The sequence below is a fragment of the Procambarus clarkii genome, chromosome 40 (genome assembly GCF_040958095.1).
Source record: "Procambarus clarkii isolate CNS0578487 chromosome 40, FALCON_Pclarkii_2.0, whole genome shotgun sequence".
In the NCBI taxonomy this organism is placed as follows: Eukaryota; Metazoa; Arthropoda; class Malacostraca; order Decapoda; family Cambaridae; genus Procambarus; species Procambarus clarkii.
The window spans coordinates 28684224-28756312 of NC_091189.1; the positions used below are offsets into that span (position 1 = coordinate 28684224).

At 47.4% G+C, this 72089-nt stretch overlaps 2 protein-coding genes across 8 annotated transcripts in view; both read left to right on the forward strand.

Annotated features, from left to right (window-relative positions):
- Positions 1 to 6688, forward strand: part of LOC123758007 (glycine receptor subunit alpha-4) — a 107849-nt gene extending 101161 nt beyond the window's left edge. For all 7 annotated transcript variants that reach the window (XM_045742121.2, XM_045742124.2, XM_045742125.2 and 4 more), the window contains 3 exons: positions 2693 to 2770; positions 5894 to 6069; positions 6217 to 6688. In XM_045742121.2, the coding sequence (XP_045598077.1) occupies positions 2693 to 2770; positions 5894 to 6069; positions 6217 to 6402 (440 nt within the window). In that variant the 3' untranslated portion in view covers positions 6403 to 6688. The remainder of the gene's footprint in view (positions 1 to 2692; positions 2771 to 5893; positions 6070 to 6216) is intronic.
- Positions 6689 to 31355: 24667 nt separating this feature from the next.
- Positions 31356 to 60213, forward strand: LOC123758006 (uncharacterized). Its single transcript, XM_069338911.1, has 7 exons — positions 31356 to 31477; positions 33193 to 33320; positions 33654 to 33839; positions 38748 to 38878; positions 40543 to 40649; positions 57896 to 58054; positions 58940 to 60213. The coding sequence occupies exons 1-7, from the start codon at positions 31431 to 31433 to the stop codon at positions 59367 to 59369; spliced, it is 1188 nt and encodes a 395-aa protein (XP_069195012.1). The 5' UTR covers positions 31356 to 31430; the 3' UTR covers positions 59370 to 60213.
- Positions 60214 to 72089: the final 11876 nt, after the last annotated feature.

A 72089-nucleotide genomic window follows, 5' to 3' on the forward strand; every position in this document is an offset into this window, starting at 1 on the left:
TAATTTGCTCAGGGAAAAATCATGGTAACAAAAATCATGGTAACAAAAATCATGGTACTCAGAACAAGAACATAAAGAACATAAACATGTCTAAGTGTCAGACATGAACAATACAACTCAAAGTTTTGCCTAAAACAAAATTATCAACATCTTGTGTTAATGACATACTTGGAAAAAATATTAAAGACAATTATCTGCTTTAATAGAACACGAGTTATGACAACAACCACAATGAAATTTATGATTAGATAACAGGGACAACAACAAATTAATGTACAATATATACAAGATATTTACAAGGACAGGATCGAGAAGGCTAACATCTTAGTGATAGCAGTCAGGAGTCACTGGCCTCAGTGTGGTGGCTAGAACATTAATGGAACTCTTGATTACATGCACTGTAAAAATACAAATGGCACAGTTGACTTAACAATGGCATATGGTCAGGACACGAAACAAAGTTTAAAAACTTTTATTCATCACATTATACAGTAATAATAGGACAAATGGGGGTAGAAATACTGGGAGGTAAGTAAGAAATATTCCAGGAGACTATTGTTCTCTGGTTTGGCCAAACAAAAACAGAATAATAACTGTGGAATGCACTTAATTATAAATTCTGCGAATGTGAACACCTAGTTCATCAGGAGCACTATACAACTCTGCCTCTGACTGAAGGGCAGAAACAGGTGAAATTGCATGTGTCAAACTCTCCTCTGGGAAGTTAATCTTGTTAACATCTACCTAATGGATGTGTGGTGAGTGCGCAGTTGAAACAAAAGGTTTAGATCTAAGTTAGAGGTGCTAGTATGGGGTGGCTGTACATCACGTGGTCTGTCAACCACAGAAGGTGGTGTCCCAATAGAAGAATCTGTCTGGGGTAAGATCATTGTCATCTTCCGCATCAGTCTCATCAACAGTCATTTTAGCTAACTTCATGTTGTCTAAATGCTCATTTATATACTCTCCTGTCAACAAATTCTTAAGTTTGTACTTGTTACCCTTGATAAGTTCAATTACCTTATATGGACCCAAAAATTTCTTTGTTAGTTTGTCCATAGGGCCAGACCTGTGTTGGTTAAGTACCATTACTGCAGATCTGACAGTTATCTCACTGGGCTTAGCTCGTGCATTCCTTGCTCGAGTAAACTCTGCTGTTGTCTTGGACAAGTGTTCTCATATTTTCTTGAAAACTAGTTGCATTTGTCTACGCTTTACCTGAACAAAATCATCTAGGTTATACAAAGGAGTCGGAGGTACATTAATCAATTCATTATGGAGGATCTTATCTGTATCATAAAGAATAGCATGAGGAGTGTCTCCTGTAGAAACATTAATTGAAGAATTTATGGCACACTGAATTAAGGGTATGACCTCATCTCAATTACTGTTATGAAAATTCAACGTAACTCTCAAGGCATCTAACACTCTCCTGTTAGTATGCTCTGCTAACCCATTACTTGCTGGGTGATATGGCAAAATACTACATTTTAAATGTTATATAAATCATACAAACTAGTTAAGATACTATTACTGAACTCTGGACCATTGTCTGAGAGAATTACTTTAGGCCCACTATATCTACATATTATTTGGTCATGGAATGCACTAGCTATAGTTTCCGCTGTTTTGTTCGGGATAAGCACTAGTTTGCAATACCATGAAAAATTGTCAATCATTGAAAGCAAGTGTTTGTTCCCTTTTTCTGTTTCTGCAAAATTTATCAACAAATCCATTGATCCTCGTTCCCAAGGAGCTTTAGTCGCTGGGTACACACGACATCCCACCGCTGCCACCAGTATTCGTTACCTTGTAGTTCGGTGCTTGCTTGGTTGATGAAGTGATACACACTGTCATTTTTTCAAGGGTTTTATTGAGAAAGGCAATAATGTATAGAACAAGCACACCGAGGTCACGAGGTCCTACCCTTGTCTGAGATAACTGCCGACCTAGTTCAGAGCGGCCACTGCCTGCTCTGTTGGATGACGTCATGGGCCTACTTGCCTCTGTGATTGGCTATACATCATCCGTCATACATATTGAGGCCCAACACCGCTTGGACACTGGTGAGGTGAAAATGGTTATAGCTGTAGCCCAGGTCAACACCCCCCAACACAGCCCAGATCAACACCCCGACCATTACAAGGGTCAACTTTCTCTAACAGTTTAACAAGGATGGTCTATAACAACACCCTCCACCCCCCCCCCCCATGGGAATATCCACAACCATACTAGCTGTTACCATGTGCACTAACTACCACCCCAACCATTCCTGGAGGCGGGGCATGTGGTTGTCTGAGCCAGGGGGTCGTCAAGCATTAATATGTCCCCAGTTACGAAACCTGTGCATCTTTGTTCAGTCATGGCGGGCGAGTCTATATTCATAAGCATCACCATCCCCCAAATTTATTATTGATATAGAAAACTATTATTGCTGTTATTGACATAGAAGTGGTGGCAGCTAGACGCGGCTTAGTAACTGTAAAGCAAGCTGTCAGGCTTAAAGAGAGACGTACAGGTTTCGTAAGACACGTAAATGTTGGGTAAATCAAATGCCCTGTGCTGAAATAGAGGGGAACTGAATGTTAATATTTGGTGTTATTACCTTACATATCTCGGTACATATGAGCAGGAAGACTGATGTTAACCAAGACAACACATGCATGTTAGCAATGTGTTGTTGTTGTTGCAGCCCGCGTGACCCTGGGCGTGACCTCCATCCTGACCATGGCCACCCAGTACTCCCAGTCCACCAAGAACCTCCCCCCAGGTAGGTCACGGGCCCCCTCGCTGGCCTCAGAACGACGGGGCAGAAATGATTGGGCACGTATCCTTTCACCTAATACTTATGTTCACTCTGAAACACAGTGTAAACAGAAAATTACGTGAATCGGGATTCCCGAACTTGGGATTCCTGATTGTGAGTGTTCACATATAATACATTAACACCAATAATTACTACATTATAACTGTGATAAACTATGCATATTGTGCTTACGTTATCTTAAATACAACATACATCTTCAGTCTCTCAAACTCTTGTGCTCATTAACTCCCAACTAACTCATTTTATTATGCTAACTTAGGCCTTAGGGGGGGTGGGGGGAGGGAGATGCAGTTCTTCCAGTCAGGTGTGTGAGAGGTATGGGCAGGTGTGTGAGAGGTATGGGCAGGTGTGAGAGGTATGGGCAGGTGTGTGAGAGATATGAGCAGGTGTGTGAAAGGAATGGGCAGGTGTGTGATGTATGGACAGGTGTGTGAGGTATGGCCAGGTGTGGGCAGGTGTGTGAGAGGTATGGGCAGGTGTGTGTGATGTATGGGCAGGTGTGTGTGATGTATGGGCAGGTGTGTGTGATGTATGAGCAGGTGTGTGTGATGTATGGGCAGGTGTGTGAGATACATGGGCAGATGTGTGTGATGTATGAGCAGGTGTGTGAGAGACATGGGCAGGTGTGTGTGATGTATGGGCAAGTGTGTGTGTGATGTATGAGCAGGTGTGTGAGAGACATGGGCAGGTGTGTGTGATGTATGGACAGGTGTGTGAGGTATGGGCAGGTGTGGGCAGGTGTGTGTGATGTTGTTTTACTAGTTGTGTTTTTACGGGGGTTGAGCTTTGCTCTTTCGGCCCGCCTCTCAACTGTCAATCAACTGTTTACTAACTATTTTTTTTTTCCACACCACACACACACACACACACCCCAGGAAGCAGCCCGTGACAGCTGACTAACTCCCAGGTACCTATTTACTGCTAGGTAACAGGGGCATTCAGGGTGAAAGAAACTTTGCCCATTTGTTTCTGCCTCGTGCGGGAATCGAACCCGCGCCACAGAATTACGAATCCTGCGCGCTATCCACCAGGCTACGAGGCCCCCCTGGAGATGTATGGATGTATTGGCAGGTGTGTGTGATGTATGAGCAGGTGTGTGAGAGGTATGGGCAGGTGTGTGTGATGTATGGGCAGGTGTGTGTGATGTATGGGCAGGTGTGTGTGATGTATGGGCAGGTGTGTGAGAGGTATGGGCAGGTGTGTGTGATGTATGGGCAGGTGTGTGTGATGTATGGGCAAGTGTGTGTGATGTATGGGCAGGTGTGTGAAAGACATGGGCAGGTGTGTGTGATGTATGGGCAGGTGTGTGAGATACATGGGCAGATGTGTGTGATGTATGGGCAGGTGTGTGAGATACATGGGCAGATGTGTGTGATGTATGAGCAGGTGTGTGAGAGACATGGGCAGGTGTGTGTGATGTATGGGCAGGTGTGTGAGAGACATGGGCAAGTGTGTGTGTGATGTATGAGCAGGTGTGTGAGAGACATGGGCAGGTGTGTGTGATGTATGGGCAAGTGTGTGTGATGTATGGGCAGGTGTGTGTGATGTATGAGCAGGTGTGTGTGATGTATGGGCAGGTGTGTGAGAGACATGGGCAGGTGTGTGTGATGTATGAGCAGGTGTGTGTGATGTATGGGCAGGTGTGTGTGATGTATGGGCAGGTGTGTGTGATGTATGAGCAGGTGTGTGAGAGACATGGGCAGGTGTGTGTGATGTATGGGCAAGTGTGTGTGATGTATGGGCAGGTGTGTGTGATGTATGGGCAGGTGTGTGTGATGTATGAGCAGGTGTGTGTGATGTATGAGCAGGTGTGTGTGATGTATGAGCAGGTGTGTGTGATGTATGGGCAGGTGTGTGTGATGTATGGGCAAGTGTGTGTGATGTATGGGCAAGTGTGTGTAATGTATGAGCAGGTGTGTGTGATGTATGAGCAGGTGTGTGCGATGTATGAGCAGGTGTGTGTGATGTATGAGGTGTGTGAGATGTATGGGCAGGTGTGTGTGATGTATGGGCAAGTGTGTGTGATATATGAGCAGGTGTGTGTGATGTATGAGCAGGTGTGTGTGATGTATGAGCAGGTGTGTGTGATGTATGGGCAGGTGTGTGTGATGTATGGGCAGGTGTGTGTGATGTATGAGCAGGTGTGTGAGATGTATGGGCAAGTGTGTGTGATGTATGGGCAGGTGTGTGAGAGGTATGGGCAGGTGTGTGTGATGTATGAGCAGGTGTGTGAGATGTATGGGCAAGTGTGTGTGATGTATGGGCAGGTGTGTGTGATGTATGAGCAGGTGTGTGAGATGTATGGGCAAGTGTGTGTGATGTATGAGCAGGTGTGTGTGATGTATGGGCAGGTGTGTGAGAGACATGGACAGGAGTGTGTGAGACGAAGGCAGGTGTGTGAGACGTGGGCAGGTGTGTGAGAGCCAGGTAATATGTAATGCTTACCTAGCTTCTTGCAAGGTCGGCGTTCGATCCCCGAAGGTGCAAGTGGTTGGGCCCCTTCACTCCTTCCTTATTTCTCAGCTCCTTGTCGTCATATCCCTTCCCAGTGCTGTACAGTCATCCTGGCTTGGCGCCTCCTCCCCATCTTACTACGGACTAACTCAGGGTTCTGACCTTGTTACAGTGACACAACCCAGTGGCTACCCATTAGGTCCCTATACCCCCATTAGCCACACTGTTGAAGTCATCATCAACCGTCCTATTAGGTACCAGTGTGACCTCAAACGATGTCAGTAGTTTGGTTTTTACTTTGCGTATGGATAGCTAGGAACAGAAAGATGGCCAGAAGGAGTTTATATTTCTAGAAACACGACAGATCACACATACACAAGCTGGATGCAACTACAAAGATGTTTGTTGTTGTTTTTGTACAATTAAAACATGAAATCGACGTAGAATTAATGACAATGTTATACAAACTTGTTTAAATGTTCAAAGGTAGTCTCAGGCGGCCACAATATGGTTGCCAGAGTGGTATTTATGTCGGCCACTTAAGAAGCTATGGGTCACTAACTCACGTGTGGGTTTCCCCCCCCCCCCCCCCCCCCCCCGTGTGGGTGACAGTGTCGTACATCAAGTCGCTGGACATCTGGATGATCACGTGCATGGTGTACGTCTTCGCTGCCCTCCTCGAGTTCGCTATCGTCTACCATGTCCACTACCGCCGCTCCCTCGCCCCCTCCCCCGGCCTCGTCTCCACGTCCACCAATGGTTCCACCCAGGTCACCCACGTCACCCAGGTCAGTAGGTCACCCACCTCACCCAGGTCAGTAGGTCAACGGTTGCGTATATGATTAATGAATCATGGCCCAGAGATGCGGGTTCGACCCCACTTCACAGCCCCAATATTGTCTTATTAACATGTTCATATCCTGTTTCTCCCGCAGGAGCTGACGTCACGTCGCTTCCAGCGGTGGCGGCAGTCCTGGGCGGAGTTCTGGAGTGGCGACACAGCCATCGACGAGGCCTCCAGAGTACTCTTCCCCCTCACTTACTTCTCCTTCGTACTCGGCTACTTCGTACTCCTGACCGGGCCCCAGGAAAAGGGGCTCCTGTCCCGCCCTCCCATCTAGTGTTCAGGAGATCGTAGGCGTGACACCCGCGCCTGGACCCAGCTGGAGGACACACTCAGAAAAACCTCCTTAGAATATATGCTTTAGAGGAGCCATATTTAAATTAATATAGCCTGATATTTTTAATTGGTGATTTTGTCATCAGAAGTTTAATGTATACTCGCATATGGGACATAGATGTATGTATTCCTGTCCGTTATATAGCTCATGTATCATTGTGGGAAATATTACCTGAACATATATAATGTTAAATTTGAAAGTCTGTAAATAAATAACGTCAAAGATATTTGTTATTATTCTTTATTACCTACCATGTGGTTTTTTCACTCTCCTGCGGACAGTTCATTTCTTCACTCACCCTCTACCCGTGAACCATCTACAATAAATCAAACGATACAACAATTTAGATATTTCCTTCAAACTATTTTTTTGGAGGGGAGGGGTTATCTGGGGGTGCCAGGGGTCAACCCCAGAAATATTAATTGTGGGGTTAAGCCAGAGTAACCCGAGGGTTAGGCCTAGCACATTAGGCCTTGCCTGTCACCCTTATTGCACATGTTGCCTTATAATTTTATTATTATGACCTTCAAATTTTGTTGTCATTAGATACATTGTATAAATAATTTAGTGTATTTATATATTCTTATAACATCGATGGTCATCTTCATTAATATATATATACAGTCATTTAATGGAGTTGCGCGTCTATGTTCTGTATATAGTTATACTAAATGGGTGCCGGGGTGTCACGGAGCCTGGGTCCCCACACACCCTGCCCATCTTCCCCCCCCCCCTCTCTCTCTCTTCACATACACCCTCCCCTCTTTCCCCATCACTGTAACAATCCTCTGTAATTAATCATCGTTTTCATCTCTGTACACATCGTCTACCATCTACACCCCCCCCCCTCTCCTAACTACCAACTCTTCCCATGTCACCCAACACACACCCTCCCTACATTCCCCCGTGAACACTCTATTTCCCTCCAATATACACTCCCCGTCTCCTCTCTCCAAACATGCCAGTCCCCCGTCTCCCCCTCCCTGCCCAAACACACACCCTTACCCCGTCAATGTAACCAAAAGGTTGTACCCAGAAAGTAAATATATGGTTTGAGAATCAATATCTTGATTTACTATTATTGAAACTAATGCTAAGGTCTATTGACTTGACTATAAACATTTCACATCTACAGACTTCATGAATGAGGGGCATTGGGGCCGTGCCCCACTTCATGGGGGACTGGGATGATCCCGACCACCTTATAAGAAGCCCGATAAAATAACCATCAATCCTGTAACGTTGACGTAGCCTAGCCCCGAGCATCACCTCCAACAGCACATGTTCTATCTTCTAGATACGATTTTACCTTCCTACTTACTTACAATATTACTGCTTGAGTTAAAGTCTACCAACCTCTGGAGGGTTAATAAGGCCTACCAACCTCTGAAGGGTTACTAAGGCCTACCTGTGAAGAAGTTGAATTTTGGATGGTTTCAAAAAATTATTTTTAATTTCTTTATCCTTATTCCTGTCGTGATATTCTAATATTACATCCGTCGACTTTAACTGAAAGTCTGAATGGGTCACCTGAGGAAGGACTTGCTTGGCTAACACGCTAAGTGGGATGGTAACGCACTAAGCAGCTCATTCCTCACTCTGGGACTATATAAGAACAATTGACTAGGCGCGAGCAAACGCCGAGACCTCAAAAGTTTGAAATCCCTTTCACTTAGGCCGTTGACCTTCGTCATTCGCCGGAGCGAATCTAACAAGTAGGTCCTGGGCTCTCACAACAAAATTAATGTTGTGTGGTGCTATGAATTCAGCTCTAATTCTCAGAGGCCGTCTCTGTGGGAAATTTTTACCCACCATATCTAATTATCATCTAAGAAATGTATAATTTCTATATCATATCTATATCATATCTAAATCATATCAAAATCATATCAAATCGTATCAAAATCATATCAAAATCATATTAGAATCATTATAGATTCATTATACATCTTGATCCTAGATGACAATGCCACTTGGATCAATAGGGCCCTATAGATGCCTACGTGACTTTGTGCATGATCTCTCAAGGATCCAGAAGTTTCTAGAAGGATTTGTTAATTAAAAAACTATTGGAACATTAATCGCTTCCGGTAGGGATTATAAATCGAATCCTTAATAAGAATCAGTGGTACTATCAAGTACTACTTATAATCTTTAAATCCTATATCTAATTATATTATAATCACATCTTATCTCAATCATATGTCTAGACAGTAAAAATAATCAATCAATATTCATTGAAAGCTACCCCCCCTCTGAAGGGAGAGGGAGGAGCATCTCGGGAGAGAAGTGCCCAAGACACCCCACGGCACTTCGCGTTTGTTTACAACTGAGTGAACAGTGACGGATCCTTAGCAAACATTATTTGGCTCAGGACACCTTATCTAATATCTTTATCACCAGTGAATACTCTCTAGAACTGGGGGAGTACCTGGACAATATATCTACAAGAAAAATCCCTAGAACATTTATATCTATAAGTGTAGAGTGGAGCACACAGTGACTTGTCTCCACCTTCACCATCAACCCTCATCTTTTTGCAACGCATTTATAGTAAAATCCATGTAGCAACACTACAACAACAATCTACAGCAAAGCTGTTATATAAAATATCGTGCCTAAACTTGCGACAAGAGAGTTATCAAGTCTGGCACACTATCAGACAGGCACCCGGCAAGCAGAGAAGTATATTGAGGTTATTTTGGTATATAATTGACCAATTGTATGCTTGTGTAACTTTAATATTCTATAAGTCTGTCTGTCGGTTATAAAGCGAGGCAACGCCTCATATCTCAGTAAGTTTATTAATATAGTAACGCAGCAGTAGAATCTTATCCAAGCATTAGACCTCATGACCATGTTAAAGACTGTACCTCTCTCAACCAGTTTAAGTTAAAAACGAAGCTATACCTAATAAATTCCCTGTAACCCACCTTACCCCTCTGTTGTCAGCCCATGTATGTTTTTTTTTTTTTGTTTTTCAAAACGCTGTTTGAATGTAATTTTCTGTAATAATTTGTAATTGTATTTGTGCTGCTTTTTCAACAATGTTCCCCCCTCTTTTACCTCTATTTTTATTTGTACTCAACACATCTTATTCTTTTTACCCATTAGTTTTAAGCTTTAGTCATTAATGTTTTTCCTGCCCGAAACGCTTTGCGTAATAGTGGCTTTAGGCATTGTATGTACTAGCTCTATCTATAAAGCCAACAAACTTTGTAAAATCTCTTTATGTATGTACCTTACCTAAATAAAAATTATTATTATTATTATTATTATTATGAGTGTCCATTGTGAGAAAAGATTCAGTCGCAATAAATATACAAGACCTCATAAGGGTCCATGGTGTTGGAAGAGATTCAGTCAGGCTGACTGTACCTAATCATATAAATTGAATATAAGTACATTGCATATATACTTGAATATATAAATTAAGTTAACAATTGCTTGCTTAGTTATTTTTTAAGTTATCATATAAGTTCATTTAATTGAATATAATTTCTTGTACTTAGTAACAGCACTTAGACTACATTTAGAGTCATTTATTATACTTTTACAATTTAAATTGTTGTTTATAGTATAAGAATATTGGCTGTTAATAGTTATAGTGCTAGGCTAGACTATGTACATGTTTAAATCTCTGATTTAAACAGAGCCAGTGTTCAGTCAAATAACTGAATTTATTAAATCTTATCCTTGTATAAAATACAAGCTGATGTGAGATACCTGTTGGCAGGTGGACTGTGGATCTTCAATCAACCTATCAACTAATTCATTCACCCCACCTGCCCCTTACAGCCCACAATCTGTCATTAGGAAAAGAGGAGCTAGGATTTACAACCCTAGCTAGAGATTTAGTTGAATTAATTTGCAGACAGTAATTTTTAATTTAGTTCAGTACAAGTCCCTGGTAGTCTCCTCACATATCAATCCAAGCAGGTTTTTCCCACAGTCTCAAATGAATAGCAAAAGTAACACAACATATGTAAATCAATAAAATGTGTGGGGTGTAATGAAAAGACGGTGTTCAACATAACAACACAGTATATTCAACAAAGTACTAACTACCACAACAATGAAAGAAATATCAAATGACGTTACTCGAAATCATTCCTGTGACACCTTCACTGACAGCTCGACCCCAGCCCCGAGTGCTGCAACATGAACTAACTTGAACATACTGAGTGATCACGGAGGAATCAATCAAGCAAACAAGACATACTAATATATAATCACTAATGCAACAACAACAACAAGGTAGGTCGGGTTTACGACTACAATCTCAATGTCCAAAGTGCTAAGAGAAAGGCAATCCCCTTGAGTACCCTCGAGCAATTTGTAGCGAGTTAATCTTATACTCGCTCCATTATCTCATTATTTTAATAGCATAACTAATTACAGAAGCTACAATCCTTTCCCCAATTACAGGTAATACTCTTCTCACCTTGTTGGAGGAAGCTGAGGTGTAATCACCATATAAGCAACGATTTGATGAATAGAAGACAGTTCAATTTCCACAGTCAACAATATAGCACTTGGCGTGTACAGTCCTAATCGACCCAAGACGCTACAGCTTCGACACAGAGCAGACAGCAGACTACGACCGCATCGAGCCACGCTCTCGCCCCCCCGAGTTCAGACACTCACAATTCTAAATCGAGCCGCCACGCTCTCCCACATAGAGCTCCACGACTCCGGCCTCATTCAGCTCTCTCCTCTGCTCCAGGCTTCGTCTCAATGTCTACGACACTGCTGTATCCAGGACTACTAAATAAATATGAAACTCACTAAACACTGTGTATCTAATCAACCCAACAACGTAATATAATCGAACGTTACAAATTAATTACTATCCCGATGATCAATAATTAATTAATACAAATATACGTCACCTTTCACACTGGCTCAGCAATTCTAACATCAATGGTATGAACTCCGTCTGGCGCCTTCCATACCCTGACGGATTCAGGTGACTAGTTCACGATCCCATAAACCGATAACTAATCACCACGTCTACGTTACTTTACAATGACGTCACTCTCCCAAGAGTCAATCAAATTACCTGTCCACTGACAGATAAATAATAACCGACATTACGTTGATGAAACAATGAAGCCTTCGTGTGAGTCGATCAACCCTGATCGAAGTTAATTACCTTGACTTCCTGGAACCCGTTAATTACCTGTCCAGTAAGTAATTATCAATAGAAGGCACCAAACCGGGAAGGCTATGTAGCACTAATTACCTGTCCAACTGACTGATAATTTCAACAGACAATACTAAAAATGCAAGATTCAGCCCTCCCGGAACTTTACAATTCTTGTCTTGCTTGGCTAGGCTCCCTGAGAGACCAACACAGCTGTTCCTGGGAAAATAATTAACCCAAACGTATCTTACGTTACTCAAATTGTCTTAGAACAATTTCTCTATAAGCAATGGGTGTTCCCTTGGTCATGTTACATTAACTGTCTCGCAATCACCTCACTGAATACTAGACTTCGACGTCCACCAGATAAACAGGAAAAATATAACACCAAGTACTCGTCCCAATGACGGGTTCACCCACGACAATAATATATCACAGCCCGCCGTGATTTACTATAATACAATCCGGTTGCAATTACAATTACTGCAGAACTCCAGTAAATAACACTCAGTGGTCTAACCCACTAGAACACGGCCCATACAATTTACTGACTGCAATAGCACACACGGTGATTGATAAACACTAGCCACAATCACGGCCCAACACTACTTTACTGTCAGGTTGCAATAATCACACACAAAAGGTGCTCTAATTTCAATATATTAGAACACGGCCCACACTACTACTCGGTTGCAAGGACACCCTTGGTGCTCTAATTATCTCTTAGAACACGGCCCTACACTTCTGCAACCCAGTTGCAAGAACGCACTCACTGCAACCACAGTCATAACACACTAGGCTTCGTGACACTATGATTATATATATATAATACCTGCTGACCATCTGTAGCCTTCAGCTATCAAATGTTAATGGGAAACACTAAGAAGAATCACACATTTCTGTTCAACTTGGGTGAGTGATTAGTGATCCCACGGATCGATACACCATCAAAGACGGCACAAGACAACTCCACGGAGTCCACCTTGTCCGCCCAGGCGACACCACGAGGGGGAGACACACTGGGAGTCCGCCTCGAGCGCTTCAAAACCGGGCACAAATCGTCGGAACTATTGGGCCCCTTCAGAGGCTCCACAGCAGGACCTCCGGGAGGCCGCGTAGGATCATGCATCGAACGGTCCCAGTACACCGCAGCTGCCTCGACCACCGGGGGAACCGGACTGCACACCACCGAGTCTTCCGGGCAGTGAACGGCAACTGGAGACTTCCTGGCAGTGAACGGCATAATAAACCCCCTGAATTATATGTTTAACACATCTCTAACCCTGTCCATGGAGGACAGAAGAAAATGTATATATGCTGGTTAGCATTGTAAATGTGTGGCCACGTCTGTGGTAGAAAATAATAAAAAAAAAAAAAAAAAAAAAACGGGGACTGCACAACATTTTTTCCCACAACCTTTTGTTCTGGGCCCAGACAGTCACACACGAGGCTTTTAATTAAGACCAAGGTATATAAGGGAATGTTCCCACATTTCCACTTTACCAGAATAATATTGACTAAAGCTCTTATTCAACATTTAAACAAAATGTGGCCAGAGTCACAATATTAGGTGCACAGAATCTTATTTTATTCTATCATTTTAACCAGTATAACAATTACATTACTTTACTTTTACTTTACTTTTTCCATTTCCATACTTTTTCCAAATGTTCTTTTATATAAAAAAAAAATCGATGACGATGAACGAAGACTGCAGTCGTTGTCGATGATGTCGATGACGATCTTGCTTCTTCCATGCATTGATGAAGAGGTCACTGGTCCTCTTGTTCACCCATCCTGGTACTTTTGAGAGTGCGAGAGAGTGTCTCTCAAGATTCTCCCACAGCTGACTGGAATGGCTCATTGCTGTGCACAGTGCACCGATCTTGTGCACAAGGTCCTATTTCTGTTAACCCTGGATAGTGACCTGGCGTGTTGGGTATCTCCAGAATGCCCACTTAACCAGGAACACTTTTATAATACGGAGGCCGCCGTATGTCCAGGCAGGAAGTAGATACAGGGAGTTAAGCATACTTGCCACCAAAGGGTGAGTGAGTACATTGGCGTGAGAGACAGTAGAGGGGACATGCCAACGAGGTGACCGTCTGACCTCTGGGGTCAACCGGCGCGATGGTGAATAACAGCTATGATGTGGTCGTGACGTGTTCATGACATCACTCCTGCTACTGCTCATCGAACGAGCTAATATGATTGGTTCCCGCTCATTTGCTGCAATGCCATTGGTCAAATTGTAACTCTTTGTGCTGGGTGCCACGAGATGCCCGGCAGCACTTGTAAAGCATTCAAGTGAGGGACACCAAACCCAGAGGACGGGATCTGTTTTGTCTACCGGCCAATAGACTGAACACCGTCTATTCCTCACCGTCAAGTTAACTCAGCGTCTCTACGATATACTACACACTCGCCCAGAATCACGAGTGTGAATATATTGTTCAGAAGCCTAAAGTAACAAATCTCCAGAGCGAAACAGACTGGTATCAGGTAACCCCTGGTGACAAAGATCGTTGTGAGTGACTTAGAGTGAACTAAGGCAGTGCCGCCGCCTAAGTAACCTGTGTGTGACTTTACCACAAGTGTACCTGCATGGTGAGCCGGTCGGCCGAGCGGACAGCACACTGGATTTGTGATCCTGTGGTCCTGGGTTCGATCCCAAGCGCCGGCGAGAAACTATGGGCAGAGTTTCTTTCACCCTATGCCCCTGTTACCTAGCAGTAAAATAGGTACCTGGGTGTTAGTCAGCTGTCACGGGCTGCTTCCTGGGGGTGGAGGCCTGGTCGAGGACCGGGCCGCGGGGACACTAAAGCCCCGAAAATCATCTCAAGATCTCAAGATGGTACCACAGCCGCCGCCAGCCGCCAACTGTCCCGAGCGTGTACCTCAGTACCTCGAGGCACCCGCCGCCGCCCTCACTACTACGTGACGTCACCACCTTACTCATCGCCAGTGCCAGTGTGTGTGCGTGTGTCTGTCTGTTAAGCATACAGCCCGGCTTACTGCAAGTACCCTCCGTGTCTACGAGCGAAACCAGCTGTCAGGCCACCTATGAGTGCTTGTATAAATGTGCCTGAGTGAGTGAGTGAGTGAGTAAGTAAGGAATGGTACCCTATCTGTAAGTACAAGATGTACAAGATCTTGTCATTGTTTTATTGTGTCTGTGTTGATCTGAGGGATCAACCACAGTTCTCACCTTCTCACACCTGTCACAGGTCATAGGTGAATCGACGGTGTATGCGTGTTTATCTCTGTGGTATCACTGCATTTCACTAGTCTGTGAATGTGAGCTTCACATACACCACACATTTAGTTATTGTGTGATAATATTATTGTGCATATTATTGCCTGTCCCATTGACAGTGTATTTGTTGATTTATTGCATATCATCATTACCGAGTATCCGGTTGGAACTCTTGTGATCCCTTTGCACACCGGCAGTTAGGTTGCCGTGTTAATGATTGGCTGTCAACTGTGTTAAGTTAGGTGTTTCTCCACGAGTGGATACGAGTCGTTTAGCCAGACGTCAAGAGTCTCGCTAATACAACCATAGCTTTGCTGACGCCAATCTATAGTAAATCAAGCACCCTGTGTATTAGTGGTTAAGTTAGTAAATAAACTACTGTTAAGCTTTATGCGGTGTTTCCGTTGAACCACTTCTGAATACTGCCAACTGTTTACTCAAGCCTTCAGCTCTAAGTGTCTTCAACACCGAGTTGTCTATTATTCACTAAACTATAAATGTGATGAGGACCCTGGGAGTCCCTTAAAGTGTTAAATCATTGAGGAGATTCCAACGATCAACGTGGACCAGGACCAGGTGAGACTAGTCTGAGAAGAGACCCTCAAGGACTCTAACTCGACCTTGTTCCCAGGCCATGTACGGTTGCTCTCGTATTTTCTATTCTGTTAATTCCGACAGCTTCGTGAAGCGTCTGCCACATGTACATTGGCGACGTACGCATTGCAGTTGTGAAAGCAAAAAAGAAAACCCCCACAGAGAGACGACAGAGTGTACCACAGCGGAGCGCCAAGTGCCAGCTGTAGAATACTGTCACTCGACCATTGACCGTTGAAGAGGCATAGTTCTCAATACGCGCTTGTTCTTCATTTCTGCGTTGGAAAGCATGATCCTTAATTACAGTGTATGCTGCACCAGCCCTGCCATTGACAGAATTAGATGACCCGTTAGTGTAGATTTGATCTAGTTCATCTCCGGCTTCTTTATAAATTTCCTCCAGATACTTGTGCCTCATTGCCTGTGGTATTATGTTGGATTTTTTCGTTGCCATTTCATTGATGATAATCCTGCATGAGTCATCCTCCCAGGGAGGTAACCTCTCTACAGGCAGGAGCTCACGGGCTTGCTCAAGCAGGTGAAGCTCTTCCAGGTAGCAGACTGCTCTGTGATGCCATTTTTTGCTTCTCCTGTTTCCCCCTGAAAGTAACACAGAACTCAGTTTTTTCTTAGCAATATCATTGTAATGGGGATCTCTGGCTATCCTAATTGCAAGCATAGCATTCAGTTCCTTAATTCTGTTTTTAACACTGGGGAGGGACAACTCCTCTCGTAGATTAGACGTTTTGGCAGTTCTTGGGACTCCAAGAATAATTGTCATGGCTTCATTTTGAAAGTTTCGAGCCTTTTCATATCGCTTTGGGAGTAGGTGCACAGTACTGGTGCGGCATAGTCTATGACGGAGCGCACATAGGCTGTGTACATCATTTTTAGCACGGCAATAGAGGCTCCATGTCCATTCCAGGTCATAGCTTTCAGTGCCCTGAGTCGACTTTTGCATGTTCCTATGAGTTGGTTGAGCTCCTCTTTCTTCCCCTTGTTAGAGCCGACAGTGACGCCAAGGTACCGATAGTGGTCAACCCATTCAAGTGTTACACCATTAATTTGCAGTTCTTCATTTTCTCCCCTCTTGTGATGAGAGTATGATTTTGTCTTGTTTGTGGAGAGAGTGAAACCGAGTTCAATACATTTCCTTCCAAGGAGTTCAATGGACTGTTTAATTTTTCCCAAGGTGGGAGCTTGTATTAGGACATCATCTGCATATCCCACTTGTTGTGTTCCTTCCGGGAAATCAATATTTGCAATGGCGTTAATAAGTACATTGAATAGTGTAGGGCTTAAGACTCCGCCTTGGGGGGGTCCCGAGTTCTATATTCATTGTTCTGGAGACTGCTCCATTGAAGCAAACCTTGGCTTTTCTTCCTGTGAGGTAGTCTTCAACCCATTTCATGAGTCTTCCCTTGACACCCATGCATGCAAGCTCGTCCAGGATCGCAATCCCCCTGTGCTTTGTCGAAAGCTCCTTTGATGTCAACAAATACAGAGTACTTAGCTGTGTCATTAGCCAAGTAATTAACTATACAATTTGCTGAGCTCCGTCCTTTAACAAATCCATTGACCCCCTCCCCTAACCTGCCTATTTTGTGCAACAGTCGATTTAGGATGATCCTTTTAAGCATCTTGCAAGTGCATGACACGAGGCTGATAGGTCTGTAATTACCAGGGTCATTGAGCTTCGGTATGGGAACAATTATTGCGTGTTTCCATTGTGTGGGCAAAACTCCACTTAGGAATGACTTGTTAAACAGGTGGAGTAGTGGATTCCCAGACACTTCACACAGTGCATTGAGTATGTCGTAGGTGACGCCATCTTCACCAGGTGCTGTACTTTTACCCTTTTTCATAGCGCCCCTTACTTCCTGAGCTGTGATTGGTTCCCCATATTCGTCATCACTAGATTGTGTTCTTGTTATCCTAATCCTTCTGTCATTTTTGATGATGTTAATGCCCTGATTTAAACAGTTGACAACAAATTCTCTTTTATTGTGTTTACTGAAACGTGGTTAAAAGAGGATACTACACAACTCTTCCACATACCTAACTACTCAGCAATTCACAACTGTCGACCAATTCAGAGAGGTGGTGGCACTGCTCTTTACTACCACCAAGAACTGACTTGCTTAAAAGTAATTAAAACTAGAGACCCTTACGGAGAGTATATATTTGCCTGTTTCAGAGTCAAGGGTACTGAGGCTGTCCTGACTGTGGGAGCAGTCTACAGGATTCCTAACACTGATGTGACAGAATTTAACTCTAACCTTAGAAATCTAATACTAGAGAACAGACTGAACAAAAACCACTTAATTATTTCTGGGGACTTTAACATTGACCTTCGCGAGCCAGATAACCCTCCTGCTGCTAGTTTCCTCAACTGTATGAATTCCTGCTTCCTCATACCCGTAATCACTAGACCTACTAGAGTCACTGACAGTACTGCCACGGCTCTTGATCACATCTGGACTAACATAACCTCTCCGCTTACTTCAGGAATAATCACTGATAGCACTACAGACCATTACCCCACATTTCTCCTAACCAACATTCACAAACCACCTCTAGATACAAGGGAGATGAGCTTTAAGCTGCACAATGAAACTTCTATAGGCAATTTTATAGCTGTTGCTGCTAATATCAACTGGGAGTCCGAATTAGGTACCATAGGGGACATCAACCTAGCAGTGCAATCATTTCTTCAAAAAACTCTCAGCCTTTATAACACCCACTGTCCTATGCTAACGAAACAAGTCACAACTAAAAGGCTAAACAATCCTTGGCTTACAAAGGGGATACTTAAATCCATTAATAAAAAACATGACCTTGACAAGAAGTATAGGTTAGGAATCGTCTCCAAAGAACTTTCAAAGAATTACTCATCATTACTATTTAAAATAATTAGAAGAGCCAAAACTAAATACTACGAAGATAAATTTACTCAAACAAAGGAGAACATCAAGAAAACATGGAGCACAATTTCACAAATATTGGGATCAAAAACATTTTTAAATAACAAACCGACTCTCCTGTCTAATAACGATGGTCAGCTTTCAGCCTCTGATACTGCTATTGAATTCAACAGGTTCTTCTCATCCATTAGGTCATCCCTTGCTAATGATATTCCATCTTCCAGTACAGGAAGATCTTTCAGAAGATAGTTCAGGACTATCTTACAGGTAACTACCCAGTCTCTGTACCTAACACCTGCTAATTCCACTGGTGTTAATGAGATAATCCTTTCCCTTAAAACCAAGTCTAGTGCCCTTGAGGAGATACCAACTTTAATCTACAAAAAAGCCTCCAGATCTTTAGCTCCTGCCATTGCATTGCTCTTCAACAAGTCACCTGAACTCCAAACTTTTCCAGAAATTCTAAAAAAAAAAAGCAAGAGTAACCCCTGTCCACAAATGTGGTGATCTCACTGATGTTAACAACTACAGACTTATATCAATCCTGCCAAACTTGTCAAAAATATTTGAAAAACTAATCTACAAGCAGCTTTACTCTTATCTAGCCAAACACAATATACTAAGCTCTGGCCAATATGGCTTCAGACCCAAAAAAAGCACTAACGATGCACTTATTAGTATGATTAACTTGATACATGCAGCTCTTGATAAAAATGAGTTCCCTGTTGGGTTATTTGTGGACTTGCGTAAGGCTTTTGACACTGTCAACCACCAAAACCTTCTTCTTAAATTACATCATTATGGAGTCAGAGGACACTCCCTGCAATACCTTCAGTCTTACCTTACTGACAGGCTCCAGTATGTTTCTGTGAATAATTACATTTGTCCGAAACTACCTATAAACATCGGTGTTCCACAGGGCAGCATACTTGGCCCTCTCCTCTTTCTCATCTACATTAATGACCTTCCAAATGCCTCTCAACACCTCAAACCAATTCTATTTGCTGACGACACAACCTTCATTTACTCCAGTCCTTACCCTCTTGCTCTAAATGTCACTGTGAATACTGAACTAAATAAAGTCCATCTTTGGCTAACTGCTAACACACTCACCCTCAACATTGAAAGACAAAACTTTCTATATTTTGTTTGGTAATAAATCCTCAAATAAAATTAATCTAAGAATAAACAATATACAAATCAGTAGTAAAGTTGATGGCAAATTCCTTGGTGTCCTCATCGATAACAAGCTGAATTTCCAGGGACACATTCTAAATATAGCAAAAAAAGTTTCTAAAACTGTTGGCATTCTTTCTAAAATCAGATATTATGTACCCCGCCCTGCCCTGGTGACTATTACTCTCTCATCTATCCTTATCTCAACTATGGTATTTGTGCTTGGGGTTCTACTACCCAAAATCATTTACGTCCTCTAATTACTCAACACAGAGCTGCTATTAGGACAATATATAACTCTGGCCCCAGACAGCACTCAGTACCCTTACTCAAATCTCTGAATATGTTAGATATTAAGTCACTGCACATTCTCTCTTGTGTACTCTATACATTCAAAACTCTGAATTGTAATGTCAATCCTGACCGTCAACGCTTCCTAGAAGGTTGTAACAGAACCCATGAGCACCACACCAGAAACAAATACCTATTTGATATTCCAAGAGTACGACTTAATCAAACTAGGAATGCTCTACAAATCAAGGGACCCAGAATGTGGAATGACCTTCCCAATTATGTCAAAGATGTGGGAACCGACCTGTGAGATTTATATTTATTTAATTTATATGAATATATATTTACGTTAATTTATATACTTCGATAGTAATTTGTATAATGTTAAGTGGACTGTATTTCTGCAATAATCTCATAATCTCACAAATCGATCCTCTCCACATTAGGGGGGGTTTATATTAATTGAATATATATGCAGCCAATCAAACTACAGTATTAGACTACATACATTGAAAAGGTTCCTTATCTTATAGTACAGCAGGCCTTAGTCCACCAGGTATAACTAGGGTGTAGACACCACATTTTCCCTCTTTGAGGTAGCTTCCATCATCCTGGTAACTGATGCACAAAGCATGCTTCTTCGTCTTGACCTGTCAAAAGGGCGCTAACTGTAAAGCCAGAATCCTAGTATGTGACAGGTATATCAGAGAAACACTGTACATGGAACAATGAAGACCTGGGCTAATTACCTTTAGTTTGAGGCTGCCTCGTGCTCTAACCGGATCACCCTACCCCTGACATTAATGGCCACTAATGATAGATAAATGGGTTTCGGTAGAACACTTAACTTGAATTTGTTGACAGCGTGTGATAATGGTACACCTTTGGTTTCCATAACACTTCGTCCAAGTAAAATTAACAGGAGCCGTATTTGCTCCCGTGAGCCTCTGGTCTAGTATCAACAATGGCTGCCCCTCCTTCCTCACTGACGCCTGGCCTACATTGTCCAGATGACAGTAAGTGATAGAAGGGTCACATTTACTCTACTTTAATATTGATAATTAAGTTAATTTATATGAGATGTTTTTATGATGGTAAAGTCCAAAGACTAATGTATTTAAGAATAATTCCCAGCAGAATAGCTGGTGAATTTATAATAGTATGTGGTGATGATATCCCGTTTTCTATAGACGGTAATTCCACTACAAGTTACGTTTTCTATGGGTAACTTGTTTATACAATACAGCAATTATTATCTGTCTGTATGTTATATTAAATGGTGTCGGATTTTCCGACAAAAGATTGTACCTCTCTCAACCAGTTTAAGATGAAAACTAAGTACTACCTAATTAACTCCATGTAACTACCTTACTTCTAAATGTCAACCCATGTCTTACTATTTAAAAAAAAAAATGCTGTTTGTTGACCAACTTGTATATTGGCTATTTTCTACCATGTTCCCCCCTTTTTTTATATTTTATTATTTTTTTTCATTCAACACAATTTATACTTTAAGCTCAATTACTATTAAGTATAAGTGTTTTTCCCCACCACACCTTACCCGAAACGCTATGCGTACTAGTGGCTTTAGGTATTGTATGAACTACCTCTATCTTTAAATCTAACAGAATGTTTGTACTGTAACTCTTGAGGGTTTTGCAAGTACAACAGCACCGTTAACTGAGCTCACTAAGAAAAATGTTAAATTCGTTTGGAAACCTGAGCATGATAACGCTTATGCAAAATTAAAAAGTCAACTCATTACCACCCCAGTCTTGGCAGTACCGGATTTTGATAAGGAGTGGGAAGTACACACTGACGCCAGTGGCATAGCTATTGGTGGGTGCTTAATGCAACGTGATAATGACAATCTTCCTCACCCAGTTGCATATTTCAGCAGGAAGGTTAAGGGTCCGGAGGTCCGCTATTCTGCAACGGATAGGGAAGCTTTGGCTGTGGTAGAAAGTGTCAGGTACTTTGAACCGTATATTTTCCAACGTCACTTTGTCATTTATACAGATCACAGGGCGTTGACTCATATTTTTAAGAAAAGAACTAAGTGCCCTCGCATGTCACGTTGGTCTCATGAACTAGCTGCTCACTCATTCCAAATACTTTACAAGCCTGGTCCATCACATGTTGTACCAGACACTTTGAGTAGAAACATTGCTACTATTAACGTAAATCTTAATATTGAAAATATTTCCAGTGAGAAAATGCGAGAATTCCAGATGAACGAACCAAGGTGGAAGGAAATTATTGAACTTTTGTAGGGAGGAAAATATCCGTCGAAGAAACGTAATTTAGCAATTCATGATTTTGAAATGAAGGATGGGGTCTTATTTTATGTAAAGGGACAGAAGGACCGTGCAGTTTTTCAATTGGTTATCCCAGAGGTGTTGAAGAAGTCGGCGTTGAAACTCGCACATTCGTCTAAGATTGCAGGTCATCCGGGGATTTTTAAAACTCACATGAAAGCCAAGTCACTCTTTTTCTTCCCCGGTATGTTAACAGAGGTCATTAACTTCGTTAAGTCCTGTGGTCATTGTCAAAGGAGGAAAGGTACCCTTAAGGTACAAGCTCCATTGCAAGAATTCCCACAAATTTTGGAACCTTTAGATCGGGTGGGGGCTGATCTGATTGATCTGCATCACAGTCATTCAGGAAACCGTTACGTATTGGTGTTGGTAGACCACCTGTCCAGGTACACCCCACACTGATTGCATTGCCTCAGAAAGATTCACGAACTGTTGCAAAGGCGTTCTTAGATAGGTTCGTCACTGTATTCGGTCCCCCTAAAGTGTTAGTTTCTGACCGAGGTCAGGAATTTAATGGGAATATTTTTAGAGAAGTATGTAAAATTATAGAAACCACTTCAGCATTCACGACGGCTTATCACCCTCAGGCTAACGGCATGACAGAACGGACGAACCGGTCAGTTAAAGATATGCTTGCAATTCTTGCAGAGCATGATGCAAATTCGTGGGACGAACAACTCCCCTATGTCCAGTTGGCTCTGAACACTGCCATCCATCGATCCATTAACACAAACCCCTTTTGCTGTTCACAGGGCATTCATGTAATTTCCCGTCAGGTCTGCTAAACAGACATAATATTGTATATGGGGAAGATTACCCATCAGAAGTTTTAAATAAGATGAAAAATGCATGGAGAATTGCAGCCAGGGCTTCCAAGACAGCACGAGACCGCTATGCTCAGCATTATGACAAGAAGGTACGACCTCTTGAGTTGAAAGTCGGGAGTCTTGTGTTGAGAGTTAATGAGGCGGCTCCTGCCAATCAGAGTAGGAAACTTGCACCTAGATGGCGGGGCCCTTACCGGGTAATTGAAAGAAAAGGTCCGGTTAATTTTGTTATTAAAGGTATTTTTGAAGACCAAGTTGAGAGAACGATTCACATTAATAAATTAAAACCTTATCACGCGAGGGAGGAACTAGAGCTGCCTTCAGCAAGTCTAATTCCTGACCTGTCTAATGATCCAAGTGCTGAGTCAGATGATGAGGATGACCTTCTGTCAGATCTCATCAGTAGTCAAGTTCAATCTTGTCACCCCATGGTAACAAGGTCGCGAGCTGTACAGTAAATTGTTAATGATCTCCCCTAGTCAGGTTTAGTAATTTCATAATAATTATCCTATAGAGGCACTGGTGTGTATTTACTGATGTACATGGCTCAGGTAGCATACTTGCCTTGCTCTGGGGTTTCCAACTTCCTGTACCTCAGAGTAATATCCATGCTTCCGCCATTTGTTGTTGTCTGTCTTTCTCAGGTCTGATGGTACACCAGTTCCAGCCTCCCAGTCACACGTGAACCAAGGATCGAGATCAGCAGGTCTGGGGATGACCCACCTGGCTGATAAGATCGGGGTCTGAGGCACGTTACAGAAAGTCCTCCCCCTTGTACCCGGTAACTCGTCAATTGGTTATCCGGAAGGGGTGACTGGTGTACAGTCACCCGGCCGACACCTCACGTCACTAACGAGGTTGTCCCAGTCCAGCCATGCTGTCTTCACGGAGCAGAGTCCAGTCACCATCACAACCGTGGGCTAGCTGTCTCAAGATCACCAACCACGCCCACCAGCCGCGTAGTCAAGACTGCGGGAAAACCGGAAGTGGAAGACGAGTGGTCTACGAAGAAGAACGCTAATTGCAAGGACTTGTCAGCTCTATCAAAACCTGCGGTTGCGTCGTCTGTGGAAACCAAGATGCAACGCGGTGGTCTCAGGTACGAACAGCACTACCCCTACAGAGTGCTTGCGGAATCGCCAGATGAGGTACAATCCTGTACCTCGGCCCAAGTTCAGCTGCACGAGGGGTTGCACGGAAGGTGTACCGGCCCAGTAGTACCGGGATAACAAGTAAACGCCGGTAGATGACGTCGCCCAGGAGCTGAGGCAGGGCCCACCTGTCCTGTCACCATGCCATCCTCTTCAACGCCACTCGAACCTCACTACCAACGCGAGACATCGTGACACGTCGAAGCTGTGCTCTACTGTGGCAGCCATGGTTAACAACAATCCATCAAGACTGTTTGGGGAGCGATAAGAAGAGGTGAACCCGGGTTCCTGTTAGCGGGGTCCACCTGAGCTGACCGCCGCCAGCTGTCAGCTGTCACTCAAGTCAGGTGCGGGCAGTACGAGACCCCCTGTACTGTCCGTAGTTGGCCGAGGCCGGAAATGGAACTTCCAGACGACCAGGATCTTCAAGCAACATGAGGTAGTCGCCGGAATCTACAGCAACGAAATGTCAACAGGAACGAACGAGAGAAAATATTTATAGAAAAGTTTCATATACAAATAAACGCTATTAATATAGTAAACTGTGGTAACTCGGAACAGTTCAACTTTTAATTTTCCATCTGATAGTAAGCACCTATACACTTTCGGAAAGTTCTCTGGACCAGTATTAAATGTTGAAAACTAGAACTAGTGAAATAGAGAAATAAATCTAGAAAGGGAACATTAGACAATGACCCTGTCTCTAGATAAGTTGTATGAGTGAACGGGTTTGAGAACCATCTAGTAGGATCTCTAGAAACGTTGATCAGTGGGGAACTTTATCTAGATTTTTCTAGATCCTAGATACTGATAGTTATACATATATTTTTTTTTAATTTTTTTTTGTGGTTAACTGAACAATAAGGATGTGGTACACAGTCTGACAAATGTGTACACCCGCTGTTGTTGTGGACTTGAATATGAACTCTGGGATATTAGGAGTTGAGGAACTTATATCCAGAGTGTTGTTGTTGGTTAAGGGACATGTCTGTGGACATTGAATTTTTTTTAATAATAAAAATATTTTTGTGTATTTTCTTTAGATTTTAAGATTGGGAAGCGCTGTGGTGGACAGTTGCCACAGGTGTGGAGTGGAACACTAGGTCCCTGAGAGGTAGTGTTCTTCTATGTTGATATAATTTTATAATTTTGTTAATTTTTTTTAATGACATTGATTTTTTTTTATTTAATGTTTTGTGTGATGTGTTTGATCTTTATTCCAGGTGGAATACTGGGATAGCTGAAGGCTATCAGCTGATTTTAGCTGGTTAGTAATTGTTAGGTTGGGATTTCTCCAGTTATTTGTTACTATATCAAGACAGGTATAGGATATTTTGTCTTCCAGGTAGTTGGAAGGGTATGGGGCTGCATCCAAGTGGACAGCCAGGATTATAGGGACGGTCTCTGTCCTTATGGTTAACGTATTATTACTGTTGTGTTGATAGGTATAAATACATGCTGGGGCGCACCTTTTGGGTGTGCCGTTATTGTTGTTGGAGTATTGGGTGGAATTAGTTAGGATTAGATAATTTCTTTTGTTTTGAGGCATTGGTTTAATATAGTGTTGGGTTAAAAATGTTGTTTTTGGAGTTAATGGTTAGGGTAGGGCAGGATTTCTGGATAAGAAAAGTGTGTGTAACTTGCTTTACACACAAATTTCTTAATTTCCGAGGAGGGGGAGTTGTAATGATCTGGGGCTCAGCTCATTGGTTCTCCCTTCTCCCCTCTTTTCCCTCTCCTTCTCCCCTCCTTTCCTTCTCCCTCTCCCCTCCTTCCTTCTCCCCTCCCCTTGGCCGTCATTCGTCTCCTCCTCTTCCCCCCCCCCCTGTCGCCCATTTGTCAGGGTCAAGAGGTTGACCTGAGGGTAGGGTGGTCGTGGATACCTTGGCTTCTCCCACTCAACTTCCCCACTCAGATATTTCCCTCTCATCCCCTCTCTTCCCCTCTCACCGGCCTCTTCCCCATACCAGGCAGAGTCAAATGTCCCTACCCTTGATCTTAGAGGAGACAGGCTTGAACATAAATTATCAGTTTTGTAAACATTGCTCGCAGGTGTACTGGGGCCCCATAGAGGCGCCTTGTCCCCCTTCTCTTAGCTGGGGAGAGCTGACTCAATCTTCAGGAATTCGTGTAGCTTTCCACGGCAGATCAGTGAAGGTGATTGGCCTGAGATAAGGGCCAAGTCCTTGTTGGCCCTAGAGAGCCAGACCTCAGGCCTACGTGTTAAATGGTTGGCCATTGCCAAAAATATGGGTGGAGCCCTGGGGCTGTATTAGATGGTGGGAGGAGTAATCCTTCCCAGCAATAAGTTGGAAAAACTAAATTTCATCAGTGTGTCTTGGGAGTGTATTAGGAACAGGGCCGCAAGCCCGTATCCTCGGGGCTGAGGGCAGCCATCAACATCGTGGCCGTAGTGCGGGTATTTAAGGTATAGTAGCACTTGAGTTTTGTGTCCTCGGTAAATATCCATTGTGCCTCTTGGGAAATAGAATAGGTGATGTGTTCAAATTGTCTTAATTTGCATGTTTCATAAAATAAATTGTATAGCTTGTCCAATGGTATTCACTTAACTCCCCTTTGATATATTTTGCTACTTTGTCATTTTTTAGGTGTTGTATTGGAAGCCCCCATGTTCTCCTACTATTAATAGATACTAAAGTTGCCCTTGGATTCAAATAAGTAACGTAAATTACACAAACTAATTTTCCAAAATTTATTTCTGAAATTCATATTACCCGGAGTCCCATGGTTACTGATTCCTTGCCTTCCTGGGGGATCGGTGATAGACACATTCAGGTATGGTTGGTCGGGAAGGTGGTGGCAGTGCTTTAATGGTTTTTATTTTATAATTAGTAATAAGCGAATAACCCTTGTCCTTGGTGTATCTTCCTCATTTAATATTCCTCTTACATACGTGGCAGTCCAGTGAGGGGTCATGCTGGACGGTAACAGTGTTAAGCTGGGGTATTGAGTGGAGAGAGACAGGGATGTACAACAGAGAGCGTATATTACGATCACGAGAGATAACACGATAACAGGATTAATACTGGGGAACATTGGGTTATTACAATAAAGGCCGCGGTTATTACGACAGGGTAAGCGGTCATTACACCCGAAACGCTATGCGTACTAGTGGCTTTAGGTATTGTATGTACTACCTCTATCTTTAAATCTAACAGAATGTTTGTACTGTAACTCTGCAACTATGTATGTACTGTTCCTAAATAAATTATTATTATTATTATTATTATTATTATTATTATTATTATTATGTCAGAGGAGCTGTTCCCTGCTTACTTCTGCAGGGAGGGAGGAGGAGGATGCTGCATCACTCCACTTGTGAATTAGTTCCTCAGCCTTACCCTGGGGGTCTTTGTGAGCCGCAGGCCGGGTTCTGCCCCCCTTAGCTATCTGAATTTTTGGCCACACTTGTCTTGCAGATGTTTCCCGTCCAATAAAGCTAGCGAACTCAAGCCATTGTCTTTCCCGCTCATTAATCTTCTCTTCCCTGGCTACTTGACACACAGTTTTAAACAACTCTTGGTTGCTTTCAGTGGGATGTCTCCGGTACTCTCTACTCATGCTCCTTACATTTGCTTTGAGCATCTCCGACGAGAAATGTTTGAGTACTGCTACTGGCTCGCCCATTCTCTTGACGTCTCATCCAACACTGCTGGTATGGCTGCAGTGTTGACGGTGCAGCTGGTGGGTAGTGGTGACCTCAAGACAGCTACCCCACGGTGTTGATCACGTTGACATCCGGTGACTGCTTCAATGTGGACAGCCTGCTGGCCCTGACAACCTCGTTAGTGACGTGAGGTGTCGGCCGGGTGACTGGTGTGATGTCACCTACCCCAAAGTAACTAGTGTGTGAGATACTGGGTCTGGAGAGGGAGGGCTTAGTGTAATGTGCTCCCCACCCCCTGGGTCTTTACAGACAAGGGTTCACGTGAGGCTGGAACAACTGGTTCGGTGTACCAATCAGACCTGGGAACAGACAGACAACAACATAGCGGAAGCATAGTTATAACTCTGGGTTTGATGGAAGGTGGAACCCCAGAGCACTGTAAAAGCTGCTACCCGAGTTAAGTACAGTTAATAAAATCACATCATTGCCTCTACAGGAAATTCTAATGAATACCAAATGATACTTAACCAAGGAAGTTACTGTTACTGTACAGTGCGAGATCTCGTTACCATGGGGGTGACGAGACTGCACCTGACTACTGATGAAAGATGACAGAGGGTCATCCTCATCCCCTGACTCGTCGCCTAAGCCATGAGTCAGCACCGCTGAGTCAGGAATTTGACTCGCTGAAGGCAGTTCTAATTCCTCTCTAGCATGATAATGTTTTAATATGTTTACATGAATTGTCCTCATGTAAATTGTCCCGGGGCGTCTCAAATGGGACCTGTACTTTCACCATGTGCCTCAGGTCACCGATCCTGTCCTCCGTTCTGCTTATGGGGTTTAATGTCTACATTTTCTACGCTGGCCAGCCCAGGACATGTTTCCAGTGTGGCCTCTCCGGGCACATTGCTGCAGGTTGCCATGATTGTGGTGCTGCCAGTGTTACCCTGTTCCAGGAGGAGGACTTACCCCCTCTGGAGGTCCCGGAGGCCTCTGCGCGTGCTGCCAGGGAAGGTGTGTCTGCAGTCTTGGGTGATCCTGGGAGTGTGCTTCACCACTGCCCGGCGACTGGAGATAAGCTGCACAAAACCTCCACATCCACCTGCAGCAGGTCAATCGACACCACTTCCACGGCCAGGTAAGTCGCCAACCCAGAGAATTCCAGCCCAATTGTGTCAGCACGGCGGACAGGAGGCAAGGGCGGCTCCATACCACAGGCCGGCACGGCCGTGAGGCCTCACAACAGGTACAGTCACACCAAGCGCCGGGTCAAAACTGAGAAGCGAGGTCAACACAACCTCATCCGGCGACAGCCCTGGACAAAACCCACCAAACTCTTGGGGTTACTAAGACCTATCAACTTCTAGAGGGTTACTAAGGCCTATCAACTTCTAGAGGGTTACTAAGGCCTATCAACTTCTAGAGGGTTAATAAGGCCTATCAACTTCTAGAGGGTTACTAAGGCCTATCAACTTCTAGAGGGTTACTAAGGCCTATCAACTTCTAGAGGGTTACTAAGGCCTATCAACTTCTAGAGGGTTACTAAGGCCTATCAACTTCTAGAGGGTTACTAAGGCCTATCAACTTCTAAAGGGTTACTAAGGCCTATCAACTTCTAGAGGGTTACTAAGGCCTATCAACTTCTAGAGGGTTACTAAGGCCTATCAACTTCTAGAGGGTTACTAAGGCCTATCAACTTCTAGAGGGTTACTAAGGCCTACTAAACTCTGAAGGGTTACTAAAACTTACCAACCTTTGGAGACCTATTAAGGCCTTCCAACCTCTGGAGGGTTACTAAGGCCTACCAACCTCTGGAGAGTTACTAAGGCCTTCCAACCTCTGGAGAGTTACTAAGGCCTACCAACCTCTGGGGGGTTACTAAGGCCTACCAACCTCTGGAGAGTTACTAAGGCCTACCAACCTCTGGGGGGTTACTAAGGCCTACCAACCTCTGGAGAGTTACTAAGGCCTACCAACCTCTGGGGGGTTACTAAGGCCTACCAACCTCTGGAGAGTTACTAAGGCCTACCAACCTCTGGGGGGTTACTAAGGCCTACCAACCTCTGGAGAGTTACTAAGGCCTACCAACCTCTGGAGAGTTACTAAGGCCTACCAACCTCTGGAGAGTTACTAAGGCCTACCAACCTCTGGGGGGTTACTAAGGCCTACCAACCTCTGGGGGGTTACTAAGGCCTACCAACCTCTGGAGGGTTACTAAGGCCTACCAACCTCTGGGGGGTTACTAAGGCCTACCAACCTCTGGAGGGTTACTAAGGCCTACCAACCTCTGGGGGGTTACTAAGGCCTACCAACCTCTGGAGGGTTACTAAGGCCTACCAACCTCTGGGGGGTTACTAAGGCCTACCAACCTCTGGGGGGTTACTAAGGCCTACCAACCTCTGGAGGGTTACTAAGGCCTACCAACCTCTGGAGAGTTACTAAGGCCTACCAACCTCTGGAGAGTTACTAAGGCCTACCAACCTCTGGGGGGTTACTAAGGCCTTCCAACCTCTGGAGAGTTACTAAGGCCTACCAACCTCTGGAGGGTTACTAAGGCCTACCAACCTCTGGGGGGTTACTAAGGCCTACCAACCTCTGGAGGGTTACTAAGGCCTACCAACCTCTGGGGGGTTACTAAGGCCTACCAACCTCTGGAGGGTTACTAAGGCCTACCAACCTCTGGGGGGTTACTAAGGCCTACCAACCTCTGGGGGGTTACTAAGGCCTACCAACCTCTGGAGGGTTACTAAGGCCTACCAACCTCTGGAGAGTTACTAAGGCCTACCAACCTCTGGAGGGTTACTAAGGCCTACCAACCTCTGGGGGGTTACTAAGGCCTACCAACCTCTGGAGGGTTACTAAGGCCTACCAACCTCTGGGGGGTTACTAAGGCCTACCAACCTCTGGGGGGTTACTAAGGCCTACCAACCTCTGGGGGGTTACTAAGGCCTACCAACCTCTGGGGGGTTACTAAGGCCTACCAACCTCTGGGGGGTTACTAAGGCCTACCAATCTCTGGAGAGTTACTAAGGCCTACCAACCTCTGGAGGGTTACTAAGGCCTACCAACCTCTGGAGAGTTACTAAGGCCTACCAACCTCTGGGGGGTTACTAAGGCCTACCAACCTCTGGAGGGTTACTAAGGCCTACCAACCTCTGGAGAGTTACTAAGGCCTACCAACCTCTGGGGGGTTACTAAGGCCTACCAACCTCTGGAGGGTTACTAAGGCGCAACAATGACCAACCCACGAGTATATTTCAGCCTTAAACATTGTCCAGGACTAATACTTCCTATTTTTAATGGAATCGACTAATCCATTAAAAATACGACATAATATTAAAAATTCAAGCACCGGAATATTGACGTTTTCTACTCATCAGCCTCGATAGGGTAAGTTGGTTGTTTAGGTTCAAATGTTTGTTTGCAGGCAAAACCATTCCATTTTTTCGAAGGGGTAAATAAAAAAACAGCGGACTAGGAGATCGTGTTGACCGGAGAAGACAATGAAAGATCTGGTAATTGTTATTTACAAAACCAATTATGAAACAACAGCCAATGAGCGAGGCAGGGAGGAAGCAGCAGCCAATCAGACAGCAGGTAAGAGGTGAGAGTCCCAACTGGTAGGTGTGAGGGCGAGCCAGCCATCAGTCCATCATGACCGCTCTCACAGTCCGCGTCTCTCTTGCCCTCCTCGGCCTCCTGTAAGTTACAACCCTTCACCAATTTTGGATTAGGCTTGAAAGAGCGTTTCGTGGTTATTTTTCTTTAGCCGCGTAATATAGGCCTATAAAACGTGGATATGTAATGGAAAACGAGCATTATTCAATATAGTTTTATAGCATAAAATTCATGATTTGGGGGATAGAAACACCTAATGTTCAGTGGAATCTAATTTTTATACTCTAAATTAGGATGTACTAAATTAAACTAAACATTACTATTCACCTAGTTGTGCTTGCGGGGGTTGAGCTCTGCTTTTTCGGCCCGCCTCTCAACTGTCAATCAACTGTTACTAACTGTTAATTACCCCCCCTCCCCCTTCACACACACACACACACACACACTCAGGAAGCAGCCCGTAACAGCTGTCTCACTCCCCGGTACCTTTTTTACTGCTAGGTAACAGCAGCAATAGGATGAAAGAAACTCTGCCAATTTTGTTTCTACCATCATTGCGATCGAACCTGAACCCTAGGATTACGAGACCAGAGCGCTGTCCACTCGGCTATCTGGCCCCCGTTATTACTGAATTACTGTTCGGGACAGTAATTTATTTTTAATTGAAACTAATATCCGGGATTAATGATTTTCCGCCGGTTAGACCCAGTTTTCCCTAGGACGGGGTAAGCTTCCGGCGGGACTGTTCAACCTGCTGGAAGAGCAGATTCAACCTAGTTACTGTTAAGTGCTACGGACATTAAACAACCCATCCTCCAGTCTAAAGTCAAATTAAGTAGGTTTTATTAAGTATTTTACTTGTATGTTGATCCCGACGGTCGTGCGAGTAGAGCTTCCCAGTGCTTTGTCACTTACTGTATCCTCCTGGTTATTTGTTTACTACGGCAGGTGGGTACCGCCCCCCCCCCCCCCTCCCCTACACGTTCAAATGACTTATGGATGACGCCGCCTCGGCAAGTAAGCTGTTTCTGAATTTTTAACATTTTAAATGTGAGGCAAAAGTTGTGGTGGGTAGGCTGTGTTGGTAACGTTGGCTTGGGAGGGTAGGCTGTGTTGGTAACGTTGGCTTGGGAGGGTAGGCTGTGTTGGTAACGTTGGCTTGGGAGGGTAGGCTGTGTTGGTAACGTTGGCTTGGGAGGGTAGGCTGTGTTGGTAACGTTGGCTTGGGAGGGACGCTGGACTTTATTTTATGCCTCATATAACCCGTCGTGTGGTTGGTCGCGGGGAAAATTACACCATATAATTTGCTAAAGAACTAAACCCAAAAATTAGTCTAGCAAGTTAAAGCGACCCGCGAAATGTTTTTCTAACTTTTGGTTTCGTTAATGTAGCGTCTTAAGTAATGAACGAAAATATAATTTTCAGACAGTCTCTAATTTTAATTTACGCCACTTTTTATAACTTCTGAACTTTCTCTCGTTGAGGATTAGTATTCCATGACCCTAACCTCCAGACGGGCCACTAAAGGGTGACCGGGTAACTGATCAACTTGAGGACCCATCAGTAACCCTGTAAGCGTTAACTAAGCCTGATGCATCTGTACGACTAGGACTCAAAAAAATAAATTAAAACTTCATAGTGCTGCTTGTCTTATGATTTACTGGCTTGTATTAAGTTTAATGGTTATTTGGCAGAAATTATAAATTAAATGTTTTTAGATTTAAGCTACTCGGAACCAAATGTCCATGTAGCACGGGCTAGGGTGAGCCCGTAATGTTAAAAATTGAATTTTGTATAGGTTGGTGGCGTGTGGGGTGGGGGCCATGCCGGCGAGGAGCAGCTCCTGCCTCTCCCCGGTGGACCTGAGGCTGGGCAGTGCCAACGGTAGTGCCACCACAAGCATCCCCCTCCAGGCGCGCCAACTGAAGGAAAGTCTCTCCATTGTCTTTGGTATTTAAATATAATCAAATATTAGTCGTCGACTATTTAGCTGTTGAGCTGGTTTAATGAATTTACTAAATGGCAAATAGCTAGACGGTAAGAATATTGGTTACTGTAGAAGGCCTTTCTGCCCATAAGAGGCAGATCAGACAAACAAAACGAAAAAGCTAGTGTTTCTTTGCTAAACGTCATAGGCTATATTTGTTAGGCTATATTAACTCGGTTTGGTCTAGGTTGGATAGGGACGTCTTAAAATAGGTTCGGGAACATCATGTACCTTGTGACTTGTACCCTAATGTGGTGTCCCACCGGTGTTGCAGGTGTCGGTGGTGTTGGAGAGTGGGGAGAGGGAGGGCGTACAGGTGGCCAGACTGGTGCCTGTGGACGTCGACGCCCCCAGGTGCACCACCCCGTCTGCCTCGGACCTCTCCGTCTACTGCTACAAATACTCTGAGATACGCTGGAGCCATCTTGGCACCCACGGCTCCGACCATGCTGTTAACGGTCAGTTTGGACCCTTGCATATTATTACTTGTCTACTAAAGTCATTAATATTTATTGCTTTAGTAATTAAAATTTGCTTGGTTAAAAATTATTACATTACACACAAATTGTCAGTCATAAATTAATATTTCTGATAATTTTGTATGGGTAAGGATGGAATGCTGGGTGATGTCTGGGACGAGTTGAGGCATTGCTAAAGTTAAATGTCAAACGACCCCATTGCTCATGACGTAAAGTTTATAAACATTGTATTAGTTGGCTTGTACGTAAGCTCTAATGTATTGAAGGTGATAGAGGTCGCCTAGTGCAATATACAGAAATTGCTGTTGCAGAGGACAAAAGGCCTGTACTTAAGTTTATCGAGGTCAGAGGCGGAATACCGTCCTCGAGGACTTGATACTTATTTTATAACGCCTGGGTGCTAGGAACACCTACTTGGACAGAAATCGGGCGAGAGAAAGTCTAGATGCCTTGGCTTCCTGTGGATTTGAACCCAGCACATTTAGTTGTGATCAGGTTGTCAAAGAGTAGAAATTTCAGTCTAGAAAAATTGAAGCTACAATTTTGTTCATACTAATTTAAAGTATTGTGCAAATACGTTGTAAATTTCTTTAAGTTTTGCAAAATTGCTTTTCGTTATTGACATATGAATTCAATGTTGTGGATTGTTACTAAGGCCTACCAACCTCTGGCGTTACCGAGGCCTGGTTGATGGGGTTCTGAGAGTTCTACTCCCAAGCCCGGCCCGAGGCCAAGCTTGACTTTCAAGAGTTTGGTCCACCAGGCTGTTGCTTGGAGCGGCCTGTAGGCCCGCATACCCACCGCAGCCCGGTTGGTCCGGCACTCTTTGGAAGAAAAAATCTAGTTTCCACTTGAAGATGTCCACTGTTCCGGCAATATTTCTTAGTCGCTGGGAGGACGTTGAACAACCGTGGACCTCTGATGTTTATACAGTGTTCTCTGATTGTACCTATGGCGCACCTGCTCTTCACTGGTTCTATTCTGCATTTTCTTCCATATCGTTCATTACTGTAAGTTATTTTACTGTGTAGATTTGGTACTTGGCCTTCCAGTATTTTCCATGTGTATATTATTTGGTATCTCTCTCGTCTCTTCTAGTGAGTACATTTGGAGAACTTTGAGACGATCCCAATAATTTAGGTGCTTTATCGCATCTATGCGTGCCGTATATGTTCTCTGTATTCCCTCTATTTCAGCAATCTCTCCTGTTCTGAAGGGGGAAGTAAGTACTGAGTAGGACTCAAGACGGAACAAAAGTGACTTGAGTACAACCATTGTGATGGGATCCCTGGATTTGAAAGTTCTCGTAATTCATCCGATCATTTTTTTTTTCTGGCTGACGCAATATTTGCTTGGTTATGCTCCCTAAACGTTAAGTCGTCGGACATCATTATTCCCAAATCCTTGACATGCTGTTTTTCTACTATGGGAAGATTCGATTGTGTTTTCTACCCTGCATTGTTTGATCCTCATTTTTCCCGTACCAGAGTACCTGCAATTTTACTGTTGAACCTCATTTTATTTTCTGTTGCCCAGTCGAAAACTTGTTGAAAATCTTCAAGCAGATATTATCTTCAGCAGAGATAATTTTCATGCTGATTTGTCATCTGCAAAGGATGACACGCGGCTGTGACTTTTATTTTTGTCTATATCTGATGAGAATAAGGAACAGCAGTGGTGCAAGGACTGTACCCTGAGGTGCAGAGCTTTTAACTGCGCTTGGACTCGAATTTTATTTTACTTACTGTGTTCTGTTCGACAGGAAATAGTATCCAGCATCCTACTTTACCAGTTATTCCCATTGACCTCATTGTGTGCTATCACATGGTCACATTTGTCGAATGCCTTTGCAAAGTCTGTGTATACAACATCTGCATTGTTTTTCTTCTAATGCCTCAGTGACTTTGTCGTAATGGTAAAGTAGCTGTGAGAGGCATGATCTTCCCGCTCTAAATCCATGTTGGCCTGGGATGTGGAGGTCATTGGTTTCCCATGACTCTAGTGACCTGACTCCTGATCACTCTCTCAAATACTTTTATTATGTGGGACGTTAGTGCAACTGGTCTATAATTCTTTGCCAATGCTTTGCTCCCTCCCTTGTGCACAGGGGCTATGTCTGCTACTTTTAAATGCATCTGGTATCTCCCTCGTGTCCAAGCTCTTCCTCCACACTATACTGAGTGCCTGTGCTACTAACACTTTGCATTTCTTTATGAATATTGAATTCTATGAGTCTGGAATTAAATATTCGTAAAGAAATGCAAAGTGCCAGAAGCACAGGCACTCAGTATAGTGTGGAGGAAGAGCTTGGTCACGAGATAAGATGCGCTGAAAGCAGGCAGGCAAAGTAACCCTGCCTGGTTTTTGTTACTCATGCATAGACACCCCCCCCCCCTTGGTATTCCAAGGAGCTGCACAAATTTGCTTTCTCGTAAGTTTTCCCGACAGTTTATTTAGGTTCTTGAATACATTTTAGTATCGAGATTGAGTGGTAGCTGAACACTGAACTTCCTCTCAAATATGCTGGATAACATTCTGTGAAGTCTCTTGCTAACTTGCTAAACAGATGTTAAAATTTACTATGACGACTGACATGTCGCCTGTCATATTTCATAAAGTAATGCCTCGTCCACTAGCGAGATCACCACCTTGCGGTACAAGGTCCGGGGTACTCCCCTCGACGAGCAGGCGTTCTCAGACCTCCCTCCTGAAGCTCCTCAAAGATGTCGGCGGCGTAACACTTAACGACATGGACAGGAAGGCACGGACATCGTGTTTTACTTCTCAAGCAAGCAGGAGGTCGACAACCCGCAGTCTCCCCGCTGTGGTTTTAGCGAGACTCGCCACCACCATCTCAAGTTCCCACGGCAGTACCTTGCTGCTCGAACTGTCATAATTAGTAAACTCATCCCGTGGAACAAGGTGACGCAGATAAGTTTTTATGACCTACCTCGAAGACTCCAACCTGAGCTTGCAGTCCCATCAAACTCAATTCAACAAATTCTGCTCCTTGAAGCTCACCTTCCAGAAAATCGCTTCGGCTATCCTGGCCACCAGAAATTGACTACAGCTTCGTCAGCCACATTCAGTCATTCAGTGTGAAGATGGAACGTCTCTACAACGTCAACCAGTGCCTCCGGTGCTATAAGTACACCCACTCCACCAGCAAATTTAAACAAAAACTCAAGACTGTAGCCTCGGTTCAGCCGATCACCATTATTGTCTGCACGTCAGAAACACAGATGTTTGCTTTGCAATGGCAATCATCCTCCAATCTCCCTTGGTTATCTCCGAAGACAAGAATTCATAAATATCATAGAGAAAAACCACATCTTCTGCTGGAGCTGGCACCGGCCCAGGCACCTCCACCTCAACGTTGAAGTCGCCACTTTCTTGGAGCCTGAAGATCCGAGCCTGAAAAAAATCAGTGAAAAAGACCATCGACGAAATATAGTAAAGAACAACTCTACCAGACCCGCGACGATAAGCCCGGCCTCCTGCACGACACAACGGCTAGCAACCATGTGAAGTCCACCTTACCACAGCGTCAGCTGCAAGTCTTACAAACGGTGGTTGGGCCATACACCTGTGATTGGGCCACTGTAATAGCAATTTACAGCCCCGCTCCTGTGCCAGGTAAGTCCACTACGGGCTCACCATAGCCCGTGCTGCTTGGAACTTTTTCTTCCCAGTAGCTGAATCTATAACAAGACACCGACAAGTTGGACCACTGACTGATTTACGGGCTATTCATGCCCGTGCCACCTCTTGGGTGGCTTAATCTTCATCAATTATAAACTTTTTTTTTTCTCCCCTGTTCGACTAGTTTCCAGTTCCTAGCTCAAGATTTCCGCATCCTCGCCCCCGTCTTCCATCCCCTGCTTTCCTGTTCTAGGGTTCTTGGAACGGAACGGAACAAGCGACATGTACACAGTTGTAACTCGCGTTTTGGTGTATAGAGTATGCTTCAGTCCAGGAAGTTGACCTCGCAGGCCAACCGTGGCCTTAAGATACAGTGGAGAGGAAAGAGACCTGCTGCTTGGGTAACGGCTTCTCGGTATCAACCTACCTTGGCCTTGCTCCCTGGAGGGGCCACTCCAGACCGGCAACCAGACCTCGACTCCATACTCTCCCGAGACTGATGCCTACTACTACTACTGGTCCTGGAATACATATCCAGGATTGGAGTATCCTGGCTTGGTGGTATTACCTTGATAACCTTCCGGTAACGGTTAACCCCAACACCAAACCAATGTTGCCCATGTTGCTATATATGGAAGTTAAATATGATCAGGGTTTTAGAGATAAGGGGGTATAAATAGTGATAAGTACCGGTTTGGATAGTGTTTTCCCAGAGTGGAATGGTCAGCTAGCTTTTTGGGGGAGGGGGCGGCAAGGGAAGGGGTTTAGGTAGAGCCTGGTCTGGCCCAAGAGACCTGGTACAATGTTCCATATGTTCTGTGTATGGGACAAGTCGTATAGGGGTTCACCAATGGATTTTAAAACCAAGCACATCCGACCCTAACATGGTAACATAACGGTTTTAACAATCTAAGACTAGCTTTATCGAAGTCTATGGTGCTATTTGACCATAGGATATGTCTGGTAATTCAGAATATTATTAAAGAGCCACTAGTAATACACACAATTCATGGTTGCTTGAATATAAAATTCACGTTAAAAGAAATCCAAATTTATAGGTCATTAGGGAAATTCTCTTACACAAGCAGTAATATTTTTTTCGAAATTTGATGTTAGATTTTCTTTAGTTTGTTGCACCAATTGAAGAATGTCCTCCATCCCTCCAAGTTGGTCGTTGCAAATGTCAGACATTAAACTATCATTTAATACGAAATTGGTTTGTTATAAATATTGATAACTTAACAGGGCGAAAATCTAACTTGGAGGCGCAGCACTACCTGCGCCGGACCCACCACCAGCTGACGGGGACGCCTCTGGCCGTGGGTGTGCTCGCCAGAGTGACGCCACAGGCCAGCCTCCACAACTCAGCCTACCAGGTGACGCCGCCCTAGTTGTTGGTCATTATTGTGGGGGAGTGTAAGGGGCACTTTACAGCCCTGGTTAGACTCCCACTACAGCGGGGAAAGTCTCCGCATCTAAAGTATTGGTGTATTATATGGGGCCTGACGGCTGAGTGAACAGCACTCGGGGTTCGTACTCCTAAGGGTGCGGGTTCGATCACCGGCGGAGGCGGAAACAAATGGCCTGAGGTTTTTCACCCTGATGCGCCTGTTTATCTAGCAGTAAATAGGTATCCAGGAGTTACAGCCGCTAGTCCCCCGGAGGGGTGTTACTGTGTATACTCGCCTAGTTGTGCTTGCGGGGGTTTAGCTCTGGCTCTTTGGTCCCGCCTCTAAACTGTCAACCGAAGTACAGGTTCCCGAGCCTATTGGGCTCTATCCTATCTACATTTGAAACTGTGTATGGAGTCAGCCTCCACCACATCACTGCCTAAAGCATTCTATTTGTCAAATACCGACAGTAGTAGTAGACTGTGTTTTGTAATGTTTGTTTCCGCGCGCGCGTTAGTATTAAGGACTTGCCCAAAACCATATACGTGTTTGTGGCTGAAAAAAGAATGCAAGGACTCGTGTATATATAAATAAAAGTATGCAAATGTCAGAGGTGCATGATGAAGAATGTCGGTTCACTACAAATGTAAATTCCTGGGTAAAATACCCTGGGGTCCCGTCCCGCACCCTGGGGGCGTCCCGTCCCGCACCCTGGGGGGGTCCCGTCCCGCACCCTGGGGGGGTCCCGTCCCGCACCCTGGGGGGGTCCCGTCCCGCACCCTGGGGGGGTCCCGTCCCGCACCCTGGGGGGGGGGTCCCGTCCCGCACCCTGGGGGGGGGGGGTCCCGTCCCGCACCCTGGGGGGGTCCCGTCCCGCACCCTGGGGGGGGGGGGTCCCGTCCCGCACCCTGGGGGGGGGGGGGTCCCGTCCCGCACCCTGGGGGGGGGGGGTCCCGTCCCGCACCCTGGGGGGGGGGGGGTCCCGTCCCGCACCCTGGGGGGGGGTCCCGTCCCGCACCCTGGGGGGGGGGGTCCCGTCCCGCACCCTGGGGGGGGGGGGTCCCGTCCCGCACCCTGGGGGGGGGGGGTCCCGTCCCGCACCCTGGGGGGGGGGGGTCCCGTCCCGCACCCTGGGGGGGGGGGGTCCCGTCCCGCACCCTGGGGGGGGGGGGGTCCCGTCCCGCACCCTGGGGGGGGGGTCCCGTCCCGCACCCTGGGGGGGGGGTCCCGTCCCGCACCCTTGGGGGGGGGGGGGTCCCGTCCCGCACCCTGGGGGGGGGGGGGGTCCCGTCCCGCACCCTGGGGGCGTCCCGTCCCGCACCCTGGGGGCGTCCCGTCCCGCACCCTGGGGGCGTCCCGTCCCGCACCCCCCCCTAATGGTATAGGTCTTGGGGGTCTACAATAAACTGTTGTGCTTTGAAGACCGACTAGTGCCCCTAAACGAAACCTTTTAAACAAATTTAGACAAAAAAAAAAACTAAATTTGAGCATGTAAATGTTATAACACGTTCAGTGCGTCAGGCAGATGTGGCGGGCCTGTAGGTGGAGTGCCGTGTACATGGGATGTCTCTCTAGCCCATAGTAACTCGTAACCTAATCTATGACTCTTAACTGCTCTTGTATTTAATAATGTTTTCCCTGTTGGGCAGAGGTCGGTGGCAGACATAGTGAAGTTGATCAAGAATGAGACGAGGAGGATGGACTTGACCCTGGGTGACCTCCTTCCTCCCGAGGGTCAAGCTTACTACCAGTACAAGTATGCACAGTTATTATTTCCTACCATAGACACTGCCACACACTGGTAGTGGTGGTTATAACTTTGGTACACAGTCAGAGCGCTACTATGGTACATGGCGGTTATTAACTGTAGTGATTTAACACCTCTAGCGGCAATGCATTTTCGTCTAGACTATAGAAAGGATTAAATATGTTCTTGGGCGGTTATTGTACTCGATCACAGAAGGTAAGAGATACATTAACCAAGGCAAACTAAAATTCTAATTTGCATGCATTTTGTCGCTTCTCCTAGTCTGGCAGTTTTAGTTCATTTATTATGCACCCCATACCCATCTTGTGGGCGGTAGTGGAAAGGGTTACAGAGGTACATAATGGGCTCAGGGACTGAACCCCACAATTCATTTAGCTAAGCAAGTTACAATCTTGATGAGCTAGTTACAAAATTTCAGTAAAAGTTCTTACATCAACAATGGGTTCGAGATCGACCTCAAGTACAGGTTCTAAATTAAGCAACTGACATATGTGGAGAGCTAGTGTCACAATTGATATGTTTGTCCTGCACACCGCCCCCCATCCAGTGGGCAGCGGTGGATAGGTTACAATCACTGTTACTACCTACAGTTAGCAAACTGTGGATATTTGGCTAAAATTTCTGGTAGATCATTTTGAATTAAATATTGACACATCGCTGGAACATTGGTTATAGAATTGTCTCTAAATTCGCGTATCTTTTCGCACTCCATCACATAGTGACGGAGGGTGTGCGAATAATTTTGTTGACACAGTTTACATTTGGTCAGGTCTACATCAACAGATAATGAGAATTCCCAGAGATACTTGTAACAGAGTCTAAGCCGAGCAGTAGTAACATCTAGAAGTCTGCTGATTTTATTGGATTAACCTTGGATGTGTGGCTCCTCTTGCATGATAGTATGCAAGAGGAGCATGTGATAGGCTTGTGAAAATTACAAACCATTCGATCCAAACGGAACTTGGTTAATGGGAAGTTTATAGTGGAATATTGTCAAGAGCATGTGAAGTATATATATATTTCCAGTGAATAGGGCTGTGGGCTTCTTCCACAGCCCTATTCCCCGCATCCCCCCCCCCCCCCCCGATCTTCGGCCCTTCCCGAAGCATGACCGTCCAGGCCAATACGTCCTCCCAGGTATCCTTGTATCGTCCAATCTCGTTCTATCTCCCCCGCCTGAGACTGTCGCACGGTACCTTGCATCTACCCCCACCTGTGTTAGGAAGGTGAACCTGTAAGGCGTCAGTCCTTCCCGAAGCTCGTCTCCGTCCTTGTTCCTGTATCTCGGTAGCAGAACCAACTGACCTCGGTATGGAAGTTCCCGCCACTTTATTTACCTCGGGTCTTCCCGATACGGTGCGTGCCGCGGTTTGGCCATGCTCTACCACACCTTCCCGGCACTACCTCTTCACCCGCACCCTGCGGCTAGTCTGTGCTCTTCACCCGCACCCTCTCGACTTGACCATCTTTGCTGGATTTACCTGTTCCTCCTCAGCCCTGATTTAACTGAACTTGATCCCGCTCTTTCTAGTATCCTGTGACATTTGTCTTGCATTTTTCTTTTTACTGTTCTTCAGTCGTGATTCTAAAGTGATGATTAGGTTATCTTAAATACAGGTGCAGTGGGGCAACTTGATGTTGGCATATCACGACTCGCAAGGTGATCACTACTATACAAAGTATACATATCCATGTGGATATATCCACGTGGATATAAAGTTCATATTTATTAGTTTAAGTTGGATATATCTTTGATATATCCATGTGGATATATCAAAGAATAAATCCACATGGAGCCGTGATGAGGGTTCGAACTTACGTCCAGGATGATCCCAGACGTACCTTAATCGATAATTGTTCCACGACATGGTTTAAGAATTGCAACAGGGAGTGCTGCTGCCCTCACACGGATCCCAGTGTCTGACACAAACCGCTTGTGTAATTCTTATACCATTTCGTCGTGCAGTCGATTAAGGTACATCTGGTATCGTCCTGGACGCAAGTTTGAGCCCTCAACACGGTTCTTGTGGATTTATTCATTGATAACTACTAGTTGGCCATACTAGCTGGGTTACGCACGTCAGGCATGCTCTTGTACGGTATGGTGTGCCGGGCTTGTTTCAGACCCCACAAGCATCCCTATGGAACAGTCAGATCTATGAATGGTCCAATGCACTAATGTCTTGTCATATTGTGTAGGCTTAAACTTGTCGGCTAGGCCCATGACGTAATGTCACGCATTGCAGCCGTGGCCATTGGGGAAACTAGACGGTGATGCCCCCTCCGTGGTGTCTCCTTGTGGTGAGGGGCTCGCGTACACCTCCCTGGGACGGGAGGGTTTCCTTCGGCCCCTCTTCTGACCCCTCTTTGGGTGTTGTACATGTGGATGGTGTCACGGGGGGTGGGCTGGGGCTCCGCTAGCAATCGGCTGCTAGGGGCTCAGAAGGCAGAATATTCAGCCCCTCCGACTCCCGGGATTCACCGGAGTCTCCTTGGTCCCACAGGGGAGGACCAGCAATGCCCACCACCGCAGGTCTTTGCTCCCAACACTAAAGGGGGGGGTTGCCACTGATTCACCCTGGGAGCCCTTCAGTCAACCACGGGGAAACTGCTGTTAACAGTTCCGGCCTAGACCCGTGGAGAAGTGAAGGAAGACTCAGGCTTACCTTATAACAATAACTTCCCTGAGTCTTGCCTGCCAGACAAAAAGGTTGCAGGAACTTCTTTCCTGCCTGCCTTCTCTATCTTCTTAACAAGGTCGCCAGCTGGGTTAGTGTATCTGCACCCCAGCGATGCAGTTCAGTGGGCGTGTTCTATATTTGTTGCCAGTGTTGCTATTCCCGTAGATCTGCCACTGGACTGTCAGCCCAGGGTACTCTCCCATAAGTCTGTGCTGCTTTACCACTCTCCAGGCGATAAGAACTTCTATAGAGAACGTGACGTTCCCTAGGTGGTACTATAACCCTCGTGTATGCTCATAAAGAAATATAACAATAATGGAGGCACATTTAAACACACTGATAAAATGTGTGAATTTACTGACAAATTACATGATCACACATACACTTATAAGCAATACAGGAAAATGAACATAAGGATAATAAATCTGGAGATCGTCAGCAACTTTCACAACCTCCAACCGCTCCTTCAACTGGGCAGATTAGACAGGAGTCACACACTCTCACAGGAGGGCCTCTTCGCCACGTCGGCACCTCTTCTTCCACTGTCCTGCCGTCCACGCGCACTGTCCTCTCCAACAGTCCTGGACACAAGCTGCCCTGCAGCCTATCCTACTACTAAAGCATTAATGCTATCCTGCAACATGCAAATGCAAATATCGTGGCCTATCTAGCCTACTCGAACAAGGGGTAATGGGAGGGAAATTTGATCTACCTTACATTCCTGGCTCACGACGCCTGTCCCTCGATAGTGTGAGGTACCCACGCTTCCCGAGTCGATCCTTGACGATCCAGGAACGTTCCACAAATCCTCAGGTGTCGTGCAGCCTTCGCGTCATCGCCGATCCAATCCCAGGGATTCGGCTATCCCAATCCTGGTTCACCAGTGGGCACTGAGCTAATCACTATATTCACACACTCGTCCCTTCCTCAAGGCGTTGCTCCTTGTCCTAGGAACTATGTCGTCCCTCCAAAACCCTTAGTAAATGTAACCCGGTCACAGCCAAGCCTGCCCGCCACACCTTTTCAGACCCTCAGCGTCGAGCGGCGCCGCCCTGCGTCGTCGCCGACTAATTTTCCAAGTTTGGCACTCCTCCGCTCAATGAACTTGGCTTCTTTCTTGCTTCCCAGAAGCGCAGGGTCTCCAGTAACGATGGTGGGCTGCGATGGCTAGTTTAATCCACTGAATAAGGCTTGTAGAGCTCTCAAATCCTCGAGTGACCGAGGCGCGTCCTGTCACCTCCAGTCAGGTCAACTCTGACGTTGGCGCCGTCCGGGGCACTCGGTGACGTCACGGCGGGCTCTGATTGGTCGCCCGTGACCCACGTCACCCAATCCGCACACGGCTAGCGTTTTCTACAAAACGGCGGATCTGCAGGTAGGGGGGGTACTCTTTCATTTATATCAGGGTGCCACTTTCCCCTTTACCTACAAACTTGTGTAAATTTCTCCCTTATCTGGCGGCCGATCTGGTCGCCACATATACCAACAGACTCCCTGTATCTCAGAGAATCAGTAGGGAGAGCTGATACGACTCTTAAAACAGGCAGACGAAAGAAATAGGAGAGGGCACCGTAACAATGGGTATCACATAGGGGGCCTTGTGAATCATCGGACCGCCCACTGAAGGGGTCGCCTGTGAGGGGCTGCCCTGAGTGGATGGGTGTCAAGGCTGGGGCGATAAGGGGAATGAGGTCTTTGCACCAGTGTGGGAGAATAGACGAAGCAGTAGGACTCCTTTGTTGAAAAATGGGAGCACTGCTGGGGACGATGCACCTCTTCCTGCACTGGCCCGTGCTCGGCCTCTCTGGCTGCCCTGGTAGGTGGCATCCCTTGATTCCAGGCCCCAGACTCTTTAGCATGATTAACGTATGGACAACGACACTATCTCTTGCCTAGGCTCATGGGTTGGGCAAACTAGGCCCCGAGTTGGACTGTGATGGAAGACCAGGCTCTGTAGCCCCCGCTTCATTGGGCCCAGACCGGACTGCTCCCCTCTGTGGAAGGGTAGAGTCCCAAGTCCCCAGTGGTGACCACCTTGTTCCCTGGCACGGCTCCATCCCTCATTGACTGCCTTTTAACCCTTCAGAGTTCTCACCGTCCTCGCCACGGCCGGTCTCGCACCATCCCTTCTCATACTAATTTGTACCACGCCTTGTTTGGTCCTGCTACATGGGCTAAATACTTTGATCTTCACCATAAGAGATTCTACTCTGCCTGACGATTTCTCCCTCCATAAGCACCTTGTCGATTCAGTAGATGCCCGTAACTTTAACCCCACCCATCTCGGTATGCATGTCATTGCTGCTCCTTCTCAGGATTCAGCTACCCCACTTAGCCGCATTGTCCTGCACTGGGGAGACCCCTGTTCGGGTATCAAAGAACGCTCGGTTAAATTCCAGTGTTGGCACTGTTCTGCACCTTGTTATAACTGGTGTTAAGGACCTCGAGGACTGCCACGAGGATATTAAATATATCCTCGAATCCCAAGGCCATTCTGTCCTCCAGGTGGACACGTTCACTTGAACCCCTCCTGGTCGTCACCGTCAGCCCCTTCGGATTGTGAAAATTACCTTTGATAGGACACTTTCGCCACTTATTTATTCTTGCTGGTGCTAGATGCTCTGTTCAGGAGTACATTCCCTCTCCTCGGCTTTGTAATAAGTGCTGGAAGTTTGGGCATGGTGCCCCCCTCCCCGCTCAGCTCGTTGTCGCCGTGTGGGGGCTTCGTGGGCGGCTGCTGGAGTGTGATGCTCCTTAGGACAGTCCTCTGTCCTTTTCTAGCCTTGTGCTCCTGCTGCCGTCCTCTCCAATTCTGCTGGGCACCTTTTCCTTTTCCTTCTGTTTCGTTTTTCTCCGTCCTCTTCTCCTATCTGCTTGCCGTTTCCTGCCGACCTTTTGCTCGTTCTGGTTCTTCCATGGACTTCTTCTATTTTGACGCCCGGGTGCTTGAGGAGGCATACTCATGCACCCGTAGAACTGCAGTACCCGACGTCGAGAGCGAGGGGAACCTTTTATTGTCAATCCCCACTTCGTCACTGAACCCGATCTCGACGGACTGTCGGTTTCTTAAGGTGGCGTTTGTGGGGCGTATACTCACGACGCACCCCTAGGAGGCCCCGACAAGATCGGCGATAGCTTCTTGTTGGGTGTCCTGCCTCTAATTGTGGCTCCATGGTGGGTGTGGGGGCACATTCGTGAGTGAATTCTTAATTTCGTCAAGATGATAACCCCTGTTTCGGCTGCTTCTGGCTTACCTTTTCAGGCTCGTGGGGTGGGCGACCAAGCCCCCGAGTCGGTCCGTATTGGAAGACCGGGCTCTGTAGCCTCCGCTGCATTGGGCCCCGACCTTGCTCCTCCTTTGGCCTCTCTGACTCCTTCCCCTGGCTCCCCTCCCTCCTCTGTGGTTGGGCCGAGCCCCAAGCCCCCAGTGGTGACTACCTCGTCCCCTGGCGCGGCTCCTTCTCTAGTTGTAACTACTGCGCCTTTTAACCCCTCTCTCTCTGGGGGTTCTCACCGCCGTCCTCGTCACGGCCGCCCTCGCTCGATTCCTTCCAGTTCTGCTACCTATCAAGCCTTGTTTGGTCCCGCTTCGTGGGCCAAATATTTTGATCTCCTCCCTCTTGATTCTGCGCCTCCTGACGATTTCTCCCTTCATCGACATCTCATTGATTCCGTGGATGCCTCCATTACTTTCAACCCCACTCGTCTCGGTACACGTGTCGTTGCTGCTCCTTCTCAGGATGCTGCTTCCCGCTTGGCTGCCTTATCCTGCCTTGGCGAGACCCCCGTTCGGGTCTCGAAGAACGCTCAATTGAATGCCAGTGTTGGCACTATTTTGCTCCCGCCCCATGTTGCAACCGGTGTTCGGGACCTGCGCGACTGCCACGACGATATTCGCCATATCCTCGCTGCCCAGGGCCGTTCTATTCTCCAGGTGGACACGTTTACTCGTCCCCCTCGTGGTAGTCGCCGTCAACCCCTCCGGGTTGTGAAGATTACCTTTGATGGTAGGACCCTTCCACCCTCTGTCATTCTTGCTGGTGCCAGGTGCTCTGTCCAGGAGTACATTCCTTCTCCTCGGCTCTGCAACAAGTGCTGGAGGTTTGGGCATGGTGCCCTCCGCTGCTCCGGGACTGTCTCTCTCTGTCCTTTGTGTGGTGGCGAAGGTCACTCTAAGTCGGAGTGCACTTCTCCCCAGGCTCGTTGCCTCAACTGCGGTGAGGCCCATCCTACCTTCTCCCGTGCGTGTGTCCATTACAAGCTTGAGGCAGCCGTCCTCAACCTGAAGCACCGGGAGCGTTTATCTTTTCCTGAGGCGAGGCGCCAGGTTCGCCGGCTCCCGCCTTATGCTAATATCTCTTATGCTCGCGTGTTGCGCTCTTCCTCTCCTCGTCCTTCTCGCCTTCCTCAGACTCACAACCGTTTCCGGGCCTTGGACCCTGATGCGCCCACTGCCCCCTCCTCTGTTCCTTTGGGTTCTCTCCCGAAGGATCCTCCTCCTGGTCCTCTGTCTGGGGTTCCCCTTCCTTCTACCCGGTCTGTCGTGTCTTCTGTGTCTTCTTCCTCGTCCCCCTCCGATCCTCCTTCCCATCCTCTTCCTCCATCTATTGGCTCTCCCCACCGCCTGTCGGTGCGGGCGGATGTCCATCGCTCTCCTAACGGCCGTCGTGTGAGCTCTCGTTCGGCTTCTCCTGTTGAGACACTGGAATCCGTTGCCCGGTACGTAGTTGCTGGGACACCGGTCTCTTTAAGTCAGAAGCGTAAGCCTGGCTCCTCTCCTTCCTCTTCCCCGCCGGGTAAGAAGGCTTCGCTTTCTTCCTCAGCTCCTCCTTCTGGCTCTGTTGCTCCTTCCCCTCCCGTTTCAGTGCTTGCGCCCCCTGTTCCTGCTATGGAGGTTTCTTTGGCCCCTGCTTCCCTTTCGGTTGCTGCTCTTGCTGGGGTGCGCTCCCCTCTTTCTACTCCCCCCCCCCCTCCTCCTCCTGCTGCTGTCCTTGACGGCTCCTCTCCGTTGTCTCCTCCTCTTCCTCCTCCTCCTCCAGACCCTGCCCGCCCACCTCTGCTCTGTTCTCCCGTTTCCTTCCCTCCGTCTTTGCTCAGTTTACCCATGCCCCCTAACCCTGACTTTGCTGACCCTGATCCCGACCCTGATATTCTTTAACGTGCTCTGTTGCTCTTTCGCATTTGTTTCTTCCTTGTTCTCTGTTTTTGTCCTTTCTCTTCTCGTCGTTGTCCATTCTTCAATGGAACGTTCGAGGTTATTACGCCAATTTCCTCTAACTCCAACTTCTGATTTCGCGGTTTTCGCCCCTTTGTCTGTCTCCAGGAGCCAATGCTTGGTGCTCGTCCTGGTCGTTTTCGTGGCTATTCCTTTCTCTCCCCCCCCCCCCCCAGCCATTGCTGGGGCTTCTAATTCTTCTGCTCTTTTGATTCGGGCTGATGTTCCCTTTGTTCCTTTACTTTTTCCTTCGCCTCTCCATTGTTCTGCTGCTCGTATCTTTGTGGGGAAATGGTACACAGTTTGTTCCATTTATCTCCCCCCGAGTGTCCCGCTCTCTCTTCCTGATTTGAAACACCTCCTGGACTCCTTGCCGGAGCCTGTGCTCCTGCTGGGTGACTTCAATTGTCATTCTCTTTGGGGTGACGTTCTGACGAATACCCGGGGTCGCCTCCTTGAGCCGTTTCTCCTCTTCTTCCCTGTCTCTTCTGAATTCTGGTGAGCCCACTCATTTGGACTCTCGGACTCGCACCCTTTCTTGTCTTGATCTTTCTCTCTGCTCTTCTTCTCTTTACTTAGATTTCACGTGGCAGGTTCTTGATGACCTCCATGGAAGTGATCATTTCCCCATCCTTGTTTCCTTTTTCTCTTTTCGCCCTTCCCTCTCTTTCCCTAGGTGGCAGTTTGCTAAGGCAGACTGGACCCTATTTACCCTCAGTGCTGCTCTCCCTGACCTCTCCCTTCTGCCTCTCTCTCGCGCTCTCCTCCTTTTTCATGACACTGTCTTCAACGCTGCCCTCCGCTCTATTCCTCGCTCTTCCTCTCGGGGTCCACGGAAGTGCGTTCCCTGGTGGAATGCGGACTGTGCTCGGGCTGTCCGCTGTAAGCGTGCAGCCTGGAAGAGGCACCGCCGTAGGCAGACGACCGATTCTTTTCTTTTCTTTCGGAAAGCGAGTGCGGTGGCCCGTACGGCTAAACGTGAATGTTGGGCATCTTATGTCTCAACAATTACGTCCGAGACCCCTCTGGCCCAGATCTGGAAGCGTATCCGCAAGATAGCGGGTAAGTTCGTTCCCGATGTTTCACCGGTCCTTCACCTCCATGATACTCTTGTGGCGGACCCGTTGCAGGTCGCTTCCGAACTGGGTTCCCATTTTTCTTCTGTTAGCTCTGGTCTTCATCTTCCCCAATCTTTCCTTCTTCGTAAACCTGTCCTTGAGTCTCGTCCTTTAGATTTCTGCACTCGTCTTCAGCTTCCCTATAATGATCCCTTCTCTCTCTCTGAACTTCGTTCTGCCCTGGCCCTCTGCGGTTCTACGGCGGCGGGCTCCGATGGTATTCATTATGAGATGCTTCGCCATCTCCCTCCGAGCACGTCTCAGTATTTACTGAGTCTGTATAATCGGATCTGGGAGTCGTCGTCAGTCCCTGAGGACTGGCTCGATGCCGTTGTCCTCCCTGTTCGCAAACCGGGGTCTCTGGGTACTTCCCCTAAGGACTTTCGCCCTATTGCTCTCACTAGTTGTGTCTGCAAACTCTTTGAACGTATGGTTAACGTTCGTCTGATGTGGTTCCTGGAACACCATCACCTCCTCTCCCCTTCTCAATTTGGTTTCCGCAAGTGCCGCAGCACGACAGATGTCCTGGTGAACTTGGAGGTCTATATTCGTACTGCTTTTGCTGCGAAGACCTCCGTTGTTGCCGTCCTTTTTGACCTAGAAAAGGCTTACGACACCACTTGGCGTTATCATATCCTATCTCAACTTCATTCTTTTGGCCTTCGTGGCCATCTCCCTCTCTTTCTCCGCAGCTTCCTCTCTCGTCGTTCCTTTCGGGTGCGCCTTGGTACCGCTCTCTCCCTCTTTTCAGCAATACGAAGGTGTGCCCCAGGGTAGTGTTCTGAGCACTACTCTTTTTCTTGTTGCCCTCAATGGTATTCTTTCCTCTCTTCCTTCTGGTGTCTTCTCCGCTCTCTGTCGATGATCTTACCCTTTGTTGTCAGGGTGGTGATTCGCCTCTCCTTCAACGCCGGCTTCAACTTGCAATTGATGCCGTGTCGTCTTGGGCCACAGGTCATGGCTTCAAGTTCTCTACTTCTAAGACTTGTGCCATGACTTTTACGCGGAAACGGGTTGTTCTTCGTCCCTCTTTGTCACTTTATGGTCATCCCCTTGAATACAAAGATTCCGCGAAGCTTTTGGGGTTATTCCTTGACACTCGTTTGTCTTGGTCTCCCCATATCTCTTACCTCCGTGTTGAGTGCTCTAAGGCCCTTACCCTCCTTCGGGTCTTGTCCCATACTTCTTGGGGGGCAGATAGGCGCACTCTCCTTGCTTTACATTCCTCTCTCGTCCTGTCTAAGCTCGATTATGGTTGCCCTGCTTACTCGTCTGCTTCTCCTTCTACTCTTCGCCGTCTTGATGCTTTGCACCATACTGGGTTGCGCCTCAGTTCTGGTGCCTTTCGTTCGACTCCCATCCTTAGCTTGTATGTTGACACTGGCTTCCTGTCTCTCCAGGACCGCCGTGATCGCTACTGTCTTCGCTATCTTGCGCGGTCCTTGCAACATCCTTCCTCTCGCCTCTGTCGTGCTTTAACTTTTACCCCTCCTGCGGTTCCTGTTCCTCTTCACCACCTCCCTCTTTCTGTCCGGTTATCTCGCCTACAGGATTCTCTCTCCGTTCGTATTTCTGATGTTTCTCCTCGTGTTGTTCCTTCTTTGCCCCCGTGGAGGGTCCCTCTTCCGCGGTTTTGTACTTCCTTGACCCGTATCACTAAAGCTTTTACCCCTCCTACGGTTCTAAAACGCCTTTTCCTCGAGCACTTTTCTTCTCACTCCCGCTCCGTTTCTGTCTTCACCGATGGGTCTAAGTCAGCGGACGGTGTTGGCTACTGTTGTTTTTCCTGATCGCACTTATGTGTCGCTTGCCTCCGGAGACTAGCATCTTTACAGCAGAACTTTATGCTATTCTCTATGCTCTTCGTCTCCTGCTTTCTCGTTGTCAGTCTTCCTTTGTGGTTGTTGTTGACTCTCGTAGTGCCCTCATGGCTCTCGGGTCCTTTAATCCGGTTCATCCAGTAGTTGTCGAGATCCAGCATTGGCTGTTTCTCGTTCACAGTAAATTTAAGTCGGTTGAGTTTTGTTGGGTTCCCAGCCATATTGGTGTGTCTTTAAATGAGCGTGCGGATGCTGCCGCTAAGGAAGCTGTCCGCTCTTGTCCCATCTCTCGTAAAGGCATCCCGTATTCCGACTTTTACCCAGTTATCCATTCCTCAGTTCTTACCCGTTGGCAGGCTTCTTGGTTGTCTGTTACTGGTAACAAGCTACGTACTCTTAAATGTTGTGTTTTCTCGTGGCCGTCCTCCTTCCACCGTAACCGGTGGTGGGAAACAGCTCTGGCGAGGTTGCGTATTGGCCATACTCGCTTAACCCATGGTCACTTGATGGAGCGCTGCCCTGCTCCTTATTGTCCTAGTTGCATTGTCCCTCTTACGGTCGTGCATGTCCTTCTTGAATGTCCTGACTTCCAGGACGAGCGTGTGTCTTGCTTTCCGACCGCTCCTCGCGGTCACCTGTCCCTCGATAGAATTCTTGGTGACTCGGATACTTTTGATATCGTTCGCCTTGTGCGTTTTTGTTCTCGTATTGGCATCCTTGGTGATATTTAGCGCCCTCTGATTATTTTGCGTATTTGATGGTGCTACATAGCCTTCCCGGTTTGGTGCCTTCTTTTGATAATTACTTACTTACTTGGGCATGGTGCCCTCAGATGCTCCAGTACTGTGTGTATGCCCCATGTGTGGGGAGGATGGTCACTCTAAGTCGGAGTGCTCTCCTACCCAGGCTCGCTGCCTCAATTGCGGCGAGACCCACCCTACCTTCTCTCGCGCGTGTTTACATTACAAACTTCAGGCAGCCGTCTTCAACTTGAAACACTGGGTTCGTTTCTTTTCCCGAGGTGAGGCGCAAAGTTTGATGTCTCGCCCCCCTTTTGCTGGTGTCTTGCGCTAGCTGTTGCGCCCTTCCTCTCCTCGTCCTTCTCGCCTTCCTCAGTCTCTCAACCGTTTCCAGGCCTTAGACCTAGACATGCCCACCACCTCACCTGTTCCTTTACGTTCTGTCCCGAAGGGTACCCCTCCTGGTTCTCGATCTGGAGTTTCCTTTCATCCTACCCAGTCTGCCATGTCTCCTGTGTCTTCTTTCTCATTTCCCTCTGATCCTCCTTCCCATCTCTCCCCTCCCCTCACCCCCCCCCCCCCCCGTCTCGTAGCTCTCCACGCCGCCTGTTTGTACAGGTTGTTGCCCATCATCCTCCCAGCAATTATGTTCTCTCGTTCTTCTCGTATTGAGATGCTAGTGTGTCGCTCAGTACGTTGTTGCTGGAACACCTGTCTCTTTGAGTTAGAAACGTAAGTCTGGCTCCTCTCCTCCTCCTCCCCGGCGGGTAAGAAGGCATCTTTTTTTTTTTTTTTTTTTTTTTTCCCTCCCTCGAGGGCTTCCCTCCCCCCCCCCCCCCAACCTGACTCCATTGCTCCATCCCCTCCCGTTTCGGTGGTCGGGCCCCCTGTCATAGAGGTTTGTTTGGCCCCGCTTCCCTCTTGGTTGCTGCCCTTGCTGAAGTACGCTCCCCGGTTTCTGCCTCTCCTGTCCTCGACAGCCCCTCTCGGTTGTCTCCTCCGGACTCTGCCCGTCTGTCCTCCCGCTCCTTTCCCTCCATCCTTACTCGGTTTACCTATGCCCCTAACACTGACTTTGCTGACCCTGATCCTGAGCTTATTTGACATGCTGTTAAATTTGCCTTTGTTTCTTCATTGTTCTCTGTTGCTGTCCTTTCTCTTTTTGTCGATGTCTAATCTTCAATGGAATATTCGTGGATATTATGCCCCTTTCCATAAACTCTAACTTCTGATTTCAGTTTTCGCCCCTTTGTGTCTCCAGGAGCCGATGTCGATGCTTGGTGCTCGTCCTGGTCACTTTCGTGGTTATTACTTTCTCTTCAACTCCCCCTTCCCCCCCCCCCCCCAGCTCTTCCTGGGGCCCATAACTCTACTGCTCTTGATTCGTTCTAATATTCTTTTCGTCCCCTACTTTTTCCATCGCCTATCCAATGTTCTGCTGCCTGTGTTTTTGAGTAAATGGTATACGGTTTGTTCCATTTACCTCCCCCCCCCCCCCAAAATGTCCTGCTTTCTCTTCCCGATTTCCGACAATTGAAATCGCCTAACAGGAACACTGGCTCCTTGCTGGAGCCTGTGCTCCTGCTGGGTGATTTCAATTGTCGACATACCCTCTGGGGGTGATGTTCTGACAAACACCCGAGGTCGCCTTCTCGGATTGTCTGTTCTCTCTTCTTCCTTGTCTCTTCTGAATTCTGGTGAGCCCACTCATTAGGACTCTAACTCGCACCCTTTCCTGTCTTGATTTTTCTCTCTGCTCGTGTCTTTACTTAGGTTTCACGTGGTGGGTTCTTCATGACCTTCATAGCCGTGACCATTTCCCCATCCTTGTTACTTTTCTCTTTTCACCCTCTCCTTTCCTAGGTGGCAGTTTGCTAAGGCTGACTGGAACCTATTTACCCTCCGTGCTACTCTATGACCTCTCCATTCTGCTGCTCCCTCGCGCCCTCCTCCTTTTTCACGAGTCTTCGACACTGCCCTCCACTCTATTCCTTTCTCTACCTCTCGAGGCACGCGTTCCCTGGTGGAATGCGGACTGTGCTCGGGCTGTCCACTGTAAACGTGCAGCCTGGAAGAAACACCGACGCCGGAAGATGGCTGATTCTTTTTGTTTCGGAAGGAGAGTGCGGTGGCCCGTAGGACCATCCGTACAGCTAAACGTGTTGTAAATCTTATGTTTCCACCATTATATCGGATACTCCTCTGCCACAGATCTGGGAATGAATCTGCAAGATAGTGGGCAAGTTAGTTCCAGATGTCTCGCAGGTGCTTCACCTCCGTGGTACTTTTGTGGCGGACCCAGTGAAAGTCGCGACCGAACTGGGTTCCCACATTTCTTCTGTTAGCTCTGGTTCTCATCTTCCTCAATCCTTCCTTCCTAAACCTGTTCTTGAATATCATTCTTTAGATTTTCACACATCTCGGACTTCCCTATAATGTGTCTGTCTGTGTACTCGCCTAATTGTGCTTTGTGTGTGTGTTCCTGCCTGCCTGCCTGCCTGCCTGCCTGTCCTGGCCCTCTGCGGTTCTACGGCGGCGGGCTCTGATAACATTCATTGACATGCTTCGCCATCTCCCTCCGTGCACTCTCGGTATTTACCTAGTCTGTATAATCGGGTCTGGGAGTCGTCCCCAGTCCATGAGGACTGGCTCGATGCCGTTGTCCTCCCTGTTTAGAAACTAGGATCTCTCGGGACATCTCTTCATGACTTTCGCCCTATTGCCCTCAGGAGTTGTCTGAAAGCTCTTTGAACGTATGGTTAACGTTCGTCTGATGTGGTTCTTAGAACACCATCACCACTTCTTCCCTTCTCAATTTGGATTTTGCAGGTGCAGGTGCACAACAGATGTCCTGGTGAACTTGGACTATAATCGTACTGTTTTTGCTGCGAAGACCTCCCTTGTTGCCGTCCTTTTTGACCTAGAAAAGGCTTGACACAACCTGGAGATATTATATTCTGTCCGAACTTCGTTCTTTTGGCCTTCGTGGTAATCCCCCCTCTTTCCAAAGCTTCCTCTCTCGTCGTTCTTTTTAGTGAGGCTTGGTGCCACTGCCTCTTTTTGGCAGTGCGAAAGTGTACCCCAAGGTAGTGTTCTGAGCACTACTTTTTCTGGTTGCCCTCGATGGTTTTCTTTCCTCCCTTCTGGGGGTCTTCTCAACTTTATCGACGATCTTACCCTTTGCTGTCGGTGATTCTCCTCTCCTTCAACGGCGGCTTCAACTTGAGATTGCAGTGCCATCTTGGGCCACCGACCATGGCTTAAAGTTCTCTACGTCTAAGACTTGTGCTATATCTTTTACTCGGAAGCATGTCGTTCGCCGTCCCTCTGTCTCATTATGGTCATCCCCATTGTATTCTGGATTATTCTGGAACAAGGATTCTGTTAAGCTTTTGGAATTAATCTTTGACACTCGTTTGTCTTGGTCGCGCCATATCTCTTACCTCAGTTGAATGCACCAAGGCCCTTAACCTCCTTAAGGTTTTGTCCCCATACTTCTTGGAGTGGATAGGCGCACGCTCCTCTCCATTTCTCTCTAGTCCAGTTTAAACTTGATTATCGTTGTCCTGCTTACTCGTCTGCTTCTCCTCGTATTCTTTGCGGTCTTGATGCTTTGCACCTTACTGGGTTGCGTCTCTGCTCTGGTACCTTTCGTTCGACTCCCGCCCTCGACTTGTGTGTTGACACTGGCTTCATGTCTCTCCAAGACCGTAAAGATCGCTACTGTCTTCGCTACCTTGCGCGGTCTCAGACACGTCCTCTTACAACATCCTCACTCTCGCTAGAGTCGTGCTTTGACTTTTACCCCTCCTGTAGTTCCTGTTCCTCTTCACCTTCCTCTTTGTCGGGTTGTCTCGCTTGCAGGATTCTTTCAGTTCGTATTGCCAATATTTCTCCTTGTTCCGTCCTTGCCCCCGTGGAGGGTTCCCCTTCCAAAATCTTGTACAGCCCTGACCTGTATCACTAAAGCTTTTCTCTTCCTACGGTTCTGAACGCCTTTTCCTTGAACACTTCTCTTCACAGTCCCGCTACATTCCTATCTTCACTGATGGGTCGAAGTCTGTAGACAGTGTAGGCTAATGTTTTTCCTGACCTCGCCTATGTGTCGCCTACCGCTGGAGACTAGTGTCTTCCCGGCAGAACTTTTTGCTATTCTCTCTGCGTCTCCTGCTGTCTCAGTCAATCCTCCTTTCTGGTTGTAGTTGACTGTCGTAGTGCCCTCATGGCTCTGGAGTCCTTTAATCCAGTCCATCCAGTGATCGTAAAGAGGCTGCTTATCTAGTAAATTTAAGTCTGTAGAGTTTTGCTGGGTTCCCAGCTATATTGGTGTCCTTTATATAAGCCTGCAAACGCAGCCGCTCGGAAAGCTATCAGCTCTTGTCCCACCTCCCGTAAAGGTATTCCTTATTCAGAATTTTACCGTTATTCATTCCTGCATCCTTTCCTGTTGGCAAGGTTGTTGGTCTTCTGTTTAACAAACTTCGTGCTCTTAAGAGCAGTGTCCCCATGGCCTTCTTCCTACTACTGTAACCGGTGGTGGGAAACGGCTCTGGCGAGGTTGCATATTGGCCATATGCGCTTAGCTCACGGTCACTTAATGGAGCGCCGCCCTGCTCATTGTCCACATTGCATTGTCCCTCTTACAGTTGTGCATATCCTTGTTAAATGTCTTGACTTCCTGGACGTGTCATGCTTTCCGACCGTCGCTCACGGTCCCTTGTCCCTCGATAGAATTCTTGGTGAATCGGATACTTTTGATATCGTTCACTTTATTCGTTTCTGTTCTCGTATTGGCATCCTTGGTGATATTTAGCGCCCTCTGATTATTCTGCACATTTGATGGTGCTACGTACATAGCCTTCCCGGTTTGGTGCTTTTTGATAATTACTTAATTACTTCTCGATGGTGATCCCCTTGTTCCTCTTCCGCCTCTCGGGTCCCCCCCCCCCCCCCCAAAAAAAAAAATTATATATATATATATATATATATATATATATATGTCGTACCTAGTAGCCAGAACTCACTTTTTGGCCTACTATGCAAGGCCCGATTTGCCTAATAAGCCAAGTTTTCATGAATTAATATATTTTTTCTATTTGTTTTCTTATGAAATGATAAAGCTACCCATTTCATTATGTATGAGGTCAATTTTTTTTTATTGGAGTTAAAATTAACGTAGATATATGACCGAACCTAACCAACCCTACCTAACCTAACCTAACCTATCTTTATAGGTTAGGTTTGGTTAGGTAGCCCAAAAAGGTAGGTTAGGTTAGGTTAGGTAGGTTAGGTAGTCGAAAAACAATTAATTCATGAAAACTTGGCTTATTAGGCAAATCGGGCCTTGCATAATAGGCTGAGAAGTGAGTTCTGGCTACTAGGTACGACATATATATATATATATATATATATATATATATATATATATATATATATATGCATGCTTGAGAAAAGGCTATGCTTGATATACAATGTGGGAAAAGCTACATAAACTAAAATAGCAAATATTTCCTTCTCTAACAAGGACAAAAGTGAATTTTTCTGAATGCTTAACACTTCAGTTCGCACTGAACACCTCGGTTTGAAGTTATTGTAATGAAGAAAATGCAAAGCAAAATTTTAAATAAAGCCTTCTTTCAAAAGGCTTTGACTTGTTCCAGTGGGACTGTTCCTGGATCATGTACAGAGGAAACAGAGTGGTTGGTGTATGATGGAGAAATGACCACCTCGCCCGAGCTACTGGAAGCCCTCAAGGGGCGGTGGAGCAGAGAGGCACACTTCGACATCGTGGACGCCTCGCCCACAATCTTGTACGCCAGGTGAGCGGTTCTCTGAACAGTGGTGGGATGGCTTAGATTTTCATGACTATAAAAGGCTGGCATTGTTCACCTTTGCGTTACAGGCTATTCATGCCCGTGGCGCCTTTTGGATGGCTTAATCTTTTATCAATCACCTTTGTCAAGTTTTCAAAGCTTGCATTAATATTTTGATATTAACAGGCCTGGTGTATATCTTGGAGCAATTAGTCCCAGGGCTCCTCTGGAGCTTACTAGCAACGGGTCTACCACAGACGTGCCTGGTGGTGTGACCACCACCATACCTAGCAGTGTGACCACCACCACCACTACTACCACCCCCACCACTCCTACTCCCACGACCACCATCCCCGCCCCTACCCCCACCACGACTATCCCCACCACCCCCGTCCCCACGACCACTACCCCCATTACCACTGTCCCGACGACTGTCCCCACTACCACCACCCCCGTCCCCACTACCACCACCCCCGTCCCCACTACCACCACCCCCGTCCCCACTACCACCACCCCCGTCCCCACTACCACCACCCCCGTCCCCACTACCACCACCCCCGTCCCCACTACCACCACCCCCGTCCCCACTACCCCCACCACCCCCGTCCCCACTACCCCCACCACCCCCGTCCCCACTACCCCCACTACCACTATCCCGACGACTATCCCCACGACCACCATCCCCGCCCCCACTACCCCCACTACCCCCACCACCACCCCCACCACTACCCCCACCACTACCCCCACCACTACCCCCACTACCACCACTACCCCCACTACCACCACTACCCCCACTACCACCACTACCACTATCCCCACGACCACCGCCACCACTATCCCCACGACCACCGCCACCACCACGATACCTAACAGTGTGCTCCCCACTCCCAGTGGGACCTCCAACACAAAGGCAAGATCTGGTCTGCCCACCAACCAAAGTACAAAGCATATAACACCCTCGAGATCGAAGGAAATGGTTCCATCGGTAGTGTTGTCTCCACCCTCCACGAACTCGACCACAAGAACACCAGAGTATACTTCTCAACTGGTGACAACGGTCAACTCAACACTCGTGATGTCTCTAACACCTGTGGCACCTATAGATGCAAATATCTCTGTCAAGAGTTCCTCCATGATGGCCCAGAGCACGACGCCGCCAGTCAGCCCCACACCCATCACTACCTCGTCCAGTGAACTGAGCTACCAGCCAGGCGGCGCCAGTGTTCCCCGGGGGGCGGTGTTGCTAGGGTTCTTGCCCAGCTCTGCACTAATCTCTCTCGCTGTAGTAATTGTAACGGCTATGATTTTCATATTGTTTTAATTTGCAATCTAGATTTTATTTTTTTTTATGTATATATAGAAAATTGTTTCCACATTTTCTGAATAACGCTGGAACGTTTTTTAACGATTGTACAAAATATAGCAGACTTCCTGACGAAGACGTAGGAAGTTGTTGCAGGGTTTCCTAAAACAATATTTGACAATTAGTTTCCGTATCGTCCATGGGTGAGGGCGTCATTAAGAACCACATTAGTTTATTTAAAATATATACCATTAGTATCTTGGCCAGCTCTATAAATTTGTAATGTAATACCATTTTAGACTTAAAATTATAGCATCTTCTCCAAAACCAATCGTATTAATTGACCACAAGGTGATTAAACGGGGAACATTTAATTGTATAAAAATGTACTAAAAGTGAAACTTTTAGTTGTAAATTAACAGCTCGATTGGCCATTTTAATTGGATGAACGACACTTAACCCTTTATAGCTGTACCGTCCCCCTCCCTCGCCATCTTGCTCTAATATAAACCCCATCCTAAAGTCCAATAGAAAATATGGTAAATGGAAAATTTGCTGTTCCCCCCAAGCAATATAAAGATTCATTACATTAAATATCATAATGTTTTTGAGGAGTGTTCAAGGGTTTCTGCTTCGTCTCTAGCAGCTACATAATCCCCCAGGCTTGGTGCATTCTTTTGATACTTGGTTATATCTAGCATGATTAATGAAGTGTAAATTGGTACAAGAATGGATGAAAGAAGGCAGCTAGAGTAAAATAACTTTGGGAATATGTATGATCTGACAAATTAAGTAGCAATAAATAAGCCTGTACTTGCCTTAATTTTATGCATTTTTTATTGTAAAATAAAACTAATTAAATCTTCTAGCTTGCTTTCCCCTCTTGTCAAAATGACATCTTAAACAAGGAAAACGCATACTTAAAGTATAACTTGTAGAAACTCCTTGGTGCATACTCCAACATACACTAGCCAGTCCACTCCCCCTCCCCATTCAGCCCGTTGGCGCCGTGAGGGAGCTTGCTGGACGGCTGTCGGGGTGTGATGCTCCGTGGGACAGTCCTCTGTCCTTTTGTGGCCTTATGCTCCTGCTGCTGTCTTCTAATTGTGCCGGATTGCTTTAACTTTTCCTTATGTTCCGTTTTTCTCCCCCTCTTCTATCTGTTTATAGTTTCCTGCCGACCTTTTGCTCGTTTTGGTTTTTCTTTTGGACTTCTATTTTGCTGCCCGGGTGATTGGGGAGGCATACTCTTGCGCCCGTTGAACTGTAGTACCCGACGTAGAGAGCGAGGGGAACCTTTTATTGTCAATCCTCCTTTCGTCACTGAACCCGCTCTCGATGGACTGACGGTTCTTAAGGTGGCGTTTGTGGGCGTATACTCACGACGCACCTCTAGGAGGCCCCAGCATGATCGGCGATAGCTTCTTGTTGGGTGTCCTGCCTCTAATTGTGGTTCCATGGTGGGTGTGGGGGCATATTCGTGAATATTTTTCTCTTCGTACCCATGTCTAATTCTGTTCATTTACCTTCTTAGGCTCGTGGGGTGGGCGACCAAGCCCCCCCAGAGTTGGTCCGTATTGGAAGACCGGGCTCTGTAGCCTTCTCTGCATTTTGCCCCGACCTTGCTCCTCCTGACCTCTCTGACTACTCCCCTCGGCTCCCCTCCCTCCCTCTAAAATAAAAAAAATAAAAGATTATTCAGGTAAAGTACATACATGAAAGAGGTTTTACAAAAATTTATAATTTATAGTTAGAGCTAGTACATACAATGCCTAAAGCCACTATTACGCAAAGTGTTTCGGGCAGGAAAAACATTGAAGACTAAAACTTAGACCACCCCTATTATTAACACTGTGGTTAGGTCGAGCCCCAAGCCCCCAGTGATGATTACCTCGTCCCCTGGCACGGCTCAGTCTCGTGACTACTGCGCCTTTTAACTCCTCTAGGGATTCTCAACGCCGTCCTCGACATGGCCGCACTCGTTAGATTCCTTCCCGTTCTGATGCATGTCAAGCCTTGTTTGGTCCCGCTTCGTGGGCCAAATACTTTGATCTCCTCCCCCCCCTCCCCGCTCAGCTCGTTGTCGCCGTGTGGGGGCTTAGTGGGCGGCTGCCGGAGTGTGATGCTCCTTGGGACAGTCCTCTGTCCTTTTCTAGCCTTGTGCTCCTGCTGCCGTCCTCTCCAATTCTGCTGGGCATCTTTTCCTTTTCCTTCCGTTTCGTTTTTCTCCCCCCTCTTCTCCTATCTGCTTGCCGTTTCCTACCGACCTTTTGCTCGTTTTGGTTCTTCCCTTGGACTTCTTCTATTTTGACGCCCGGGTGCTTGAGGAGGCATACTCATGCACCCGTAGAACTGCAGTACCCGACGTAGAGAGCGAGGGGAACCTTTTATTGTCAATCCCCACTTCGTCACTGAACCCGATCTCGACGGACTGTCGGTTTCTTAAGGTGGCGTTTGTGGGGCGTATACTCGCGACGCACCCCTAGGAGGCCCCGACAAGATCGGCGATAGCTTCTTGTTGGGTCCCCCTCCCCGCTCAGCTCGTTGTCGCCGTGTGGGGGCTTCGTGGGCGGCTGCTGGAGTGTGATGCTCCTTAGGACAGTCCTCTGTCCTTTTCTAGCCTTGTGCTCCTGCTGCCGTCCTCTCCAATTCTGCTGGGCACCTTTTCCTTTTCCTTCTGTTTCGTTTTTCTCCCCCCTCTTCTCCTATCTGCTTGCCGTTTCCTGCCGACCTTTTGCTCGTTCTGGTTCTTCCATGGACTTCTTCTTTTTTGACGCCCGGGTGCTCGAGGAGGCATACTCATGCACCCGTAGAACTGCAGTACCCGACGTCGAGAGCGAGGGGACCCTTTTATTGTCAATGCCCACTTCGTCACTGAACCCGATCTCGACGGACTGTCGGTTTCTTAAGGTGGCGTTTGTGGGGCGTATACTCACAACGCACCCCTAGGAGGCCCCGACAAGATCGGCGATAGCTTCTTGTTGGGTGTCCTGCCTCTAATTGTGGCTCCATGGTGGGTGTGGGGGCTCATTCGTGAGTGAATTCTTAATTTCGTCAAGATGATAACCCCTGTTTCGGCTGCTTCTGGCTTACCTTTTCAGGCTCGTGGGGTGGGCGACCAAGCCCCCGAGTCGGTCCGTATTGGAAGACCGGGCTCTGTAGCCTCCGCTGCATTGGGCCCCGACCTTGCTCCTCCTTTGGCCTCTCTGACTCCTTCCCCTGGCTCCCCTCCCTCCTCTGTGGTTGGGTCGAGCCCCAAGCCCCCAGTGGTGACTACCTCGTCCCCTGGCGCGGCTCCTTCTCTAGTTGTAACTACTGCGCCTTTTAACCCCTCTCTCTCTGGGGGTTCTCACCGCCGTTCTCGTCACGGCCGCCCTCGCTCGTTTCCTTGCAGTTCTGCTACCTATCAAGCCTTGTTTGGTCCCGCTTCGTGGGCCAAATATTTTGATCTCCACCCTCTTGATTCTGCGCCTCCTGACGATTTCTCCCTTCATCGACATCTCATTGATTCCGTGGATGCCTCCATTACTTTCAACCCCACTCGTCTCGGTACACGTGTCGTTGCTGCTCCTTCTCAGGATGCTGCTTCCCGCTTGGCTGCCTTATCCTGCCTTGGCGAGACCCCCGTTCGGGTCTCGAAGAACGCTCAATTGAATGCCAGTGTTGGCACTATTTTGCTCCCGCCCCATGTTGCAACCGGTGTTCGGGACCTGCGCGACTGCCACGACGATATTCGCCATATCCTCGCTGCCCAGGGCCATTCTATTCTCCAGGTGGACACGTTTACTCGTCCCCCTCGTGGTCGTCGCCGTCAACCCCTCCGGGTTGTGAAGATTACCTTTGATGGTAGGACCCTTCCACCCTCTGTCATTCTTGCTGGTGCCAGGTGCTCTGTCCAGGAGTACATTCCTTCTCCTCGGCTCTGCAACAAGTGCTGGAGGTTTGGGCATGGTGCCCTCCGCTGCTCCGAGACTGTCTCTCTCTGTCCTTTGTGTGGTGGCGAAGGTCACTCTAAGTCGGAGTGCACTTCTCCCCAGGCTCGTTGCCTCAACTGCGGTGAGGCCCATCCTACCTTCTCCCGTGCGTGTGTCCATTACAAGCTTGAGGCAGCCGTCCTCAACCTGAAGCACCGGGAGCGTTTATCTTTTCCTGAGGCGAGGCGCCAGGTTCGCCGGCTCCCGCCTTATGCTAATATCTCTTATGCTCGCGTGTTGCGCTCTTCCTCTCCTCGTCCTTCTCGCCTTCCTCAGACTCACAACCGTTTCCGGGCCTTGGACCCTGATGCGCCCACTGCCCCCTCCTCTGTTCCTTTGGGTTCTCTCCCGAAGAATCCTCCTCCTGGTCCTCTGTCTGGGGTTCCCCTTCCTTCTACCCGGTCTGTCGTGTCTTCTGTGTCTTCTTCCTCGTCCCCCTCCGATCCTCCTTCCCATCCTCTTCCTCCATCTATTGGCTCTCCCCACCGCCTGTCGGTGCGGGCGGATGTCCATCGCTCTCCTAACGGCCGTCGTGTGTGCTCTCGTTCGGCTTCTCCTGTTGAGACACTGGAATCCGTTGCCCGGTACGTAGTTGCTGGGACACCGATGTCTTTAAGTCAGAAGCGTAAGCCTGGCTCCTCTCCTTCCTCTTCCCCGGCGGGTAAGAAGGCTTCGCTTTCTTCCTCAGCTCCTCCTCCTGGCTCTGTTGCTCCTTCCCCTCCCGTTTCAGTGCTTGCGCCCCCTGTTCCTGCTATGGAGGTTTCTTTGGCCCCTGCTTCCCTTTCGGTTGCTGCTCTTGCTGGGGTGCGCTCCCCTCTTTCTACTCCCCCTCCTCCTGCTGCTGTCCTTGACGGCTCCTCTCCGTTGTCTCCTCCTCTTCCTCCTCCTCCTCCAGACCCTGCCCGCCCACCTTTGCTCTGTTCTCCCGTTTCCTTCCCTCCGTCTTTGCTCAGTTTACCCATGCCCCCTAACCCTGACTTTGCTGACCCTGATCCCGACCCTGATATTCTTTAACGTGCTCTGTTGGTCTTTCGCCTTTGTTTCTTCCTTGTTCTCTGTTTTTGTCCTTTCTCTTCTCGTCGTTGTCCATTCTTCAATGGAACGTTCGAGGTTATTACGCCAATTTCCTCGAACTCCAACTTCTGATTTCGCGGTTTTTGCCCCTTTGTGTCTGTCTCCAGGAGCCAATGCTTGGTGCTCGTCCTGGTCGTTTTCGTGGCTATTCCTTTCTCTCCCCCCCCCCAGCCATTGCTGGGGCTTCTAATTCTTCTGCTCTTTTGATTCGGGCTGATGTTCCCTTTGTTCCTTTACTTTTTCCTTCGCCTCTCCATTGTTCTGCTGCTCGTATCTTTGTGGGGAAATGGTACACAGTTTGTTCCATTTATCTCCCCCCCCGAGTGTCCCGCTCTCTCTTCCTGATTTGAAACACCTCCTGGACTCCTTGCCGGAGCCTGTGCTCCTGCTGGGTGACTTCAATTGTCGTCATTCTCTTTGGGGTGACGTTCTGACGAATACCCGGGGTCGCCTCCTTGAGCCGTTTCTCCTCTCTTCTTCCCTGTCTCTTCTGAATTCTGGTGAGCCCACTCATTTGGACTCTCGGACTCGCACCCTTTCTTGTCTTGATCTTTCTCTCTGCTCTTCTTCTCTTTACTTAGATTTCACGTGGCAGGTTCTTGATGACCTCCATGGAAGTGATCATTTCCCCATCCTTGTTTCCTTTTTCTCTTTTCGCCCTTCCCTCTCTTTCCCTAGGTGGCAGTTTGCTAAGGCAGACTGGACCCTATTTACCCTCAGTGCTGCTCTCCCTGACCTCTCCCTTCTGCCTCTCTCTCGCGCTCTCCTCCTTTTTCATGACACTGTCTTCAACGCTGCCCTCCGCTCTATTCCTCGCTCTTCCTCTCGGGGTCCACGGAAGTGCGTTCCCTGGTGGAATGCGGACTGTGCTCGGGCTGTCCGCTGTAAGCGTGCAGCCTGGAAGAGGCACCGCCGTAGGCAGACGACCGATTCTTTTCTTTTCTTTCGGAAAGCGAGTGCGGTGGCCCGTAGGGCCATCCGTACGGCTAAACGTGAATGTTGGGCATCTTATGTCTCATCAATTACGTCCGAGACCCCTCTGGCCCAGATCTGGAAGCGTATCCGCAAGATAGCGGGTAAGTTCGTTCCCGATGTTTCACCGGTCCTTCACCTCCATGATACTCTTGTGGCGGACCCGTTGCAGGTCGCTTCCGAACTGGGTTCCCATTTTTCTTCTGTTAGCTCTGGTCTTCATCTTCCCCAATCTTTCCTTCTTCGTAAACCTGTCCTTGAGTCTCGTCCTTTAGATTTCTGCACTCATCTTCAGCTTCCCTATAATGATCCCTTCTCTCTCTCTGAACTTCGTTCTGCCCTGGCCCTCTGCGGTTCTACGGCGGCGGGCTCCGATGGTATTCATTATGAGATGCTTCGCCATCTCCCTCCGGGCACGTCTCAGTATTTACTGAGTCTGTATAATCGGATCTGGGAGTCGTCGTCAGTCCCTGAGGACTGGCTCGATGCCGTTGTCCTCCCTGTTCGCAAACCGGGGTCTCTGGGTACTTCCCCTAAGGACTTTCGCCCTATTGCTCTCACAAGTTGTGTCTGCAAACTCTTTGAACGTATGGTTCGTCTGATGTGGTTCCTGGAACACCATCACCTCCTCTCCCCTTCTCAATTTGGTTTCCGCAAGTGCCGCAGCACGACAGATGTCCTGGTGAACTTGAAGGTCTATATTCGTACTGCTTTTGCTGCGAAGACCTCCGTTGTTGCCGTCCTTTTTGACCTAGAAAAGGCTTACGACACCACTTGGCGTTATCATATCCTCTCTCAACTTCATTCTTTTGGCCTTCGTGGTCATCTCCCTCTCTTTCTCCGCAGCTTCCTCTCTCGTCGTTCCTTTCGGGTGCGCCTTGGTACCGCTCTCTCTCCCTCTTTTCAGCAATACGAAGGTGTGCCCCAGGGTAGTGTTCTGAGCACTACTCTTTTTCTTGTTGCCCTCAATGGTCTTCTTTCCTCTCTTCCTTCTGGTGTCTTCTCCGCTCTCTATGTCGATGATCTTACCCTTTGTTGTCAGGGTGATGATTCGCCTCTCCTTCAACGCCGGCTTCAACTTGCAATTGATGCCGTGTCGTCTTGGGCCACAGGTCATGGCTTCAAGTTCTCTACTTCTAAGACTTGTGCCATGACTTTTACGCGGAAACGGGTTGTTCTTCGTCCCTCTTTGTCGCTTTATGGTCATCCCCTTGAATACAAAGATTCCGCGAAGCTTTTGGGGTTATTCCTTGACACTCGTTTGTCTTGGTCTCCCCATATCTCTTACCTCCGTGTTGAGTGCTCTAAGGCCCTTACCCTCCTTCGGGTCTTGTCCCATACTTCTTGGGGGGCAGATAGGCGCACTCTCCTTGCTTTACATTCCTCTCTCGTCCTGTCTAAGCTCGATTATGGTTGCCCTGCTTACTCGTCTGCTTCTCCTTCTACTCTTCGCCGTCTTGATGCTTTGCACCATACTGGGTTGCGCCTCAGTTCTGGTGCCTTTCGTTCGACTCCCATCCTTAGCTTGTATGTTGACACTGGCTTCCTGTCTCTCCAGGACCGCCGTGATCGCTACTGTCTTCGCTATCTTGCGCGGTCCTTGCAACATCCTTCCTCTCGCCTCTGTCGTGCTTTAACTTTTACCCCTCCTGCGGTTCCTGTTCCTCTTCACCACCTCCCTCTTTCTGTCCGGTTATCTCGCCTACAGGATTCTCTCTCCGTTCATATTTCTGATGTTTCTCCTCGTGTTGTTCCTTCTTTGCCCCCGTGGAGGGTCCCTCTTCCGCGGTTTTGTACTTCCTTGACCCGTATCACTAAAGCTTTTACCCCTCCTACGGTTCTAAAACGCCTTTTCCTCGAGCACTTTTCTTCTCACTCCCGCTCCGTTTCTGTCTTCACCGATGGGTCTAAGTCAGCGGACGGTGTTGGCTACTCTGTTGTTTTTCCTGATCGCACTTATATGTGTCGCTTGCCTCCGGAGACTAGCATCTTTACAGCAGAACTTTATGCTATTCTCTATGCTCTTCGTCTCCTGCTTTCTCGTTGTCAGTCCTCCTTTGTGGTTGTTGTTGACTCTCGTAGTGCCCTCATGGCTCTCGGGTCCTTTAATCCGGTTCATCCAGTAGTTGTCGAGATCCAGCATTGGCTGTTTCTCGTTCACAGTAAATTTAAGTCGGTTGAGTTTTGTTGGGTTCCCAGCCATATTGGTGTGTCTTTAAATGAGCGTGCGGATGCTGCCGCTAAGGAAGCTGTCCGCTCTTGTCCCATCTCTCGTAAAGGCATTCCGTATTCCGACTTTTACCCAGTTATCCATTCCTCAGTTCTTACCCGTTGGCAGGCTTCTTGGTTGTCTGTTACTGGTAACAAGCTACGTACTCTTAAATGTTGTGTTTCCTCGTGGCCGTCCTCCTTCCACCGTAACCGGCGGTGGGAAACAGCTCTGGCGAGGTTGCGTATTGGCCATACTCGCTTAACCCATGGTCACTTGATGGAGCGCCGCCCTGCTCCTTATTGTCCTAGTTGCATTGTCCCTCTTACGGTCGTGCATGTCCTTCTTGAATGTCCTGACTTCCAGGACGAGCGTGTGTCTTGCTTTCCGACCGCCCCTCGCGGTCACCTGTCCCTCGATAGAATTCTTGGTGACTCGGATACTTTTGATATCGTTCGCCTTATGCGTTTTTGTTCTCGTATTGGCATCCTTGGTGATATTTAGCGCCCTCTGATTATTTTGCGTATTTGATGGTGCTACATAGCCTTCCCGGTTTGGTGCCTTCTTTTGATAATTACTTACTTACTTACTTACCCCCACTACCACCACCCCCGTCCCCACTACCCCCACTACCACTATCCCGACGACTATCCCCACGACCACCATCCCCGCCCCCACTACCCCCACTACCCCCACCACCACCCCCACCACCACCCCCACCACTACCCCCACCACTACCCCCACCACTACCCCCACCACTACCCCCACCACTACCCCCACCACTACCCCCACCACTACCCCCACTACCCCCACTACCACCACTACCCCCACTACCACCACTACCACTATCCCCACGACCACCGCCACCACTATCCCCACGACCACCGCCACCACCACGATACCTAACAGTGTGCTCCCCACTCCCAGTGGGACCTCCAACACAAAGGCAAGATCTGGTCTGCCCACCAACCAAAGTACAAAGCATATAACACCCTCGAGATCGAAGGAAATGGTTCCATCGGTAGTGTTGTCTCCACCCTCCACGAACTCGACCACAAGAACACCAGAGTATACTTCTCAACTGGTGACAACGGTCAACTCAACACTCGTGATGTCTCTAACACCTGTGGCACCTATAGATGCAAATATCTCTGTCAAGAGTTCCTCCATGATGGCCCAGAGCACGACGCCGCCAGTCAGCCCCACACCCATCACTACCTCGTCCAGTGAACTGAGCTACCAGCCAGGCGGCGCCAGTGTTCCCCGGGGGGCGGTGTTGCTAGGGTTCTTGCCCAGCTCTGCACTAATCTCTCTCGCTGTAGTAATTGTAACAGCTATGATTTTCATATTGTTTTAATTTGCAATCTAGATTTTATTTTTTTTTATGTATATATAGAAAATTGTTTCCACATTTTCTGAATAACGCTGGAACGTTTTTTAACGATTGTACAAAATATAGCAGACTTCCTGACGAAGACGTAGGAAGTTGTTGCAGGGTTTCCTAAAACAATATTTGACAATTAGTTTCCGTATCGTCCATGGGTGAGGGCGTCATTAAGAACCACATTAGTTTATTTAAAATATATACCATTAGTATCTTGGCCAGCTCTATAAATTTGTAATGTAATACCATTTTAGACTTAAAATTATAGCATCTTCTCCAAAACCAATCGTATTAATTGACCACAAGGTGATTAAACGGGGAACATTTAATTGTATAAAAATGTACTAAAAGTGAAACTTTTAGTTGTAAATTAACAGCTCGATTGGCCATTTTAATTGGATGAACGACACTTAACCCTTTATAGCTGTACCGTCCCCCTCCCTCGCCATCTTGCTCTAATATAAACCCCATCCTAAAGTCCAATAGAAAATATGGTAAATGGAAAATTTGCTGTTCCCCCCAAGCAATATAAAGATTCATTACATTAAATATCATAATGTTTTTGAGGAGTGTTCAAGGGTTTCTGCTTCGTCTCTAGCGGCTACATAATCCCCCAGGCTTGGTGCATTCTTTTGATACTTGGTTATATCTAGCATGATTAATGAAGTGTAAATTGGTAAAAGAATGGATGAAAGAAGGCAGCTGGAGTAAAATAACTTTGGGAATATGTATGATCTGACAAATTAAGTAGCAATAAATAAGCCTGTACTTGCCTTAATTTTATGCATTTTTTATTGTAAAATAAAACTAATTAAATCTTCTAGCTTTCTTCCCCTCTTGTCAAAATGACATCTTAAACAAGGAAAACGCATACTTAAAGTATAACTTGTAGAAACTCCTTGGTGCATACTCCAACATACACTAGCCAGTCCACTCCCCCTCCCCATCCAGTCCGTTGGCGCCGTGAGGGAGATTGCTGGACGGCTGTCGGGGTGTGATGCTCCGTGGGACAGTCCTCTGTCCTTTTGTGGCCTTATGCTCCTGCTGCTGTCTTCTAATTGTGCCGGATTGCTTTAACTTTTCCTTATGTTCCGTTTTTCTCCCCCTCTTCTATCCGTTTATAGTTTCCTGCCGATCTTTTGCTCGTTTTGGTTTTTCTTTTGGACTTCTATTTTGCTGCCCGGGTGCTTGGGGAGGCATACTCTTGCGCCCGTTGAACTGTAGTACCCAACGTAGAGAGCGAGGGGAACCTTTTATTGTCAATCCTCCTTTCGTCACTGAACCTGATCTCGATGGACTGACGGTTCTTAAGGTGGCGTTTGTGGGGCGTATACTCACGACGCACCTCTAGGAGGCCCCAGCATGATCGGCGATAGCTTCTTGTTGGGTGTCCTGCCTCTAATTGTGGCTCCATGGTGGGTGTGGGGGCACATTCGTGAATATTTTTCTCTTCGTACCCATGTCTAATTCTGTTCTTCATTTACCTTCTTAGGCTCGTGGGGTGGGCGACCAAGCCCCCCAGAGTTGGTCCGTATTGGAAGACCGGGCTCTGTAGCCTTCTCTGCATTTTGCCCCGACCTTGCTCCTCCTCCTGACACCTGACTACTCCCCTCGGCTCCCCTCCCTCCCTCTAAAATAAAAGAAATAAAAAATGTTTATTCAGGTAAAGTACATACATAAGAGGTTTTACGAAAATTGATAATTTATAGTTAGAGCTAGTACATACAATGCCTAAAGCCACCATTACGCAAAGTGTTTCGGGCAGGAAAAACATTAAAGACTAAAACTTAGATCACCCCTATTAACACTGGTTAGGTCGAGCCCCAAGCCCCCAGTGGTGACTACCTCGTCCCCTGGCACGGCTCAGTCTCTTGTGACTACTGCGCCTTTTAACCCCTCTGGGGATTCTCAACGCCGTCCTCGACATGGCCGCACTCGTTAGATTCCTTCCCGTTCTGATGCATGTCAAGCCTTGTTTGGTCCCGCTTCGTGGGCCAAATACTTTGATCTCCTCCCTCTTGATTGTGCGCCTCCTGACGATTTCTCTCTTCATAGGCACCTTGTTGATTCCGTGGATGCCTGTTACCTTCAACCCCACTCGTCTCTGTACATGTGTTGTTGCTGCTGCTCCTCAGGATGCGGCCTCCCGCTTGGCTGCCTTATCCTGCCTTGGCGAGACCCCTGTTCGGGTCTCCAAGAACGCTCAGTTGAATGCCAGTGTTGGCACTATTCTCCTCCCATCCCATGTTGCGACTGATGTTCGGAATCTGCAGGACTGCCACGATGATATTCAGCATATCCTTGATGCCCAAGGCCATTCTGTCCTCCAGGTGGACACGTTTACTCGTACCCCTCGTGGTAGTCGCCGTCAACCCCTTTGGGTTGTGAAGATTACCTTTGATGGTAGGACCCTTCCACCCTCTGTCATTCTTGCTGGTGCCAAGTGCTCTGTCCAGGAGTACATTCCTTCTCCTCGGCTCTGTAACAAGTGCTGGAGGTTTGGGCATGGTGCCCTCCGCTGCTCTGGGACTCTCTCTCTCTGTCCTTTGTGTGGTGGCGAAGGTCACTCTAAGTCGAGTGCACTTCTCCCCAGGCTCGCTGCCTCAACTGCAGTGAGGCCCATCCTACCTTCTCCCGTGCCCGTATCCATTACAAGCTTGAGGCAGCCGTCCTCAACTTGAAGCATCGGGAGCGTTTATCTTTTCCTGAGTCGAGGCGCCAGGTTCGCCGGCTCCTGCCTTATGCTCGCGTGTTGCGCTCTTCCTCTCCTCGTCCTTCCCACCTTCCTCAGACTCTCAACCGTTTCCGGGCCTTGGACCCTGATACGCCCACTGCCCCCTCCTCTGTTCCTTTGAGTTCTGCCCCGAAGGGTCCCCCCCTCCTGGTCCTCTGTCTGGGGGTTCCCCTTCTTTCTACCCGGTCTGTCATATCTTTGTCTTCTTCGTCTCCCTCCGATCAACCTTCCCCTCTCTCTATTGGCTCTCCCTGCCGCCTGTCGGTGCGGCCTGATGTCCATCGCTCTCCTAACGGTCGTCGTGTGTGCTCTAGTTCAGCTTCTGTTGAGACACTGGAATCCGTTGCCCGGTACGTAGTTGCTGGGACACCGGTCTCTTTAAGTCAGAAGC

Excerpts from the sequence above, each read along its gene's own strand:
- LOC123758006 (XM_069338911.1), top strand. The coding sequence starts at position 31,431 with ATGACCGCTCTCACAGTCCGCGTCTCTCTTGCCCTCCTCGGCCTCCT. Across the intron at positions 31,478-33,192 it reads CTTGCCCTCCTCGGCCTCCT|GTTGGTGGCGTGTGGGGTGG; the intron begins GTAAGTTACAAC and ends AATTTTGTATAG. Across the intron at positions 58,055-58,939 it reads CCCACAATCTTGTACGCCAG|TGGGACCTCCAACACAAAGG; the intron begins GTGAGCGGTTCT and ends CCCCACTCCCAG.